Here is a 72,089-nt window from a genome sequence, read left to right as displayed (position 1 = left end):
ATATTTTCTTCTCAGTGTAGGACATGTACACAAATCAACTGTATATTTACAATCAAAGTTTTATACCTGAGAAGTAAGACTTATATTCAAGATGGGAGCCATAGGAACTATATTGATTACAGTACCTGAAACAACTCAAAAGACAGAAAAAAATAAAATTGAAACACACTTTTCAGTATACTATTAACAGGCAATGAAAATGATTGTCATTCTTGAAAGGTGGGGAATAAATGAAATGAAATTTAATATTCACCATGTCATGGTGAAGAAAGGCGAAACTGAGGGAGAAACTGGAAGACTCTGAGTTTTAGAGATGAAGCCAAGTGTCTAGAGACATGGAAACAGATGAAATTTACAATAAAAATATTAGAAGTCATAAATGGGAAGGGGGAGAACTCGAACTACAGAGGGCCAATCTTGATTATTCAGCATAAGACTAATGAGTGCATGTGTGTGAAGAAACCATTCAAGACTGGGGAAAGATTTTCTAAAAGAATTAGAGGGAAGTTCATACAGGCCCAAGAATAGTACCTGTTAATTTCATAGTTCTATCAGTCAGACTGGAAAACTTTTAATTCATGGAACATTAGTTAAAGTACTTAGGAAGGTTTAGACTCACTAATGAGAAATAATTAGCCTTAGATTGATCACTGCTTTTGAGTTACATTATAAATCTTAAAAATGAGAACTAACAGATTAAATAATTTTCAAGTAATATTCTTTTCAAGTGCACATAGAACATTTACCAAAATAAACCATTTCCCAGACTGTAAAGCAAGTCTCAATAATTAATAACAATAATGTCAAGTAAAGAATATTATCTGACCACATGGAAATTAAATGTGAAACAAATATAAAAGTTTTAGAATAGCCCCAAATATTTGAAAACAACACACTTCTAATAAACCATGGTCTAAAGAAGACATCAAAAGAGAAATATAGAAATATATTGAGTTTAATGAAAATGAAAACACAACATATATGCATTTCTCAGGTGTTACTAAACCAGCATAGGAAGGAAATTTAGAGTACAGAGTGCTTGTATTGGAAATGTGGAAACTTTTAAAATCAGTGACTTTTAAATTCCACTGCAAAATATTAAATAGTCTCAGCTTCTATGGTGAAGAAATATAAATATCAGAATAAATAAATGAACCAGTGTAATGATTTGTATGTTTAATAGTCCTAGGACTGGGAGTATAACTTGAAGATAGAATGCCCCTGAGTTAAATCCTCAATACCACAAAACAACAAAAACAAAAATTACTTAAAATTATCTTCAGATTATATGTGTAATATGTATATAAATCATAAATATGTCATGTTTTGGTTTCAATCCTACCCCAAAGATATATCATAATGCATATGGAAAATATTGTAAAACTTAAGAAAAAGAAATAGACCCAAAACAGCGCTTGTGTTGAAAGCATGTCCCCAATGCAACAGGTTCAGAGGTGGTCATAGATGAGGGAGATGGGTCACTGGAGGCATAGCTTTAAGGACTATATCTGTCTCTAGGCCCCTCTTCTCTCTTTATGTGCTTCTAGTTACCCTGAGCAGCTTTCCTTCACTATGACCTGATGCTATGATGTTTCTGTCTTATATCCAGCCAAGCATGAACTGAGCCTCTGAAACTGGGTGCTAAATAAACCCTTACCACTCTAAATTTTTCTTGTGAGGTATTTTGGTCACAAAAAAAACAAAAAACCTGCCTAATATAACTAATTAACAGAATGAATAGAGAAAAATAATTGAACCAAAATAACTTTTATTGAAATTGATAACACCAATAAATCTCTAGCCAGCAAGTTAAGGAAAAAATATTAAAGACACGAATTTACAATATCAGAAATAATAAAGTTTCACTTTGTAATCATTATAGAATCAACAGATTTTAGAAGGTTGATAAAAGAATATATGAGCAAATTTATGCCTATTATTTCAACAACTTACATGGAATCAACAAATTTATTGAAAACACAAATAAGAAAGCTTATTCAGGGAGAAAATGCAACTTGAATGGCCTTATATCTAATATAGATATATAATTTTTGGTTTAAAGCCTAATCATAAAGAAAACTTAAGGCCCAGATGGCTTGACTGGTGAGTTCTATCAAATATTTAATGAAGGAATAAAGCAAATAATACATAAACTCTGTCATAATCTTTAAGAGGAGGGAATACTTCTCAACTCATTTTATGAACCCAATAGTATCATAACACTAAACCAGGCAAAAACATTTTAATAAAAATGAAATCAAATGATTCAACAAAGATAATAGACCAGTACTCTTCATGAACATAAATATAACAATTGAAAAAATTTTATGCAGACAGAATCCAACAATATGTGAGAATGATAGTACTGCTGGGCATGGTGGTGCATGCCTGCAATCCCAGTACTCAGAAAATGGAGACAGGAAGATGACAGGTTTGAGACCAGCCTCATCAACTTAGTGAGACCCTCAAAAACTTAGTGGGACCCTGTTTAAACACAAAAAATAAAATGGACTAGGGGTGTAGTCCAGAGGCAGAATTCCCCTGGGTTCAAGCTTCAGTAACAATAACAACAACAATAAAAAGAATTGATATAATCTTATGACTGATAAGGTATATCTTAAGAATGCAAGGTTGGTTTAACATTTGAAAATTAATCTATGGAATTCTCTATATTCTAAAAAAGGCATATGATAGACATAGTAAGAACAAATAGACAAAATAAAATGTACATTCCTACTAAAATTCAGCAAATTAGGAATAGAAAGGAGGACCTTAAAACTGATAAAGGACATCAGTGAAAAATCTACAGCTGACATACTTAGTAACAAAATACCAGATTATTTCCCCAAGCCATCATAAACAAGATATAGAAGTCTTCTCTTAGAACTTTTATTTTAAATTATATGGTACGTTTTAGGACCCATAGATTCTCAATGGCAGTGACACCATCCCAGAATGGGTGCTAGGTTGATCCAGGGCCAAATAATAAACCTGGGTAAAAATAAGGGGCCTTAAATAAAAAAATTAGATGACTGTGAAAACCACCAAGGGGTGCTGAGTAATTTATTTTTTGCAAAGGAGGTGGTAAGCCAATACATTTTTGGATCTATTGTAGGCTGTACAATCACACAAGTAAAATAAAAGACATATTGAAAAAGAAAAAGTGAAATAATTTTATTTATACAAAACATTATCATCTGTGTGGAAAAATCCACAAGAATCTACTAAAAGCTACCAGAGCTAATTAGTGAATTTAGTACATTTATATGATACCAATATATGTGAATCGGGAGGGAATGGGGTGGGGATCCGGTAGGAGCTAACTGCATGATGTGTGCATGTATGTCTACACAAGGTTTTTCTATCACATTATGATGTATGAATATAATGCACCAATAAAAAGTTTAAAAAAATAAATACTAGTATGAATAATCGGAATTTTTATTTTATAAAATAATATTTATAATAGCTTTACATATTAAATACTTAGGAATAAATCTGCCAAAATATGTGTAAGACATGAAAACTCTAAAATATTGCTTAAAGAAAATAAAGAATACCTAAATGAATGGAGAGATATACCTTATACATATATTGGAAGACTCAATATTATTGATATTTCAGCTCTCTCGACATTTATTTATATTAATAGAAATCCTCAAAATCACAATGAGCTGTTTTGTTAGGAATTGACAAGCAAATTCTAAAATTCATATGGAAATTCAAATAACTTAGACAAAATTGATTTTAAAAAATTAGAAATCTAACATTACCTCATTACAAAATTTATTATTAAGTAACAGTGATAAAATAGCATAGTTTTGGTGTAAAGATAAATCAGTGGAATAAAACATTCAATTCAAAAACATATCCACATGCTTGGGAGGATATAGCTTAATGGTAGAGTTCTTCCCTAGCATGCATAAGGCCCTGGGTTTAATTCCCAGTACTGAAAAGAATGATAAAGGTACAAAATTTTTAATTTAGTAGAGAAAAGGTACTCTTAAAAAAATGGTGCTTGAAGAACAGAAAATGAGCCAGGCGTGGTGGCACACACTTGTAATCTCAGTACTTAGGAGGCTAAGACAGAAAGATCACAGGTTTTTGGCCACCCTCAGCTACTTAGTGAGGCCCTTTGCAGCCAAGTGAGACCCTGTTCCAAAATAAAGAATAAAAAATAGGGCTGGGGATATAGCTCAGGGGTAGAATGCCCCTGGGTTTAATCCTCAGTAACACACAACACACACTCACACATACATACACACACACACACACACACAAATGAGAAATTCTAGTTGTATATTCTAGACAAGAACTTCTATCCATATTTAATGACGTATTCAAAAATGAGTTGCCAATGGATGATAGACATAAATGTAAAACCTAAAACCAAACTTCCAGAAGAAAGCATTGGAGAATGTCATTGTGATCTTGGATTAGGCAAATATTTCTTACACCTGATGCCAAAAGTTTGATCTATAAAAGAATAAGTGATAAATTAAACTTCATCATAATTTAAATATTTGTTTTATGTTGTTGTTGTGTGTATGTGTATGTATGTTTTCCTGGGGATTGAACCCAGAGACTTTCTACCTCTGAGATATACCTCTAGCCCTTTTACTTATTTATTTTATTTTTGTAAGTGCATTGTATTCATACATCTTAATAGAGTACAAGATGGTAGCATAAATGCAGACATAACTTAATTAACCCTTACCCAATTATTTTGAAACAGGATCTTGCTAGGTTTCTGACTCACTCTATTACTGAGGTTGCCCTGAAACCTGTGATCATCCTGTCTCAGCCTACAAGGTATTAGGATTACAGAAATAGGAACTATCAAGTGAATAAAAAGGCAGATAAGACTAAAAGGATATTCAAGGCATATCTATTAAAGGACTGCAATCCAGAATATATATATATATATGCTCAGAATTTAAAATAAGAACAAAAAATAATTGAAGATAAGTAAACACAAGGGAATTTTTAGGGTAATATAATTTTAGGGTAATCATGGTGCAGAAGCATCTAATACATGAATAGAAATGCATAACACAAATAATTAACATTATTTTATGTGAATAGAAGATCAACCAAGATGTTTTTACTAGGTATTTTAAGGCTAAAACCAAATAACAATAAACATTGAGCTTTGGTTTATTATCCTGTTTTATATTGGAGTGCTCTATTTTGAAGTTATGTTTATTAGAGTTAGGCAAGTAAATAAACTGTAGATAATAGGAGTTAGTATTTCAGTGTCAGAGAAGAAGTTACAAATAAGCAAAGAGGGAAGATTAAAATTAACTGTGGGATTCTGGATTAGAGTTGAGATGTCACTATGAACACAGTTTTATACTGTACTCATATATATCACATATATGAAAATGGTTGTATATGTGTGTATATGTGGGTTGGTATATGTTTTAGTCAGCATTCTCACTGCTATTACCCAAATACCTGTCATGTAAAACTTTAAGTAAGAAGAATTTTATTTGCTTATAGTTTTGGAGATTTCATTTTATGTTGCTTGGCTTCTAAGCAAAAGGCAAAGACTGCAGGACCTCAAGGTATCATGGAAGGTAACAGAGAGCAAGGGTAAGAGTTTGTGGCAGCTTCTAGTAGCAGGAAAGAGAGAAGTGGGAAGCTATGGCAGCCAGCAGGCCTGAGAAAACACTGTCTCCCACCATTCCCCCAGGGATTCTTCCCCATCAAACAAGTCCTGCCTCTGAGAATGGCTATCTTGTGTAACACATGAAATCTGAGGGATCTTTTAAGGCTGAACCATTTATGGTATACATACATACATGCATACATACATACATACATACATTGCCTAGCTCAATCTACTGATAAGGCCTAGTAGCAATAGCACCCTAGTAGTAATGAGCATATCCAAAGTCCAAGTGTATGTGTGAGTGTGTGTGTGTGTGTGTGTGTGTGTGTGTGTGTGTATGTGTGTTACTTGGGAATGGAACTCAGGGTAATTCTCACTCTGAGCAACATTCTCAGCCATATTTCATTTTTTAATTTGAAACATGGTCTCCCTAAGTGGCTGAGGCTCTCCTCAAACCTGCTATCCTCCCGTCTCAGCCTCCCAAGTACTGGGATTACAGGTGTATCCACATCTGGCTCAGGTATTAGTTTCTAAATAACATTCTCTAATAAAAGAAACCAGAGCTCCATAGTGAAATTCTTTATTCTAGAGCTTATGACTCTATCTATCTATCTATCTATCTATCTATCTATCTATCTATCTATCATCTATATTATATGAACCCTGAAGCTTCTCTTGTGTCAGAAAATAAGGAAGAACTCATCAAACAAAAAGGATGGAGGAATGTCAAAGGTGCAACATAGCCAACCTGAAAGAATGGCCAAATCTGTAACATTCTGAGCCAAAAATAAGTAACATAGTAATGGATTATAACGTAAAGAATAAAACAAATACATACGGCATTTTAATGGTAAAAACTAATGATAGGATAGATAAATGGAGAAGAGACAAATCTTACTTATTGAAACAATCTAAGTATAGGGAAATAGAAGGCAAGCTCTTACCTTTTCTCTCTGACACCCTCCATGATGTCTTGAATAAGGCAAATAGAAAATTACCTGTAGTATAACACAATAAAAATAGTTGCAGAGAAGCTTGTGATAAATCTTTGAAGAAAAATAAGATTCAAGTAGCCTAACATATATCCTCCAAATTTATTACTAACTTAATATATCATAGAGAAAGCTGGGAGTGGTGGGACACACTTGTAATCCCGTGCTTGGGAGGCGGAGACAGGAGAATCACATAGGTTCCAAGTCAGCGGCGCTGGCTTAAGAGAACCTGTTTCCAAATAAAAAAGTATAAAAATAGATCTGGGAGTTTAACCCGGAGGTAGAAGGGTTTCCAGGAACCCCAGTACCACCAATATGTGTGTGTGTGTGTGTGTGTGTGTGTGTGTGTGTGTGTGTATAATAGAGAAATTATATGAAGTTAATTGTATTTATTAATTACTGTGGTGGGTGTTTTTTGTGTTTTTTTTTTTTTTGTGTGTGTGTGTGTGTGTGGTCTGGTACTGGGATGAAACTCAGAGGCAGTCTACCTCTGCATGACACCCCCAGTCCTATTTTTTATTCTTTATTTTGAAAAAGAGTCTCACTGAATTGCGAAGGGCCTCACTAAGTAGCTGAGGCTGGCTTCAAACCTCCTGTCTCAGCCTTGCAAATGCTGGGATCACAAGCGTGCACCACTAGGCCAGGCGACTGTAGTGGTTTTAACATATGGCCACGTGTTCTTAGGTATGCATTCTTCCATGAAAAGGACTTCAATTCTCTTTTGTTTTAATGTAAACTGGACTGTATGATTTGCTTCAGAGGGTATGAAAAGGGAAAAATAGTAACTTTGCAAAAAAAAACCCTGCATATATTACTTTAATCAAATAGTCTAGTTAAATATCACCAGTGGGTACTCATATTGCAATATGCCTTTATTATGATGTGAGAAAAAGGGCATTTAATATCTCTATTATTCTTTCCCAAATCCCATAATCCTAATCTAATAATAAGAAAAATTGAGACAAACCCAAGTCAAGGATTACTCTTCAAAATACATGATATGTCCACTTCAAAATTTTCATTGTCATGAAAATTCAGAAGAGACTGAAAAATAACTAATAAGCAGATGGGACTAAGGAGGAGTAAAAAGTAAATGTTATATAGTATTGTGGTTTGGTTTTTTTGGAAAAAACAAAAGGAAACTAGCAGGAGAACTAGTGAGATATGGAAAGTCATTATGGAGTTTGATTTATAGTACTGTAGGATGTCTTACTTCTTTGTTTGCTTGCTCATTTTGGTACTGACAAATAAACCCAGGAGTGCTCTATCCCTGAGCCCTTTTTATTTTGAAACAGAGTTTCTGTAGGTTTCTGAGAGTCTCATTAAATGGCTGAGGCTGATCTAAAACCTATAATCCTCCTGTCTGATCCTTCCAGATATTTGTATTACAAATGTGTGCCACTATGCCCAGGTAAATTTCATAGTTTTGACAAATGGTTACATAAGATGTTAACATTAGGGAAAACTGAGTTAATGGCATATGGAACTCTGTGTCATATTTGCAACTTTCCTGCCAATTCAAAATTACTCTAAATAATTTTTTTTAATCTGGTGGCACAAACCTGTATTACCAGTACTTGGAAAGCTGAGACAGGAAAATGGCAGGTTCCAGACCAGTCTCAGCAACTTAGATTCTTAGCAACCTAGTGTGACCCTGTTTTATAATACAAAGTATAAAAAGAGGTGGACGTGTAGCTTCAAGTAAAAATGGCTCTACATTAAATTCTTGTTACCACAAAAATATGAATAAATAAAAAAGCTTTATAATGGGCAAGGTTTTAAGTCTATACTAAAAAAAACTAAATGGGAAACAAATAAGCAAATGAAAAGATGATCCATTATCATTATTTATTAAGGAAATGCAAATTGATACCACAGTGGGCTACCAGAACAAATGTAGTAGAATGGCTAAAATTAAAACAAAAAACAAAAACAAAAACCTGGCTATATTAAGTACTGGTAAGAATATAGAATTACTGTAAAACACTTTAGCAATTTCTATTAAAAGTTAGATCAATACCTAACATATGATTCATTCAATATAAAGCACATATTTATACACTGATTATTATACAAATGTTCATAGCAGCTTCATTTGGAATGACCAATAATTGGAGATAGCCAAAATGTCCATCAATATGTGAATAAACAAATTATGGAATGTTCATTTAATGAAATAATGCCCTCTAATAAAGTGAATAAAATATTGATACAGACAAGATGATTGAGTCAAAGTAATTATTTTGAGAGAAAATAGTTAGAGAAAAAGAATACAAAAAGTGTGCATTCTAGAAAATGCAAACTATAGTGTTAGAGCTTTTCAAATTATATACCTTGGCTATGTTCAGCTTATTATATCCCAATTACAGCACAGTAGTTCTATTAAAATGCATGTGTCTATTCTTATTTCATATTTTAAACTTAATTTAATGATAGATACTAATTTTAGGTAATTATCATAATATATATAATTAAGTATAGTTAAATAGTTATTAAAACATGGTTTTCAAACTTTGAAGGCTTTTGTTTTGTGACACTGGGGATTAAACCCAGAAGCATTCTAACTAAACCCCCAGCCAATTTTTAATTTCTTATTTGGAAACAGGATCTCACTAATTTGCAGAGGGCCTCACAAGGCTGACTTTTGACCTATGATCCTCTTGTTTCAACCTCCCAAGAACTGGAATTACAAGCATCTGCCACCATGCCCAGCTCCTTGAGGGCTTTTTAAAACTCAGATTTCTGAGCCCCATCTCCAGAGTTTTTAAATCAGCAGGTCTGGAGATGGATTTGATCATTTATATTTATAAAATGTTCCCCGGTGACTTTGAAAATCATTGCTTTAAAATATAGGCTTTTGAGCTGGGCGTGGTGGCACATGCTTGTAATCCCAGTATTTGGAGGCTGAGACAGAGGATTGCACAGGTTCGAAGCCAGCCTCAGCTACTTAGTGAGGCTCTCAGCAACTTAGTGAGACCCTGTTTCCAAATAAAATATAAAATAAGCCTGGGAGTATAGCCTGGAAGTAGAAAGCCGTTAGGTTCCATCCCCAGTACCACACATACACACACACACACACACACACACACACACACACACACACCATATATATATTATGCTTTGGGCCATAAAGAAGAAAATTATGTCATTTGTGAAAAAATGAATGGAACCGGAGAATATTATGCTATGTGAAATCAGCTTGTCTCAGACAGTAAAGGGTTCTATGTTTTTTCTCATATGTGGAGATAGAAAAAAATAAGAAACAAAAGGAACTTCAGATAATTGAGGAGAGATACAAGAATAGTGGAAGAGGATTGGGGAAGGGAGGTAGGGATGAGATAAATGAGGCTTTAGGAAGAGAACAGTTCAAATTATGCTATGTCCATATGAAGATAACACTACAAATCTCACTAATATGTGTGGAAAGGGAGGGGTGATACAGAGTAGGATGCAGAGGGAAATATACCAAGTGCTGTGTGTATGTATGAATATATCACTTTCAATCTCACTATGATTATATAATTACAATGTACTAATAAGAGTATAAACATAAATAAATAAAATAAGTATAGGTTTTTGAAACAAGAAACGCCTAGGCTTCGATCCTGGACATTTTGTTTACCAGTTGTGTGACCTCATAAAATTGTATGTCTCTAAGCAACAGATTATACTTATGTAAAATATTAACTTTCATGATGTTAATTCTTACCCCACAGTGTTAGTTTACAAATTAAATTATTAAAATGATTATCATATCATTTCTGGGCATGTAATAAGCAACCAGTAAATGATAAAAATTATCATTGTTATGACATATTAGAGACCATTTATCTTTAAATGGTTGCATTAGTTTATTTTGCAGAGAAAAAATAAATTAATATACTAATTTTTAGGTGTGTATAGTTTGAATTTAAGTACAAAGCTTAATTATTAACCACTATAGGTATAGCTTTTTCTTCTGTAGTTATTACTATCAAAAAACTATAAATGTGCTATCATAAGCTACCTTGCTTTTGTTCACTCATATTCTCTCTGCTTCAAATAGTTCTGCAAAGGATATCATATGCTTGGATATAATTGCTTGAGAATTATAAGCTTGTATTCATATAACTGGTAGAGAGTTGATCCTCACTATTAATAGAAATTATAGTTTGGAATTCACCCTTTCACTACAATTTTTGTAACCCCAATATCAATTCTCATGGTACTTTTAGGGTTACAGACACATATGAAATTGTGAATGATTTGAGCTGCCTAAATTCAGGTTCCCAGTTCAGGTCAAACAAGGTGACTCTTTGCCTTTTTGTCTCATCTCTCTTTGTAAGCAAGTCACCTTTTAATGGTTATATTTAGTGCAATAATCTACAAGTTTTTATGATTTCTTTAGGTGATTTTGCTATTTAGAGTTAGTGTTTCCCAGTGTAACATTGAAGTGTTGCCCATTGAAGAGCCATTTGAAGTGTAGCACTGACCTGTCACTAAGTACAAGAAGGCTGTGGTGTACCTTACAGAAAATATGTATGTGTTGGGTTATCTTCATTCAGGTGTGCTGTGGACTGTGAGCTCAATGTTACAAAATCTACAATACACATTAATAAGTTGTAGTTAAACTAAATGCACATAAACAAGGCTATGTAATGACTAATTCTTAAAAGTATGACCAGAGACCTGAAGGGATATAATCCTGTATTTCCTTTTGAAGCAGTAGTTCACTATTCATTAATTCAGAGTACATGCCAACTTTATAGAATAACATTACTCTGAATAAACTCAGATATATATATATATATATATATATATATATATATATACAATTTATGTAGTTGACTCAAAGTTAAGACTAAAATACCAGAGAATCTTGCAAGCACCCAAAATTGAAAAAGTATGCAATCAGCATCTTAGGGAGGAGTGGGTTTGCTCTATATAAGTCTTGGGGTGGCCCAGGTATGTGTTGTATATCAACAAATACTTAGAGATAGGTAAAGCTCTGGTCCCCATATTTATTTTTTATTCTTCTACACTAGAAAGGTAATTCAGCATGAATTGAAAAGGCATTTGTGCTACCAGCTGTCTTTTTGCCTACTGAGGCAGAAGTAGAAACCACTACATTTGGTATATAGTGCTGTTGATAAAGGTCAGGCCCGATGCATTTATGTCACAGAAAACAGAAGAGAAAATAGGGAACACTTATAAGACAGCAGTGAGCCCAGTAATGGGACTTCTACTTAGTTGACTAAATTTTTCCATATAGCACATGCCAAGGTTTTCTTCTAGCATTATCACGAAGGAACCTCACTAAGGTATATTATTTTAGTACATTAATAAAATAAAATAGACCATAGAATTTAAAAAGATATGGAATCATAGTAACATATTATATGCTCTCCATTCAGATTTTTTTTGTCAGTGTGTTCCCTGACTCTAGGAAGAAGGTTATCTTAGTTCATTTTCTGTTGCTTTCATAGAATACCTGAAATTTGGTGATTTACAAAGAATATTCTGGAGCCTGAAAGTCCAAGATTATGTGATCACACCTAGCTAGGGCCTTTTGTTGTATCATAACATGGCAGAAAATTAGAAGGGAAAAGTGGGTGCATTTAGAAGAGTTAAATATGAGGGGCAGCTTCATAACAACCTGCTTTCATAATAACTAATCCAGTCCCATGAAAATTAACCCAGTCTATCTCTGTCAACATTTTAACTATTGTAATTCAAAACAACTGACCACACAACTTAGAAAAAAGAAGACTTATTTGCTAATAGCTTGGGAGATTTCAGAGTTTGGTTTATGTCAGGCTGGGTCTGCAGAGCTCAGGGCATGGCATCAGGAAAAATAAATTGGGAGAGAGTAAGTCTCTGTTTTCACATCACAGAAGCCGGAGGCCAGAGAGAGGAAACAAGGGGATTCAGAGACACAAGCACAGTCCTCAAGGCCTCACCTTCTCCAGCTATACCCCAGCTACCTAGATTACCACCTACAATAAAGTTACACAATGATGAGATTATATTAGTTGATCACTTAACTACATCAGCTATGAACATTAAAACATGAACTCTTCAGGAGAAATTCTATATCTAACAATAACACAACTCCAAGAAGAGAGCATTAATCTCTAATCTCTTCTTGAATGTCCTACCTCCTAATGCCACTACTGTGGCATCAGTTTTTTTTTTTTTTGTTGGTACTGGGGTTGTAACCCAAAAGCTTTTCTACCTCTGAGTTGTACCCCCATACCAATTTTATACTTTATTTGGAAACAGGGTCTCACTAAGTTGCTGAGAGCCTCACTAAGTAGCTGAGCCTAGCTTTGAACAAGTGTGATCCTCCTGTTTCAGCCTCCCAAGCACTGGAATTACAAGTGTGTACCACCACACTGGGCTCTGTGGCATCAATTTAAAAGTTGAATTTTGGAGTGGATCAACCAAAACAAGATTCATATTAAAATCTACAACTCAAAAATGAAGAAAATGAGGCTAAAGACCCATGATTGGTGGGTGGAAAGAGGAGAAGAAGATGACTCAGAGAAAAAAGAAATTACCTGTATGTCTAACATTTAACAGAATTTTTTTTTTTTACTTTTAGGACTGAAATAAACATTGTAAATATTTTAATAACATGGGAGGATTTTTTTGAAATGTCAAGTTGCATCTAAGTGGCTTAAAACTCTTACTCTTAAAAGTATTCTTTGAGAAAATATAATTATTCAAATCTGAACTTGCATTTTGAAAATGTGTATTGTGTAGTTCTTTTGTAAGGTGACTTAGGGAAGATGAAAAGCCTTGTAGAGGTTTTGGAGATTGTGGATTTGGGGAGTAGATATGCATGCCCAAAACCTAGAATTTGTTCATGCCAGGGTAGAGAAACAGTTGTCCTTTTCAGAAATATTCTAATTAGCTACAGGAAAAGAAATTGCAAGACTTTGGACTGATGGCTTGATCCTTGACCTTAGATTTAAGATGCAGATAACAATGTCAGCTAAAGTTGCTTTGCCCTCTTAATAACTGAATGACTTGAGGACGTCAACTGAACTCCTTGAGGAAGAGGATAATTCTTTTACCCAGATTACATACTTGAGTTATGATAAGATATACCAGTTATGGTTGAATTATCAGATGGCAGCCTAAGCCTTCTAACATTCCTCTCTATGATCTCTATGTCTATAACAAAGGTACAAGGAATGTGCTATACATTAAATTGTGAAAGTAAACTCTTGATTAAAATAGCTGTAATACTGGGGGTAGAGAATACCCCCAACTGGGAAAATAGTGTGTGTGTGTGTGTGTGTGTGTGTGTGTGTGTGTGTGTGTGTGTTGGGGTGAGAGTGCAGAATAGCAAAGGGCTCAGTGTTACTAGATCCATAATGGCAGTAAAGATAATAACCTTACTGCAATGCTTGATAATTAAAGCCCCATGAAGCCAGGAGGATATGTCATCATCATATGCAAAAGGTAAATTATAATGGGAAAGAGGTCATGAAGCCTATACAGGTTTAGTAAGGAGGAAAAGGGGAAACTTGGGAATGGATGACTAGAAGTTCAAGCAAATCTTCTGGGAGGTTCTCTGATCCAGTAAGTGTTTGCTATTTTAATGTACATGACCTCTTCATATTTGCATGCTGTGACATGGAAAAGCAAGGGTTTTTCAAGCAGTACATTGCCAAAGTGGCTGAGGATGAGAGAGAGAAAGAGACAGACAGACAGACAGACAGACAGACATTGTAAGATTGTAGGTGTGTGTGGAGAGCCATAAAGTTCTATGTTCTTGGTAAACACAATTTTTTGCAGTAAAATTTTTTTTGACAACTGAACCTAGGGTTCTACCACTGAGATACAGTCCCATCCTAAACCATATCAGCAAAAAAAATCAAAAGCATAAGGACCATCAATTCATTGAGTAATAATTTAATATCTATAATATATTGACTACCATAGAAGAAATACCAGAGCAAATACAGAATAACCTTATCATATATAAATAACTACTTGTGACTGACAAAGGCTATAGCAGAGGAGAAATGAAGTATTTTGCATGAAAGTATAAGAAATTCAAATATTTATAAAATAGTGTGGTGATAGCGTATTGAAAAGAGGAGGATTGGGGCTTATCAGTTAGTAGTTTGGAGTTTTAGTCCTGATTATAGCCTTTCAAAATTAGAATTAAGCATATTAAGCAAGTAATTTACCTAAATTGCAAGGCTGGGATATTGCTAGGCAAAAGATTAACCTTATTACTCCTAGTCCATGCTCTTTCCACTCTACCTGAATTTCTGGCAGTATCCTAGAGTCTTACGATGAAGATGGTTTTACAGAAATATTTTACAAGAAAGAAAGGTGTATCTAGCAGATATGTGCTATTTGATCTTCTGGGTTACAGGGCCTGCACTCAGAGAGGATGACAGAATGTGCTTAAAAGCTATAGCCTGTCTATCATTAAATATTAAAGATCTTTTTCTTTAGCAGTCTTGTCGTCCTTAATACAGTAAGACTTCCCAGCTAAGGTGGTTTAAAGAGGGGATAGAATTGCATGGATGCTTCATTGTAAAATGCAAATGAAAATTACTTTTGTCATAAAATACACAATCATCTTCTTAATGAACAACCCTAACAGCAGTACACTCTGGTCATTTGGAATCAATCAGGCAGTGACAAAGAACCTTCCTCCTTCCTTCCACCCTCTCCCACTCCACAACATTGCAGTAATAGATCTGCTTCCAGCCTGTGGAAATGTGTCTCTGGGGATATTGTATTAGGCAAGTGAAAGAAATAAACTTTTCTTGGGAATCTGTTCTACTTCTGAAGGTGAAGAAAAAAAGAGATATGCTTCAATATCCACACTTTGAAGTCATATTCTGAATTCTCTCAGGGATGTGTTGAAAATACTGTGTAATATCTCTTTTCTGAGATATATACCCTTTAGCTTCCCTATTTATTTCCCTAAAAGAAATTTCATTACTGGGCAAAGTGCAGGGAGATGGGGTTCATCTCACTTATGCTGAAGTCTTCTACCATGCTTGCCTAAGATCAACAGTACTTGCTAAGAATACTCTGCTATATCTGAAGGTCACTGGAATGAAGGCTTCCCTTCATTCACTGAAAGGTTATATGCATCTGCTTTTATTTATTTTATGCTATATTTTGTTAAGTTCTTCAGGTATACTATTTTATTTTTTAATCCTCACAGAAGTAAATAATATTATTCATTCAGTTCTATAAATAAGTAAATGAGTCTAGTATGTTAGCTTTCCCTTTCTGTAACAAAAATACCTGAAAAAAGCAACTTAAGGCAGGAAAGATCTATTTTGACTCATGATTTCAGAGCTAGAGTCAATCCCTTATACCACAAAAAGTTAGAATTAAAATGAAAAAGTAAAAACAATTGACATTGTAAATGCTACTCATAATATGCCAATCTGAAAAAGATTCCTTTAAAATTTCCTCCAAAACCAATTTAGAATTTCTTTTTAATTTTTTTTATTGGTGCACTGTATTCATACATCATAGTGGGATACAAACTTTTGTAGACATACATGCACACATCGCCCAGTCAGCCCCCACCCGATACCCACCCCATTCTCTCCCCATCCCTCCCTCCCATGCTTGGCTTCGTGGTTGACATCTAGTATTATAGCAATTTATCCATCAGAAAATATAAATCTTCTAGCTTTGTTCTTTTTCAAGATCGTTTTGGGTATCTAGAGTCCATATTCCATATTAGGATAGATTTTTTTCTGAAAAATAAATATATAAATATATGATAGTTTCACCTAAAAAAATAGAAAAAAATATTCTCTGGTAAGAAAGAAATATTGAAATGTTATCTTTAAGTCATCAAAAGCTTGGTATCAGACAAATGAAACTGTTATATGAGATTATCATTTTTAATTTTGGATAAATTCCAATTTAGAATTTTTGACCTTTCTTTCTCCTTCCTTCCTTCCTTCCTTCCTTCCTTCCTTCCTTCCTTCCTTCCTTCCTTCCTTCTTTTCTTCCTTCCTTTGGCATTCTAGCTCCTAGCTACACCCCTTGCCCTATATTTTATTCTTTATTTTGAAACAGGGTCTCACTAAGTTGTGGAGGGCCTCACTAAGTAGCTGAGGCTGGCTTGGAAGCTGTGATTTCTGTCTCAGCCTCCCAAATACTAGGATTACAAGTGTGCACCAACATGCCCAGCTCAGATTTTTATTTCTAATAATATTTTCAATAATAGGAACCAAGGTTTATTCTTTAGGGAAATGGCTGACTCTAATACTGGGGCAGGAATCATAAGAGATAAGCCTAGAGTATTTTATAAAGTTAGAAATGAAGAAAGTACTCAAAAGTCACAACAATGGCATATTTCAGAGAGGCGTAGGAATCAACTGAAAGATCTCCGATAGCCAAAGCTGGAAAGTGTGTGTGTGTGTGTGTGTGTGTGTGTGTGTGTGTGTGTGTGTGTTTTACTGGCAATTGAGCCTAGAGACATTCAAGTTCTAAGTTACACTCCTATATCCCCCTTTTTTGTGGTACTGGGGGTGGAACCCAGAGGCTTTCTTCCTCCGGGCTATACTCCTATACCTATTTCATATTTTATTTTGGAAACAGGGTCTCACTAAGTTTCTGAGAGCCTCACTAAGTAGCTGAGGGTGGCTTCAAACCTGTGTGATCCTCCTGTCTCAGTCTCCCAAGCACTGGGATTAAAATCATGGGCCACCACGCCCAGCGACCCCTAGTGCTTTTTATTTTTGGTTTAGAAACAGTGTCTTGTTAGGTGGTTGGGAGTTTCAGTACATTTTTGATGCTGTGCTCAGACCTGCCAGTCTCCTGTCTCAGCCTCTCAACTACTGAGATTACGTAAGGGCATGTGCCACCAGTCTTGGAAAAGCTGGACCAATTTGAGCAACAAAGTTAAGTATTTATATCCCAAGGTATAAATTAAATATTCATGTGTTCATGTTGTTATAAAATACTGAATCAATACATAAACAAATTAGAAAGAATAAACAAATGTCCCTTTCATAAGAATTCCAAATAATTTACACATATACTTTACACACAAGAAGGAGGTATATAATAAAATTTCTTACTCATGTATGGGCTGTACCTAGCAGATTGCTTCCAAAGAGTATAGTATGGAAAGGCAAGGGAAAAAATAACTGATCGTGGAGAAATCTAACAAACACTACCCCAGCCATGAGATCAAGGTCAGCATCAATTGTGATCAATCATATTGATAGTACATACCTTTGATGTGATATGGTGAGAATGACATTTCACTTCTGTGGTTTTCCTCCCCTAAACACATAAACAGACCAGTTATGAAGAAAACCATTAGACAAATCCACATGAGGGCAATTCTTCAAAATGCATTATCAGCACTCCTCAAAACACTCACTACCATCAAAACAAGGAAAATATAAAAACTTACAACCAAGAGGAGACAAAAGAGACATGATGACTGTCATCTGGAAGCCTAAATGGGATCCTGGTACAAAAAGGAACATTAGATAAAAACCAAGCAAATCTCAAGAAAGAATGAATGTTAGAAAATAATGTATTAATATTGGTTCATTAATTGTGACAAATATACCATAGTAATACAAGATGTTAATAACAGAGTGTGGGATTATATGGGAATTCTCAGTACTAAGTTTGCAGTTTTTCATAAATGTAAGTATATTATAAGATAAAACATTTATTTAACAAAATGAACTAAAGCTAATTCAAATCATGCTATACCAGTTTCCTGGGGGAAGAGGCTGGCAACCAAATATAGAAACAAAAATAACCCTTTGTCTGTAGTGAAATAGCTATTGGGGAAAAAACATCTGAATCTAGTTTGTTAAATTTTAAAGCAATCTAAATTTTTTTTCATAACTTAAGTTGGGATATTAATAGTAATGGAGCTTGATAATGTTGTTTCTATGGTAAGATCTAGGACACTTCTCCTTCCTCCAATTACCACCACTCACCATTCCCTTTGGAACATGACATCAGGATTAACAGGAAGAAATATTAATTCACAGGGTCTCTTTAAGAAATAAACATCATGATATTCGCTAGATTTTCATCTCTGACACTAGAAATCTATTTGTTTAAAAATATTTTGTTTCAGTCCCATTATTTTTTGTAGGTCTACATTTATTTATTTATTTATTTATTTTTATTTAAACAATTTTTTATTGAACGTAAATAGTATACATTTACACTATATTTCATGCCCTCCCTCCCGCTCCCGTTTTCCTTTCCCCCCTCCCACCAATGGCTGTCCAGGTTAACCATGACCTATTCATAATTTTACACATGTTCAGGTGTAGACCCTCGTTAATCAAGACCGACCTTCCTCCTCTCCTATCTTACCATCCAAACTTAGCTAGTATTTCCCCTTCAATAACTGGAGTCCCACTGGTATTCTTTGTGTTTCCTAGTTTGGGCATATTAGAGGAAACATATGTATCTTCTTCTTTTGTGCTTGGCTGATCTCACTTAACATAATGTTCTCCAGGATTTTCCATCTCCTTGCAAATGACATAATTTTGTTCTTCTTTATGGCTGAATAGAATTCCATTGTGTGTATTTCCCACAGTTTTGCTATCCATTCATCTGTTGATGGTGATCTGGGTTGGTTCCATATTTTGGCTATTACATATTGTGCTGCTATGAACATAGGTATGCATATGTTGCTATATTTCTCTGAATTCAACCCCTTTGGAAAGATACCCAGGAGTGGTATAGCTGGATCATATGGTGGATCTATTCCCACCTTTCTTAGGAATCTCCACACAGATCTCCATAGTGGTTGAACTAGTTTGCATTCCCACCAACAGTGTAAAAGAGTTCCTCTTTCCCCACATCCTTGCAAGCATTTGTTGTTGTTTGATTTCTTTATGCTTGCTACTCTGACTGGGGTTAGATGGAATCTCAGTGTAGTTTGATTTGCATCTCCCTGATGGCCAGTGATGAAGAACATCTTTTCATGTATCTATTAGCTCTTTGTATCTCTTCTTTTGTGAAGTGTCTATTTAGTTCATTTGCCCATTTCTTGATTGGGTTGTTTGTTTTGCCAGTGTAGAGTCTTTTGAGCTCTTTGTATACTCTGGATATTAGCCCCCTATCAGAATGGTGGCTGGTAAAGATCCTTTCCCATTCTGTGGGCTTCCTCTTAAGGTTATTGATAGTTTCCTTTGATGAGAAGAAACTTTTTAGTTTGATGTTATCCCACTTGTTTATTCTTGCTTTAATTTCCTGAGCTTTGGGGGTTTTGTTGAGAAAGTTACTGCCTGTGCCAATATGTTGTAGTGTTGAACCTATGCTCTCCTCTATTAACTTCACAGTCTCAGGTCTAATTTCTAAGTCTTTGATCCATCTTGAGTTGATTCCTGTGTTTGATGAGATATAGGGGTTTAGATTCATCTTTTTACAAATGGTTAGCCAGTTCTCCCAGCACCACTTGTTGAAAAGGCTGTCTTTTTTCCAGCGTATGTGTTTGGCCCCTTTGTCAAAGATTAATTGACTAAAGATGTGTGGGTTTGTTTCTGTATCTTCTATTCTAATCCACTGGTCAGTATATCTGTTTTTGTGCCAGTACCATGCTGTTTTTACTACTATTGCTCTATAGTATAGTTTGAAGTCTGGGATTGTAATGCCTCCTGCGTGTTTCTTGTTATTGAGAATTGCTTTGGCTATTCTAGGTCTTTTCTTTCTCCATATGAAGTTCATGATTGATTTTTCTAGGTCTCTGAAGAATGCCACTGGTATTTTAATGGGAATTGCATTGAACCTATAGATCAGTTTTGGCAGAATGGCCATTTTGATGATATTTATTCTGCCTATCCATGAGCACGGGAGATCTTTCCATCTTCCAAGGTCTTCTTCAATTTCTTTCTTTAATGTTTTATAGTTTTTGTTGTAGAGGTCTTTTACATCTTTGATTAGGTTTATTCCAGGTATTTTATTGGTTTTGAGGTTACAGTGAATGGAATTGCTATTTTTATTTCTTTCATTGTGGATTCGTTGTTGGCATAAAGAAAAGCCACTGATTTCTTTAGGTTGATTTTGTAACCTGCGACTTTGCTGAATTTGTCAATCAGCTCCAGAAGTCTTTTGGTTGAGTTCTTTGGGTCTTCCAGATAAAGGATCATGTCATCTGCGAATAAGGATAATTTTAATTCCTCTCTTCCTATGTGAATTCCTTTGATTTCCTTCTCTTGTCTGATTGCTACAGCAAGAGTCTCAAGGACTATATTGAAAAGGAGTGGTGATAGTGGGCATCCGTGTCTTGTTCCTGACTGTAGCGGAAATTCTTGCAGTTTTTCCCCATTCAATATAATGTTGGCTTTGGGTTTGCAGTATATTGCCTTGATAATGTTGAGGTACTTTCCTTCTATCCCAATTTTTTGCAGTGTTTTTAACATAAATGGGTGTTGGATTTTGTCAAATGCTTTTTCAGCATCTATTGCTATGATGATGTGGTTTTTGTTCTTGGTTCTATTTATGTGGTGAATAACATGTATTGATTTGCGTATGTTGAACCAGCCTTGTTTTTCTGGGATGAAACCGACTTGGTCATGATGTATTATTCTCTTGATATAGTTTTGAATGCGTATAGCTAGTATTTTGTTTAGAATTTTTGCATCTATGTTCATTAAGGATATTGGTCAGTAGTTTTCCTTTCTTGAGGTATCTTTATTTGGTTTGGGGATTAATGTGATACTGGCCTCATAGAAGGAATTTGGAAGAGTTCCATCTCTTTCAATTTCCCGGAACATGTTATGCAGTATTGGTATTAGTTGTTCACTGAAGGTTTTGTAGAATTCAGCTGGGAACCCATCTGGGCCTGGGCTTTTCTTTGGTGGAAGAATTTTTATTGCCATTTCTATTTCTTTGGTTGTTATTGGTTGGTTTAGACTTGCTATGTCCTCTTGGTTGAGTGTAGGAAGGTTAACTGTGCTTAGAAATCTATCAATTTCTTCCAGATTTTCAAGTCTATTGGAGTCTAAATTTTTAAAGTAGTTTCTGATAATCTTTTGAATTTCTTCTCTATCTGTGGTGATATCTCCTTTTTCATTTCTAATTTTGATAATTCGAGTTGATTCTCTTTTTCTTTTGGTTAGGTTGGCCAGGGGTTTATCAATTCTATTAATCTTTTCAAAGAACCAACTTTTTGTTTTATTGATTCTTTGAATTGTTTTTTTGTTCTCTATTTCATTTATTTCTGCTCTAATTTTGATGATTTCTTGCCTTCTGCTGGCTTTGGGAATAGACTGTTGAAGAATTTCTAGATCCTTGAGTTGTGTCATTAGGTTCTTTACTTGGTGGTTCTCTGTCCTTTTTATGTGGGCACTCAATGCAATAAACTTTCCTCTTAGAACTGCCTTCATGGTGTCCCATAGGTTTTGGTAGGTTGTGTCTCTGTTTTCGTTTGTTTCCATAAATTTCTTTATTTCTTCCCTAATTTCTGCTCTTACCCATTCATCGTTCAATAGTGTATCATTCATTCTCCATGAATTTGAATACTTTCTTTTGAGTTTCCTGTTGTTGATTTCTACTTTTATTCCGTTGTGGTCTGAAAAGATGCAAGGAATTATATTACATTTTTTGAATTTGCTGGTATTTTCTTTGTGTCCCAGGATGTGATCAATTTTGGAGAAGGTTCCATGAGCTGCTGAGAAGAAAGTGTATTCTGTAGTTCCTGGTTGAAATACTCTGAAAATGTCTATTAGGTCCATTTGGTTTATGGTTTCCTTTAGTTCTAGAGCGTCTTTACTCATCTTTTGCCTTGAAGATCGATCCAGTGGTGTGAGAGGCGTATTAAAGTCTCCCAGAATTATTGTATTTGGGTCTACTTGGGATCTTATGTCCAGAAGGATTTGTTTTACAAATGTGGTTGCTCCCATATTTGGGGCATAAATATTTACTATCATTATATCTTCTTGGTATATTGTTCCTTTTAATAAAAGGAAGTGCCCTGATTTATCTCTTTTGATGTGTTTTAGTTTAAAGTCTGTTTTGTTGGATATTAGGATTGCTACCCCTGCTCTTTTTTGGTCACTGGTGGCATGGTATATCTTTTTCCATCCTTTCACCTTCAGCCTGTGAGTGTTTTTGGCTGTGAGGTGAGTTTCTTGCAGACAGCATATATTTGGATTATGTTTCCTAATCCACATTGCCAGCCTATGTCTTTTGATTGGTGAGTTAAGTCCTTTGACATTAAGAGATATTATTGAAATATGATTTTTGTTTTCTGCCATTTTGTGTTCTGTCTACACTTGGGTGGTGTGAACTTTCATCTTTACTTAAATGGCCCACTTATTAACTTCCTCTCTTCTCTGGTTCTGAAGTCTGCTTCTTTTTTCTTCCTTATGGTTTATTTCTTTAAGAATTTTCTCTAGTGTTGGCTTTGAATTCATGAATTTTTTGAGATTCTGTTTATCGTGAAAGACTTTGGTTTCACCATTGATCTTGAATAGTAGTTTTGCTGGATAGATTAGTTTGGGCTGGAAGTTATTTTCTTCCAGGGTCTGAATCACGTCATACCAGTCTCTCCTAGCATTCCTAACCTGGGTTGTATAGTCTGGGGTGATTCTTATTGTTTTGCCTCTATATGTCACCCGTCCTTTTGTTCTCACTGCTTTTAAGATTCCTTCTTTAGCCTCTATATTGGTTATTTTGGTTATTATGTGATGTGGAGTGGTCTTTTTTTGGTCTTGTCTCAGTGGAGTTCTGTATGCCTCCTGGACTTGAAGATCGAAGTCTCTTTCCATATTTGGAAAATTCTCCGAGATTATTTCCTTGAAGATGTTGCAGATGCCCTTGGTCTGTACCTCTAACCCTTCCTCAATGCCTATTATCTGTAAATTAGGGCGCTTCATATTATCCCATAATTGCTGGATGTTTAGGTTTTGTTGCTGTAAAGATTTCTGTATATCGCTGACTGTGTTTTCGGTTTGGGATGTGCTGTCTTCTAATATTGATATTCTGTTTTCCATTTCATCTAATATTCCAGAATTTCTTTCTATTGCTGTCTTCATTTCATTTATTGCCTCTTTCATTTCATTCCAGACCTCTTTCTGATTCTTTTTTAGTGTTTCTAGTTCACCTTTTACTTCCTCTGTACTTGTTTTAAATCCTTTCATCATATTGAACATCAAGATTCTGAACTCCCCTTCTTGAATTTCTAGTAGGTCAGTATTTGTGATTTCTGCTGTCTCTTCATAATTCCTGGTTCTCATATTAATAGCGTTCTCTGTCCTGTTTTTCTGGTTTCTACCCATCATTCGTGATTATTATGCTTAGTCAAATCTTAATATTTGGAGTTTAGGAGTATCGGCTATTCAGCAGAGCCTTTCCAGTGTTGAGGGTAGGTGATGTGGGAGGAGCTGGGGTGATAGGTAAAGGAGCCGGATTAGGTAGAGGATATGTTTAGGTTGAGAAAGACTTTAAGTATGATATGGTAATATCTTGCTAGGAATGAGAGAGAGTTAACTACTAGGACTCTTGTTGTTAGTAGAGTAATTATGGACATAAGAAATAATTTGAGTATTAAACGAGGAGGTATATTATGGGGAAAAGTTTGGGGGGAGAAAAGTATGTAGGGTTAGTGTGGGAAGGTTTGTAAATAGGGGTGATGGAAGGAGCAGACAGACATAAAAAAAAAAAAGAAAAAGAAAAAAATCCACACAAGATACCAAGACTATTATGTAATCCAAGAAAAAGGGAGGAAAACCAATCAAAGGAGGAGGATGAAAATAAGGGAAGGAAAGAGGAAGAAAGAGGAAAAAAGAACAAGAATAAAATAAAAGGAACTAGCAGCTGTGTGAAATAAAAAGATAAGGCAAACTATCCAATATATATATAAAAAACAAGTTAAAGTAAGAGAAGTGTGGGTTAAAAGAAAAAAAATAAAATAAAACAGCAATAACCATACCAAAACAAAAGCACTGTAAAAGCAAAATAAAACAAAACATCCACATTAAAAGTAAAACAAACAGTCCTCCTTATTTACACATATGGGGTCAGGTCCATATAATATGTGCGTATCTGATTGGTTTGGTAACTTTCAGAATACCATCCAATGTCTCTTAGTTTTCTTTATACTCTATTTTTATCTTCTTAGATCACTCTGGTTGTTTGGACACCTTTCTCTCCTGTAGCTGCTTTAGGTTTATGTGTCCGGATGTCTGGTTTCACTTTTATTTGATTCTGTACAATTCACAGGTTCTGCGAAATTCTAACCTGTGGTCAGCACCTCTGCACTCACCACCCTAGTCTCCAGCCTGTGCTACCCTACAACAGTGGTGGAGAATGACCAAGGTATAATTAGAACCTCCCCCTGAGGTCCTGTGCAGATATTGTGGCCCGATGGATTTTCCTGTGTCTCTGGAAATTCCAGCTAGGTTAGCCGGTGTGTTCCCAAGATGTACCCTGGTCAAATGGATGCTGGTTCCTGGATGCCCACAGTTACTGCCAGAGCTCTGCCTATTCCGAGAGTGCAGGCTGGGTGTGCTGCTAGTACTGGACCCTGGTGTGAGTGGATACAGCTGTCTATTGCTGCTGGTATGCTCTTCCAAGGTGTATTGAGCTCTGTTCTCGCTTAGAACTAAGCATCTGACTTCCAGGAGGGTGGGAACACCCAGTGGTGGGCCAGGGGTGCAGGATAGGTGCTCAAGGATCCAGTGCGTGGTGTCCAGCAATGGTCCCTGCCTCCCGCGGGATGTAAAAACTGGGGGTGCCCCAAGGAGGTTTCCAGGTCACACAGGGCTTTTGAAACCTGGAAGGCCGGCTCTGGCAAGGTGGCGGGGGCTATACGCACAGGCAGTCTCCAATTTAGAGGTGGCAGTGCAGTGGCACAGGCACTGACTGCTAGCAGGGGACCGGGGCGTAGACAAGGTGCGCCGAAGGGAGTGCTCGGTTCTGAGGCTGGGGCGTGCTGGGGGGTTGGGGTGCAGCGCACGCTAGGGTCCGCACTTCCCTGGGCGCCCGGAGTTACCTGCCTTCCTTGGTTCAGGATTTCATGGGAGTCTGTCTCTATGCTGTTGTGATCCAGTCGCTGGTGACCACACAGAATTCTGACGTGGGTGCTGTTCGTTGCTTAAGATGAGAAACTAAGTCCGTTTTCAGTCCCAGATTATCTTGCCGCCAGGTCTACATTTTTTAGTATTAAGTAAACTATCAAATCCAAAAACCTCAACTGCTTTTCTCCTATATTTTTCAATTATACTCCCTTTTGTCAGTGTCATTACAGAATATTGGTGGGTTTACCTTAATACAAGAAAGGCTGCCTGGGATAGCTCGAGAAAGGGTTGTATGATAAAATGGACTTTTCCCTATGCATCACTCCTACCAATTTTTAGACATTTTTGCTTGAAGTCTACCCACATAATCCTAGCTCCAAGGGTACCCTACCAGTTCAGCCCTCCTAAAACAGCCTTATTATGTTCTTCTACATCTTTTCCTTCATTTATAAAATTATTCATGCAATGTTTTAATTTTTATTTATCAAAAAGTAAAAAATATAGACGCTTATTTTCATTAAGATGCAACTGATAAAAACAAATGTTGTTCTCCTAGAAGGTATTGCCCATTTAAAAAATTCCCTAGAATGGTACTCTTACAGTGAATAGTGGGACAGTTATGGGGACATTCTTTAGCATAGAACTTTTCTTGTATTCCCCAATTTTAGTGAGCTTATGTACCCAGGTTTGCCCCAAGGCAAACTGTTGTTCTGCTTTAAGTATTAGTAGAACCAAGTTTTATTCTCAAAGTCATCCTATTTCAAATGATAAATTATATTAAGTTAGCTTTGTGTTACTATTACCAAAATACCTGACAAAAACAACTTAGAGGAGGAGAAGCTGATTTATAGCTGGCCACCTTCATTGCTCTTCATCTGACGTGAGACAGAACATAATATCAGAAAAACATGATGGAGAAAATCGGCTCAGCTCATGCAGTCAGGAAAAGGAGAAAGAGAGAAAGAAGTTGAGGAGGTGATATTTCCTTCTAGGGAATGCCCCAGCAACCTATTTCCTCGAACTAGGCCCCACCTCCAAGTAATTCATTATCTATAAAATAGATTAATATTCAAATGAGGTTAGACCTTTCTGGAGCCATTCATTGCCTAAAAGTCCCACATGAAATGTTGGGGACTAAATCCATAATGTATATGAACACCATACTAAAATCACCCAAGACAAAAATGGTGTTTTAGCAAGACAAGTTTTCCATATGAAATGTAGAAGTGGAAAGGAAGCCTGCAAATGCTAGCTAGTTACTGGTTATTTTTCAGTCCCCACCATTAAGTACATTCTATTCAGTGCAAATGGAATTTTGTTGTTGATGAGATGTAACTAATTTGTTCCTAACTCTATTTTATTTTGATTTGTCCATAAAGTTGACTCAGAATCCCAGATGGTTTTTACACTACATTTTGAGAAAAGTTCTTTTGAATGATTCAAGTTCTCTAGGAGCAAACAATAACCTAATCAAAATGCCATCTAACCATGCTCCCTGGAGTTTCCTTGTGAACATTTAAACTTCTTTCAGATCCTGTGAGTGTACACTGATATACTACTGCTATTTTTGAGTTAATGTCATCTGTGAGATAATATTTTATAAACTTGTTGACATCTGGTAGAACCAACTTCTCAGAAAATAAAATGAAATACAAAGCCATCCTTGGGGAGAAGCATACATCATAAACTAGATTTTGTAAGATGGCATCCCTTTGCTTCTTCAAGTTGGGCTGCTCTGTGACCGATGACACTGTGTTCCAACCCCACTCCGCATACCCAAATTTGCTTTTATTTATGTAGTTGTGGGTTTTAGGAAGTGAAATGTAAGGTTGTGCTTTTTCAGATATGTTATTACTAGAGAAATCTTATCACATGAAATAAAAAGGAGATGAGTTGTGCATTGCCATTTTTCTCTCCCTTCCCAAATCACTCATGGTCTGGTACCTAGGAAATATTTGACAAACCAAACTCTGTTCTAGTATTAAGTAATTACAACTACAGTGACATCACTAGGTCTGCCTGCAGTATTGGATGTGATCAGGGGTCATTCCCACAGGCCACCATGGATATCATGGAGAGGAATGAAGTGGGAGAAAAAGAAGCATAGGTCAGATGGGTCATTTGCTAATGGCCACTAGTGACTGTGGCCACACATTATCTTTCCCTACATTTTGAGAGGGGAGAAATTGGAGGAATATCCAACATCTGGTAATTACTCACCTGTGTGCTGGCTAATGATTGTGGTAATGAGATGGAACAGGGCCAATATTCTTCCTGCTGTGCTCTTATTAGTAAGAAATAGCATCTACCTGTCATGTATCTATTTTTACCCAATGTGTAACCTAGGTGAGAAAGGAATAGGTATTTTTAAATAATAGGATAAAGAAAAAATAGGGTAAAGAAACAGAGAATGTTCTGGAGTGAAGAAGTAGCAGTGGGACATTCATCCACTTGGGGGAAGTTGGTTGGGATGGGAGGAGAAGGTAGGGGTAGAGCAGGTTCTTACTAAAAGCTGTATAAGAAGCATAGGAAATGTACAATAACCTCTATCCATTGTTTCAGTTACCTAGTGCTATGTAACAACCTCAAAATGAAAGACTTAAAATAAGAATTGTTTCTGTTCAGAATATAGCTGGGTCCGGAAAGGATCTCCCTGATTATCTAGTAGACTAACATCTTTTCAGCATGGTTATTGCTTTAAAAAGGAAAAACATCAAGAGGAAATGTTCTTATTTGCTTCATTCCTATGGACCTGAGATTATTCTTCTATGATCCAGGCATGGATTGCACACACTTGTAATCCTAGTACTTAGAGAGACCTAGTTTCAAAACAAAAATAAAATAGAGCTGTAGGTTGGGGATATAGCTTGGAGATAGAATGCCCCTGGGTTCAATCCCCAAGTACCCAACTAACATACACACCACAATATTTATTCTATAAAGTTAAGGAATTATGTAACTTCTAAACTTCTTTGCACTTTACTTAAAAAGAACATACAATCCTTTCCTATTTCCCAGGAACTTTAGATATGGTCTAGAAGCATAGTATAAAATAGCATATTAATTGCTGCTGCCTCATGATCCAAATCAACCCACTATCAACTCTTGTATCCTTAGGCAAATTCTCTGCTTCAATCCAGAAGACCCACCATCAGTATTTCACCAGACTTTCTACTTTATCTGCTCAGTTATTCCATTTCTGCCTATCATTAAATATAGTTTATTATCCAGATCTCTTAACTAAAAGCCTAGTGTACTTTTCAATATAGCTATCTCACTCAATGGCATGCCATCATTTATTCCCTTTCTCCCAAACTTCAACCCCTGAAAACCTCCCCAGTTCTTTAAAGACCAATTCAAAGCATAGTTTCTGCATATAATTTGCCCCATGACTCCAGTGGAAACTGACCTATCCTTTCTTTGAAATACTTTTTCTAGAACCAATAATTGGTTCTCCTCACACAATGCTTATGATTTATATTCCCAGAGTATGACATAAAGAAACCACTTCACAAATTTTATCAATAGCTTAGTTGAAAAAACTGATCTTTATGGAGGATTGTTGTAAGGACATTCAAGCCATCTATTCTCCTAGATGTGTCTATGACTTATCTATGGTTCACATTAAACCATTAAAGCTACACTTTTGTACCGAACTGGCTGGTCTTTAATACTGAACTGCTTACAATGAATTGCAATGTCTTGAGATTTCAATGAGTGATATTATAGGAGCCTATTACTCTATTTGAGCCACATCTTGTCAACAATTCAAGTGTCTCCTCAGAAATATATATATTTTAGAGTAAATATTTTTCTTCTCCTGAGGTACTGTTGGCTTTATATTTTTACATTTGAAAAATGGGAATATAAAATAAATTATATTCTTTTATGTTTTTATTGGCACTATTATTATTCTGTGTTGGTTGCTTATTGTAGTCACCAGGATGCTTAGAGGCAGAGTTTTAATGCAATTATAATTTTATCTTCTCACGTATATTCTCATTTCTAGTTGATTTTTTGTGTGCATGTGATACTGGGGAGTGAATCCAGGGTATTTACTTCTTAACTACAACCCTAATCCTATTTTTTATTTTTTATTTTTTATTTTTAAACAGGATCTCACTAGGTTGCTGAGTGTCTCACTAAGTTGTTGAAGCTGTGTTCAAATATGTGATCCTTCTGTTTCAGCCTTCCAAGTACTGGGATTATAGGCATGCACTACAATGCCCAGCTAACTGTTTTAATGGATTTTTTTTTTCAGTGCTGAGGATTGAACCCAGGGCCTTGTGCATACTAGGCAAGTTCTCTACTATTTAGCTACCTCTACAACCTTGATAGCATTTTTATTAAATTATACTATTGTTTTTAATAGATACATATATTTTTATAAATTGTTTAAAATTTTATGGTTTCATATTATTTTTTTTATTTTTTATTTTTTATTTTATTTTTTTAATTGGTGCACTGTATTTATACATCATAGTGGGATACAAACTTTTGCAGACATACATGCACACATCGCCCAGTCAGCCCCCACCCGATCCCCAACCCATTCTCTCCCCATCCCTCCCTCCCGTGCTTGGCTTAGTGGTTGACATCTAGTATTATAGCAATTTATCCAAAATTAAAAATGATAATCTCACATAACAGTTTCATTTGTCTGATACCAAGCTTTTGGTGACTTAAAGATAACATTTCAATATTTCTTTTTACTTTCTTTCTTACCAGAGAATATTTTTTTCTATTTTTTAGGTGAAACTATCATATATTTATATATTTATTTTCAGAAAAAAAATCTATCCTAATATGGAATATGGACTCTAGATACCCAAAACGATCTTGAAAAAGAACAAAGCTAGAAGATATATATTTTCTGATTTCAAACCATATAAAGCTACAATAATTGAAACAGTGTAGTACTATTCTAAAGGCAGATATATAAACCATTGGAGTTAAATAAAAGCCTAGAGCTAAATTCTTCCCTATATTGTCAAGTTATTTTTGACAAGGTTTCCACGAACATTTGGTGGTGGAAATAATAATCTTTTAACTAAATATTGTTGAAACATAATAATTACATGGAAAAGAATAAAGTTGGACCCTTACCTAATCCCATATACAAATATTAACTCAAAATAGATAAAAGACCCAGATTTTCTCCATATTATTTATAGCTAGATCTTCAAGAATTTATTTTGATTTAATTTCCCAGAAATCTATCAATCATTTCAAAGAATTTAGCTCAAATTATCAACATTAGATATTAATTAAACCTTTCTTAATTATGAGAAAAATCATATTTCCTCTTTACATTGTGGATTATATAATCAGTGCATGAATATATTATCATTGTGAAAAAATCCAAGAATGTGTTTAAAGCAAATTGTCCCAGTCTACAATACCCTACCAATTTCAGTTTTCTGCCAGATGAATTTTGTCAGTTTAGTGCTTATTTAGTCTTTCTATGCATTTAGATATAAATATGATATGCAAAATACATAATTTTATTATACATAAATTTATTTATGTAGAATTAAATATACTGTAACTAGATTTTAATTTATTGACATCATGGAGGTAATTCTATAGCAGCAGCTTTAATGAACCTGACTCTATTTTACTTATATATGAATGTATGTAAGCATGTATGTATGTATGAATATATATGTAAGGATATATGTATTTATTTATTGGCACTGGAGAGTGAACCCAGGAGCATTCTACCTCTGAGCTACACCTTCAACCATATTTTATTTTGTATTTGTAAACAGGGTCTTATTAAGTTGCTAAAGGCCTTGATAAGTTGCTGAGGCTGGCCTTAAACCTATGGTCCCTCTGGTCTCAGCCTCCCAAGTACTGGAATTATAGGCATATGCCACCATTCCCAGCAACCTGATTTCTTAAAAGCGCTTTAGATTATCTTGTTTTATAAACGATCTAGTTCATCACTTTTATACTGATACGTTTTTGGTTATTTTAAATTTTTTACTGAGATAAAATGTTTCAATAAACTATGTGCATCTTTATGCAATAGTGTAGGTGTTATATGGAAATATGGATTCAATGACATGTAACTGGAAGTTATATATATGCAGATATATTATATATATAATATATAATATATAATATATTATATATATATTATATATATATATATATATATACATGCAGATATTCAGAAAGCTTTATCAGTTTGTACCTCTCTGGGTGGCACTGTAAGGTAATAAAAATATCCTCATATTCAACAAAACTAGATATTTATTTATTTATTCATTTATTTATTTATTTATTTATTTTGCATTACTGGGGATGGAACCCAGGGGCATTCTACTTCTGAGTTACAACCCCTGCCCTATTTTTTATTCTTTATTTTGAAAAGGGCCTCACTAAGTAGCTGAGGCTGACCGTGAACCGTGATCCTCCTGTTTCAGCCTCCCAAATGCTGGGATTACAAGCATCCATGCCCAGAAAAACTAGATATTTAAATTTTTTAAACTTTTTTTTTACTTCTCTCAGAATCATATTTGAATTTATATTTATTTACTTATTCTATTTAAGTAATAGTCTCTTCTGACTCTTTCAACCTCAACTTCTACCCATGGAAAATTAGAAACATAGAACTCATTTTCCTTTCCCCTAGCTCTCCCTTCCCAGATCTCCTAATTTTAAAAAGATGTTATGTGGAATTTTAGAACAAGATAGTTATTAATAAATACATACTTATCTTATATCTCATCTTTCAAATTTTATATTTTTTTCATTCTTTTAGGTCTACTTTGAACAGTAACTTTATGATTAATGAGTTTCAATGATTAAATTCAAATGCCTATACCACTACTTTTTCTTCAGCTATTTATTTTCAGTGTTCAGTTTGTGCAGCAATAAGTCTTTCCCTTTTCCTATATGAATCTTGTCTTATGGCAGTTTCCCTGGAAACAGACTCTGAGACAGAGAAACACATGCAGGAAGTTGATTGGGAGTGATGGAGAACAAGAGATATAAAGAAGTGAGAAAAGCAGGATGGATGGAACAGGCATGTGGTTGTGACAAAGGCCTCAGCAAATTCCAAGAGATTTATGAGATAGGATGGCTCTTCATATTTTCCCTCAAACTCTGAATTGGAGTGCATACAATGGTCTTCTCCTAGAGAGAAATATAATCTTAGACTCTTATCTACTGAAGACTATGCCCAGAAGGAGGATTCATGTGAGCCATCAGTGAGCACATCCAGCAGATAAGAGAATATGTACCCCTGTCCTATAATGGGAGATATACAACATCTAGTACACATAGAAAATTCACCTAAAAACACCTCTCAGACATTTCTCTTATTAAAATTTTATGGATGCCAGGGCATGGTGGTGCATGTCTGTAATTCCTGTACTAAGCCAGGCAAGGTGACTTATCAAGATATTGTCTCAAAATAAAAAAGGGGCTGGAAACATATCTCAGTGGTACAGCACTCCTGAGTTCATTCTCCAGTGCCATACACAAAAAATAATAATTTCATAGATGTTGCGACTCACTCTCGGTAAATTAATGGTATAGGGCAAATATGAGAATGATCAGATTTTAGGTGAACTGTTTTGTCTATCCAGGTGAAATTTTCCTCTTTCTTAAAGTTCGAAATTTTACCAGAATATGTCAGACATAAATTTTCATTAATTAATCATATTCTGTATTCAGAACTGAAGGACAATTTTCCTTTGTTACATCAATTACTGCACTATTTCTTTTGTTTCTTTTTGAGGAACATGGATTTTCTGGAAAGTAAGTCTCAATGCTCTTGGCTTCAATTCTACTTGTTTCTCCTTCTTCAATACCATCTTTTGTTTAATTTTTTCACCTTCAGTGATTGCTTCTCAAATTTGTTCTCATCACTGATTTACTTTTCTGCAGTGTTAAAAATCTGTTCTTTCCTGATTGGGCTGAGAATTTAAATTTTATTATTAAAGTCTAAATATCTTTTTGCCTTTACCTCCCTGAGCTACTTCCCTCTTAATACAAGCCTTTATCTTTTTTATTTTGTTGTCATCTAAGATAATTTTTCTCTCATCCCAACTTCTTTTCTTCTCCTTACAATCTATGATTTATTTGTATTACTTAAAATGCACCAATACTTTCCTTACAAAAGTTGCCTTTTGAGACATATATCACATATCTTTTTAGAAATTATAATTATCTCCTGAAATTTTATGTTAATATTCTTTTCTGATATAATCAAACTATTTTGTAATGACCCACTTTTTATTTTGGTTTATTTTACTTATCATTAACTGATAAAGCATTAATACAGGCTCAATATCAGTTCCCTTCATTCATTTTCACTGTCTAATTGAGTGCTAAGAATTTCCTCTTCTATAATATTTATCTGACTTACCATTAATATACAGAGCTCCTAACCAAATAAATATGTGGAAACTAGACACCTCTAATTCATTATACCTCTCCTAACCAAGAAGAATTTTTCTTTTTCTTTTTTGAATGGAGCCTAATTTATTAATTGGTAAATAGGGACATTACAAAATTTTAAAGGTTTTAAAGTTTTTCACACACACACACACACACACACACACACACACACACACTTAAATTTATTTTAAAATAATGCATAAACCCTCCTAGATTCAAATCAGAATAGATACTGCGTCTCTTATAGTTGAAGATTACACATAAGGCAATTTATTACCATCTTGATATTTAAACACTACTTATGTTATATTTCTAGGTATTTGAATTATTCAAATGATAGTTTAAGAAGCACTGTAAAAATGTAATGACAGCCCTAGCCAATTTATATGTACATCCATAGGCCTATTACCTTGTTTCCTGGTAGAGGTATGTCTCTGAGATAGACTGTTGGGTTGCCCAATGTCACTTGTTAGATTTTTTCCTTTACTTTCTCCTTTATATTTTTAGCGTTTATATTCACAAGTAGAATGTGCCTGAGTCTCATGTAGTATGCTGGTCATTTCTCTGTTTTCTTTAGGGCCTTGTCTTCACTTTCTCCCTGTTCTGCATTTGTTGCTTAGGCAGACTGTTAGAGTTGGAATTCCATGTTATCCATGCTGTCCAGCTTCTGCCTTGTTTCTGTAAAAGAAAGAGGGTAGTAACAGCCTGGAATGTGGAAGGAAATTAGTAGCCAAGGTTTTTATCTTTCTCTTACTGTGCCTTAGAGAGTGCCCCTAGAAGGGGCTGTGCTTTCTTCATGGTCCAGTGCCTCAATACCCCAACTTTTCAACAGAAAACTTTATTCCACTCTTACCTTATAGCTTCTTTCCTGATTCTAATTCTCACCAGATGGCCCCTTCCTGGGAATGGAAATGACTGCTTTTAATTGCCAACCTGTAAGTTGTCTCACTCTTCTGTATTTTGCTTCTCTCTTCTCCTACCACCTATCTAACCAATTCCCTTTATTAAATTTCTCATTTTAGAAAACCTAGATATGTTTCTTTTTCCTTGAATTCTTTACTTTGGCCTGACTCGCTCATTTACTTTCTCAAACTCATTTTTTTATTTAGTGAAAATCCTTTCTAGAGTCTGAGAATTATTGATTCCCATTGTTGTTACCACCTTATATGCTTCTCTATGTTTCTTTCTTTATCATTATTTCAAGGGATAAAATACAGGAGGGCAAATGAGATGCCATTAGCTAATAGTTATCATAATACATTTGTCCCTGGCAACACAAACAAGTGTAATTTAATTACATCCTGAGGCCATTGTTCTTTGTAGGAATCCCATCCTCAATTACAAGGTGAAAACCATAGAGAAGAAAACTTGAGTCATTATTTTACATAAAAGCTAATTTTATGTTATGTTTCTGTGAGACTGTAGATATATTCCTACAAAGAATTAGTGGCAGGAAGAACAAGGAGGTTTTAGGGACAAAATATTCACAGAAAGTGTTATGGTTTGAAGTTAAAATGTTCTCTAAATCTCCTGTGTTAAGCAGTGTAGCCAGGTTCAGAGTCAGGGAATAGATGAAGGAAGTAGGCCCCCGGAGCCATAACCTTGAGAACTTATATCTTTCCCTGGCCCCTTCCTTCCCTACCTCTTCTCTTCAGCCTCCATGAGCTGAACAGGACATTTTCCCCTCCATCATGCCCTAAGACCCTGCATCAAGCCTTTCTGCTGCTATGAGCTATCTAACTAAGGAATTGACCTCTGAAACCCCCAAACCTCTGAAACCATGAGCCTCAAATAACCTTTTCTTCCTCTAAGTTGTGTTTGTGGGATGTTTCAGTCACAATGATGAGAATTCTGACTAAATCAGGAAGTGACACTGTACTTAATCAATGTTTTCCAGAAATTGCTGTCATTGTTAAAAAAATATGCTTACTTTGGCATGTTAATTCTTTTTGTGATACTGAGGATGGAACCCAGGGACATTTTACCTCTGAGCTACACCACAAGCCCTATTTTTCGTTTATTTATTTATTTAGTTAGTTAGTTATTGGCAGTACTGGGGATGAAGCCCAGTGGCATTGTACCTCCGAGCAACACCCCCACCCCTATTTTTTATTATTTATTTTGAAATAGGGTCTCACTGAGCTGTAAAGGGCCTCACTAAGTAGCTGAAGCTGTCTGCGAACCAAGATCCTCCTGTCTTAGCCTCCCAAGTGCTGGGATTACAAGTGTGCGCCACTGTGCCTGGCTGTCCTTTTATTTTTGAAACAGGGTTTCACTGAGTTGTGAAGTGCTTTGCCAAGTAGCTGCGGCTGTCCGCGAACTGTGATCCTACAGTCTCTGCCTCCTGAATGTTGAGATTACAAGTGAGTGCCACCAGGACTGGCATGGCATGTTAATTCTTAAATCATTTTTCATAGTGTCTTAGAAGTTAAGAAATTCCTAAGACCAGCCTTGATTTTGACATCAATTGCAAATGTGAGGTTCCGAAGAACTCTCATATATCCAATAATTTGTTAGAAGGACTCAAAGTACTCACTGGAAGCTGTTATAGTCAGGATTATAATTTATTACAGTGAAAGGATGCAAATTCATCAGCTAAGGGAAGAGATACACAGGAAAAAGTCCAAGAGAGTTCTAACATTGAAGTTTCCAATTTCCCTCTCCCAGTGGAATCATAAGCAGTGTGTTTCTTGGTAACAGTGTCTCTTGGTAACAGTGTGTGACAATACACACTGAATATTGCTGACAAGGGAAGTTCACCTAAGTCTTGAGTCCAGAGTTTTTACTGGGCTCAGTGACATAGACATGGTTGAATGCTGATACATGGCTGATCTTTAGTCTCCAGCCCTTCTGGAAGCCAAGCTGATACTTTATAGTTCAAAGCCTTCATTTAAATCATATTAGACTTTTAGATTTTTAACCAAAATCATGGGTGGATTTCAGGAGTCAGCTAATGGGAAAGAGATCAGAATGATTCTACAGTATGAGCACACTGCTGTCCTGTGCTTTGTAGTTGACACAGCATTCAACATTGCATGATTAAATTTCCAGTGTGGTTTTGTGCCTCATCAAATACAAATGCTGACACATGGTTTCTGATTGGAATCTCTTATTGAACATTTGCATTTTTTCTCTTCAGAACAGTAAGATAAACATTGGAGAAAATGAAATAGATTAGATGATTCAACTATGGACTCTGTTTCATAAATCCCATATAAAATTACTGTAAGAATAAATTGTAGGCTAAGTGCTTGATCTGTACTGAATTTTATACTGATTATGAGAAAATAGCAGGAAGTACTATTTCACCTGAATGACAGAAAAAATGTAAAGCAATTTAATTTAGATTTTGTTAGTCATACTAGATCCTCAATTCTGTTATGAAAGTGCCACTACTGTTAGTATTGGCATTCTGGCATTTTCCAAAGTTAAGCAGAGAAGATATTCCTGTTTTTGTTTAGATGTTTCAGATATACATCTATTTCTCTGTCTGTATATGTCTATACTTATATCTCTTTGCAATGTATTGAAAGGAGTATAAGTGTCAAATATATTGAATTTTGTTCCCAGAAGTGCACAAAGAAGCTTTACGATTTGGGGAGGGGACCTGGGGGATTGAACCCAGGCCATTCTAGCTTTAATGTACACCCAAACCCTTTTTAAATTTTTTTTATCTTAAAACAGTTTTTCCTTAAGTTGCTGAGGGCTTCACTAATTTTCTGAGGTTGGTCTGGAACCTACAAGCCTTATAAGTAATTTAATTGTAATTGACAATTTACATTGACAGAGCTATTTCATTTATCTTTGTCCTGTATATTCCCTTTACTAAGTTGAATATGATAAAATTGTCGCAAACCAGCTCAGTCTAATTGGGGCGCGAGTCCACTCGCAGTCGAGAACCTCAGCAAAGATGGGGAAGGATTAGAGTGAAGTACTGCAGCCTCTTATCTGCAGTGATTCTTTCCCTCCTAGGAACTAAGAGTTCCTAGTGACAAAAGAATCTGATATGGACAAAGGCTTCTTGAGCCAATGACACTTTATTACAAGAACCCCGAAAAATTTATACCCTTCACCAGTAAAGTTAATAGTAAGAGAAAAGGAAGTGAATGCAATCACTGTGAAACAATAGTGAATGACATGTAAACAAAGGTAAAAAAAAACTAGTCCGGTTTTCAGCTGGCTTTTGGCTTTCAAGAGATTAACTCCGGATCTTCTCCCTGATCTTGCAGACAAGCAGTTCCAAAGGGCAATCTTCCAGAAGAAACGGGCACGCCCAAGGCTTGGAGGCTTCTCGGGGAATCTTCTTTAACTTTCTTGGAACTTTCCATCTTTTGGGCTCAGTCCGTATAGCAAGTGTGGGGAGATATGGTGATTCAGGTGGATGTGATAGAGTTTCTTCAGGTGTTGGCATCTCACCTTCTAAATCTGAAAGCTTAAGCAAACTCACAACACAGTTTGGCAGACAAAACACCACAAACGACACCATGAAGTTCTTGGATTTAGTTGTCAGATGCATTTCCTTAACTGCTGAACACTCTTCTTTAGACAACAAGTCTATTAAAAGCCTATTCATCTTTAATAATCCATTTCCCTGTCACAAACCCTCTGCAACCTGCTTCTAACTTTCTAATTCCTTTCTTTCCCAGTTGGGACGTTCTTATGATAAGCTCTTCTTCATGCAAAAATGCTTTTCTTACTCTTACGGTATTTCCTTTCCTTCATACATATATATTTAGAGCATCTGTCTTTTATTTTGTCATGTTCATTTCTAACCATGCGGCTAGTCTCTCTGTCTCGGGGAATGCTCATACTGGGCATAAAAGTCAACAATCTTTTTCCTTCGGCTCTATTGTATTTGGGCGACTAAGTTTTTCATCAACTAAATTGCTTTGAAGTCACATACAAAGTTTTATCTTCTCTGTCTCTAGGCAGGATCTCAAGGATAAACAGAGTTACCTTAAACTGAGCTACCGGTTACCGGTTACCGGAGTTAATGGCTTAACCTAAGTTAGTGATAGGAATGAGGGTTGGAGACCATTTGTGATTGCTGCAGCTGGAATGCTTATCACAGCATCTGAGTTCTGGCCAGTTTTTTCATTACTATTGAGCAGAGCCAAGGGCGTTTAGACAAATTATTAGAGAATTTATTTCCACGGACTCAATTTCTTTCATAGTCCTGATCTCACATCACCGGAGCAATTCGTGTACAGAGTTAAAAGGAATCATTACCAAGAAAATAATAGTCATGAAGGGTATCTAAAAGTGGGGGGTACTTTGGCCAGCGACCACACCTTCTCTCGGGGCTGTTTCTCACTTTGAGATTCTGCCTATGGACTGCATGAATAATAATAATGCAGATGCCGAGAGGGCGTGGCTTTTGCTGGTATCTGCATAAAATGACAGAGTAGATGACTCATGATGTGTTGTGCTTTAGGAAGGAACAAAAGGAACCGGCTTTTACTCTCCCCAATCACTGATCTCCAGTTGAGCGCAGTTCTTCCCTTTATTCTCTACCATCCAAACACACACATACTTCACCCATAAGGCAGTCAGTTCATTGACTGAAGTGAAGAGTACGGGAAACTGTTTCCTTCACCATTTTGGAAATATGAAAATCTGTGAGAAGGCTCCAGAGAGCATCTTCTTCCTCCAATTCCAGAGACCAGTGTGGTTGGCCAATTAGATAAACTCTGCTCTAGCCAGGTACCATGGGTCACACCTCAAATCTCAGTATTTGAGAGTCTGAGACAGGAGAATCCTAGGTTCAAGGACAGTGCATGGTAACTTACAGAGGGACTGTTTCAAAATAAAAAATAAAAAATGCATCTCAGAGGTATAATGTGCCAAGTCAATTCTTAGTACCACACACACACACACACACACACACACACACACAAAAGATAAGTTCTGCTCTGGGTTTTCACAATATACATTCAGCCTTTTTCTTTTCTCTCCTGTTTCATGAAGTAAATTGCCCTTTCTTCACCATTGAAATGGTAATAACTTTTCTAAACAATTTTATACTTCTTGCTTAAAGGTCAACAATAAGAGTGTTAATGCATTATTTCTCTCCTCTTTCCTTTATCTAGTTGGTTATTCCTGGAATTTAGGAAGAACCTCTGTGCTTTAGCTCCACATCTATCAGATTTTATTTACGCCTTTTCTATCACAGTATATGGGAGAGATAACAGTTAGTGGAGGTGATATCAGCTTCCATAACATAATTTTGGATCTCTCAAATGTTTAATAAAACAATATATTCCTCTCTGTCTTTGTATCATAGTCTGATATAGTTAGCAGGGGACAGAGTTGTTTTTTTCTACATGGCCATCTAAGTTTCTTCCATTTGTAATGCTTCATTGTAATTACATCATATTTAATACATGGCCTGCAAGACTTTTACAAGAGGGAGAGTGATATATTTTCATGGTCAAGCCTGGATGAGTTCTGCATTACTTCTGTACATATTCCATTGGTCACAGAGATCAGTCACATGAATTCTACCTAACCAGGAATGGCCAATGTAATTCACCTGTGTATATGGGGAAAAGAAAAATGTTAATATAAAATGTTATAAAAATGTTATAAAAATGTGAATATAGAATAGTAACTCCACTGCAGTGACTCTTTCTAGTTGCTGTTCTTGATAACATTCTAGCATACCATCTACCTGCCCCCAAATGGACCCTGACACTAAATAGCTATAGTTTTCACTATATAACATTTGAGAGTTTAGTTTTTCTAGAGTCATGAAGAACATGGAGAAGTAAAGACTAGTGATGACATTTTAAAGGTAATTGTGTTGAATATTTTACAATATATTTTGTAACATATTACATTACTCAACATTTAAAAATAAATGTATAAGCAGATAGATGAGCAGAGACTCCAAAGGAGTCTGAGAAGAATTGGAGAAGGGAGAAGGATGGATGAAGTCTTAAAGAGTGTAATAGTTGAAATGCTATAAATGCATACAAATTTACCAATTCCAATATAAAAGACATACATATTGAACGTGAGAGAGCACTAATATCTATGTGTATGTAATTTTCTGTCACTCTGTATAAATAGCTTCAAGAGGCACTTCAGGCATAAAAGACTGTCTTGAATGCCTGATATTCTGAGCCCCATTAGACACAAGCATGATAGGGCTAAATGGTGTGTGTGTGTGTGTGTGTGTGTGTGTATGATACTGGGAATTGAACCCAGAGGCATTTTACCTCTGAACTATATGCCCAACCATTTTGAGTTTTTATTTTGAAATAGGATCTTTCTAGGTTGCTGAGTCTTGCTAAAATTTTGAGGCTAGTCTTGAACCTTTGATCGTCTGGTTTTAGTCTCCTAAGTACTTGAATTCTAGGAGTGCACCCCTACACCTGACCAATAGGGCTAAATTTTGAATTACAGAAACTGTTTTATTTTGAATTCTAAGATTCCAGATGAAGGTGGGAAGAGTGAGCCTCATGCCAGGTCAGTTAATTGGCATTTATCACCTCTATATATGGGAAGTCTATTGCCAGGGACCTATATAACAGTAGTAGAAAAGCAGTGTCGAATAAAGGGTACTCTCCAGGAAAGATGGCAATATCAGCTAGTTTCGTTAATGGCTTTGGTAGTTGAGGTTTGAGATAAAGAGGGAACAGTTGTTCTCATGCAAAAGCTAGAAGAACAATTTGGGTTGTACTGTAAACTATATTTTTATACTTTAATAAAATAATCATTTTGCAATAGAACCATGATTGCTTTGTTAGTTGATGCTCTTTAATCTCATAGAACCTTGTTGATTGGAGCAGCTCAAATTTATTGCATGATTTCCTGTGTTTATTAGTGAGGAAAGTGTGTTTAATTATTATATGTTTAATTCCTTGATAGTTCTTCCATGAAGAGGTGGAGTCAAATCTGTTTCTCCTTGAATATGGACTAGCTTGAGTGACTTGCTTTGTATGAATAGAATGCAAAATATGATTCTATGTGGCTTTTGAAACTGAATGATTAAAGATTTCACTTAGCTGTCTGCTTCTCTTTGGATCTTTACTCTTAAAACTAAGCGTTTATGTTATGATAAAGCTCAGACCACAAAGAAAATCCACATATAGCCATTTGGCTGATGTTCCCAATTGAGGTCCCACATGATAGGCAGCATAATCAGAAATATGAGTAAGGAAGCATTCCAGACAACTCTAGCCCCAGCCACTATCTGACTGTAACTATCAGAAATACTTCAAGTGAGAGTGACCGATCTAAGCCCAGTTATCCTCCAGAACTGTGAAAGATAATAATAATAATAATAATAATAATAATAGTAATAATAACTACTACTACTACCACTACTATTATTACTATTACTGTGTTTGGAAGTACTTTTGTCTATAACTGAGTTTACAGTGATTTATTATGCTGCTATAGAAAAGTAGAGGTAATACCATGGAAAAAATACATTCATTTTTCTATGCATTGAAGGCACTTTAAGTTGTGGTATTTGTGTATTTTGAGCCTGGGAAACAAGCTGATACAGACCGATTGGGCTTTGAAGTCCATCTTAGTATCCAGGGGCAATGTCATGGGATGAGGGAAATTTCTTTGTGCCATCTCCCAAAGTGATACCCTAAAGAGAAGAAAAGAATATTTGAACAGCAAAGCTCTAGGACTTGGATAAAATATGAATGGATAAAAGCAAGTTTGAAAGACTTAGACATATGTATTTTTCAGTAATAAGCATCTAAGTAAAATCATGTATTAATAATGTAAACACAGGTTTATAACAGGGATTTTACTATTTCTATTTCCATCCAAGAGAAGATGGCTGCCTTTAAGCCATTTCTTCTTCCTGAATCTTTCTTCATTAGTTGTCAAATATCAATAACATATCTACCTTCCAGAATTCTCTTAAAGATGAGTTGAGATAATGTATAAAATCTATTGAGCCCTAGCAACATAGACTAAATATATAGTAGTAATATTAGCCAATGTGAGTATATAAAATGCTACCTTCATTAGTATCAGCTTGGATAAACACCAGCAGAAAGCCCGGTTTGCCAAACAGCCGGCGTACACGCTGGTAGACAGAGAGGAGAAGCCCCCCAGCGGCACGCCGACAAAACACCCAAACTGGACAAACAAACAGGACAACAGAGACCTGGAAAGTGCCCAAAGCTTAAACCGGATGGAGTACATCGTATAGCAGATGGCGCACGCAGCCGCAGCTAGGTAGAGTCTGAGCACCTGGGGCTGGTAGTTCTTTAAACGGTTGTGTCGTTGGAGTCTTTGGCTGTTGTTGACTTAGAATCCCTGTGTTAATTTAAGTTTCGACAAGCTGGCTTACACTGGCAATGGTAGTTTCTGTGGTTGGCTGGGAAATGGAGCGCTGCATCTCACAGCTATGCAAAAACTAGTCGAAAGTGCCCCGGTATAGGTGCCCCTGTAGCCGATTTAGGCCAAATTTAAAATATGTAAAGAGGTATCTTTAGGCCATTTTAATATACCACTACCAAGTTGGATGGCTGTGTGATTTAAATGAGGCTATATAGGAATAAAACCTCTCCTAAAGTGAGGAATAAGAATAGTTGTGTATTTTCCTAGTAGTGATATCTGTATTTTCTTGGTTCATAACTTTGAAGGAAAGTGAAAAGCAAAACAGTTTTTAAGGGAAAAACACTTTCAGCAATCTTTTTTTAAATGTAATTCATGCCTTTTATTTTTGTTTCAGCTGTGGCTCATAACAGAACCATTCACCATCTTCATCATAGCCAGAGATGGTAGAATCGCCATGCAGACATGGAGACATCACATGGCCCAACAGCCAAAACAGGTGCACAAGCTCTGGAATTACGAGTAAGTTAATTACCATTTCATTGACCCAGTTCAATGTTATTTAATTCCTCCTTGATATTTGAAACATATATTTTTCTCTCCTGTTTTTGGCAGAGTGTATGATTATACAGCCATTCATTGAACATTTCTGGTCAAGACCTCAATTGCTGTAGTTATACAACCTAATTACATTAGTAATTGAATCTGTATACTCAATTTCCAATAGATTTCTCTACAGATGGCACATTCCTTCCAGAATTCACTCCCAATAAACACCTTTGTTTCCCCACTCCTGTAGAATTGTCATGAAAAAGCCGGGCGTGGTGGCGCACGCTTGTAATCCCCGCACTTGGGAGGCAGAGACAGGAGGATCGCGCAGGTTCGAAGCCAGCGCAGCTGGCTTAGGAGACCCTGTTTCCAAAAATAAAAAATAGGTCTGGGAGTGTAGCCCGGAGATAGACGGGCTTCCAGGAACCCCAGTACCACCAAAAAAAAAAAAGAATTGTCATGAAAAAGAACATATAAGTTTTGTTAATATTTGAAGTTTTCAATACTGATTCATAATCAGAATAGGCTTTATTTTATTCTTCAATATGTACTTTAAGAATATATTAATATTTAAGTCAGGCATGTTGGCACACAACTATAATCCCAGTAGTGCTTGGGAGGCTGAGACAGGAGGAGAGCATGTTCAAGGCGAGCCTCAGCACCTTAGTGAGACCTATTTGGAAATTTTTAAAAAATTAAAATGAGGGCCTGGGGGTATAACTCAGAGGTAGAATGCCCCTGCGTTCAGTCCTCAGTACAAAAAAGAATAAACTAATTTTAAAAAGCCCAAACTTTCAGATTATATCTCTACTTGGCAAAGCTAATACTACTCTGTCTTAATATTTTGAATGTGCCTTTTTTGTCCCATCACAGCCAGTTTTGGCAGTAAAAACATATTTCATATCAATGCATAGTAAAAAAAGAAGAGATTTGTCAATATTAATTAAACAAATGAAAATTCATGTATTTCTAATTCCTTTACTGATTTTAACACTATCAGCATGTAGGCAATTCATTTTTTCTCTGAAAATTTTTGAGTAGTACATTGACTTATGATATATAATAAGAAAATTAAAGATTCTATAACAATAAGAATGAACTACAGTTATGGGGAAAATAGTAGATGTTTGGAGAAAAGAGCCACTTCAATTGCTTGTAAATTTTCAACCTCAAAAAGTGTTGTTCTCTTTTTAGACCTTCAGCACTTTGTCTTCCAAATCTTTAGAATCTTACCAACATATCACTTTTTAGTAACTTTCTATTAAACTTTGATTCAGAAACAAAAATTATGATTGAATGCATGCTGATTTCTTTAAGTCATTTTGACCTTATGAATCAGATTCCAGAAATTACCTCCCTTGTCATCCTTTGCATTTTCTCAAGTAAGTATGGAGAAACTGCTTGAGCAAATATATTATTCTCAAGTTTTAAAACTCAGAGACAATACACTGAGGAGGACTTATTATAATATACCCAATTCATACTCAGTACTCTACCTGTAAGGCTAACTCCAGCAATTTCCCTCTGTAACATATAAATACACATTAATTCTCTCCTGTGCTCTTAAAGTTGTTCTTATTAAGTCCTGATCAGGTATAGAACATTTATGAAAAATATGTAAGAGAGGCATGATGGCACATGCTTGTAATCTCAGTACATGGGAGGCTGAGACAAGAGGATCACAGGTTCCATGCCAGCTTCAGCAACATAGTAAGGCTCTCCAGCTTAATTAGACCTTGTTTCAAAATAAAATAGAGAGCTGGAGGCATAGCTCAGAGGTAGGCTGCCCCTGGATTCAATCTCTAGTACCACAGTAAACTGTGTAAGATAATAAACAAAATTACAAAGAACACTCAAGTACCCTCAACTCATTGAAGGAAAATAATACAATGTGAGAGAATTATTTTGATCTCAATTTCATTGCCTCAGAGGTTAGTCTTTGTTTTTCTTAACAGTTGGCTACCAGTGTTAATATACCTAAAATTAAGATTGTTAAATTATATATGACTTTTATCTTTGCTTTGAATATAATATCTAAATTCTTCTGCACTTTTTTGGCAGCATATTTGTTATGTTTAAGAAGCTCTTAAAATTACTCTATGTAACTGCATTTCATTCATGTAGAATTCTAAGCATTATTTCATATACGAGCTTGTCACAATACTATTTTCCCATCCTAATGTTAAGTACTCTTTGAGGGTTTCTAGTTTTGTGTTGTTACAAATAATGCTCATTATAAATATGAACATTTTATAATGTGTCCTGATATGTAGGTATATCAGTTGTCACATCACTACTTATTGAGCGTTTATCCCTTCTGCACTTTTGATAGAAAGCCTTAACATATACCAAGTTTTGGCATATGAATTAGATGGCTCCTGAGAATTCTATTTTGGTCCATTGGCTGATTTCTCTGTCTCTGGGCCATTACTTTATTATCTTGTTAAGATGCCTTTATAATAAGTCTTTATTTCACGTAAGACAAGGCTCTCAATTTTGGGGGAGTCTTAACTATGCTTAGCAGTATGAAATTCCATATATACTTTAGAATCAGTTTGTCAAATCTCTAAAGAAAACATTATCTTGAGATTTGATTAGAATTACATTGCATCTATAGCTAAATTTTGATAGTCTAGATTCCCTGTGTATTCTATCACCATATTGTACATAATTTTAGACAAAATTGTATCATTATAATTCAGTAATATTTACTAATTTCCACTATACTGTTTTGCTCTGTGTAAGTAATTTATATCTTAATCATAAAACAGTTGGCTTCATTAAATTACCTTTATAACACTGATTTCTAACCTAATCATTTGGCAGTGAGAGAAGCTAATCTATAGGATCTTGTGAGTTTTATTGAGACTTACTTTCTATGACAGTACATGGTAAATTAAAAGAAAATTCTGTGCTTGTTTAAAATTGTGTAGTCAAGAATTTAACCTTGACTTAAAGGTTCTGGTAAAAATATTAGCTATAATTCTGAACTAAATATAATTATAGTTATATTTTGATGCTTAAAAGACTACTTAGTTTTTCAATTTCTCCTTGTATTAGTTTAACAATAGATGAATTATTTCACCAGGCATATGTTTAAGTTAATATTTCTCATCAGCTATTTCTTTTTCTCTTTAAAATTTTTTTGTCCTGGGAATTCAACTTGGGGACATTCTACCACTGAATTACACCCTCAGCCATTTTCATTTTTTTCATTTTGAAACAAGGTCTTGCTAGTTGCTGAGAGCCTTACTAACTTGCTGCAATCCTCTTGTCTTAGCCTCCCAAGTTCTGGGATTACAAGAGTGTGCTAACACACCCCACTCTCATCAGCTATTTATAATCAGCTGTTAAACCCTTTCATTAAGTTTCAATTATTATTTTTCTAACCTTTCCATATGCTTTAATTTTTCAAATCTACTTTTTCACTTACATAATTTCTTATTTTTTATTGGTGCATTTGAGTAATACATCTTAATGGGGTACAAGAAGGTAGAGGCATACATGTATACATCACTCACTTCACCCTTACCCAATTCCCTCCCCATTCCCTCCTCCTTCTTTCCTTCTCATATTTGTCTTAGTGATTGTTGTTGATATCTTTGTGAATATATATCATGTACATCCTCATCCTCCCTCCCATCATCCCATTATGTCACCACATTTAACCCTTCATTTATGTATTTAAAAATATTGAACTGATTTAAAAACCTATAATGCATATCTGCATTATTCTGGTTCTTATTTCATGCTCTGTTGTTTCTGCTGCTTTGCATTCACCATGTTTGATGTTTTACTTGTTGTAATGGTCAGCTTATAGTTTTGGGAACTTGATATAAGTGAATTTTTTGAAGTAACACTTGAAACTGTTTATTAAAATGTTTGTATTTATTTTTGTTAATGACTGATAGTATATTTTAGCCCTAAATCACTTTAAATAAATCTTTGATTTTCTTGGATTATTCATACTGTATGAATTCCAATCGCAATCTCACATGAAGAAAATCTTTGTGTTTGTATGTGTGTGTGTGTGTGTGTGTGTGTGTGTGTGTGTGTGTGTGTCTGTGTTACTTAGGATGGAATTCAGGGGCATTCTATATCCTAACTATACCCTAGCCCTATTTTTTATTCTTTATTTCAAAACAGTATCTCACTGAGTTGCAAAGGGCTTCAGAAAGTAGTAGCTGTGGCTGTCTGCAAACTGTGATCCTCCTGTCTCAGCCTCCCAAATGCCTGGATTACAAGTGTGCATCACCATGCCCAGCCAGGAATATCTTATTGTTACATACAAAATATCCCTTAAGATGAAAATATCTTAAGGGATATTTTCCTCTCTCCATTACCAAATTTTAATATGAGCATTGGATTTTAATCTCCTTATAGGAAAAGGCATTTAATTCTGTTTTATTTAGAAGGTATAACCTGGTAAGTTTCACCACTACATTTGTACAATGGCATATAGGTGAATCCTACTAGACTCTGCTCTAGGTAGGCTCAGACATTGTTTTTTTGTTTGTTTGTTGCACTGAGGATTGAACCTGAGAGCATTCTATTTCCAAGCTACAACCCAGCCTTATTTTTTTTTATTTGAAAATGGGATATTTCAAGGTTGATGAAAGTCTTATTACTTGCTGAGGCTTCCCTCTAACCTGCAATCCTCTGGTCTCAGCTTCCCAAGTACTGGGATTATAAGCATGTGCCACCATGCCCAGCTAAGATTAGCAAGGCTCAGATATTTGAATCCAATTCTCCATGTCAGTGAGACCAAAGCATCTTAAACTCAAGTTCATCTGGTTTACCAAACGTTGCCTCAAGATCTAAGCTAGATTAATGGTTCATTTCCCTCTCTGAGTTTATGCTTTAATTTAATCTTCAGTTCTGAACAGTGGTTACTAATTTGCAGGCTCATTGATACATTGAAAATAATTAAATGTCTCATGTAAAAGTTATTAAAGCTACCTTTACTGGAAAGAGTGGGCATTTGAGAGGATGTAGATTGCTGTACTCTTGCATACAAAAGGGAATTTCACATGTTTTTAATTCTTACGCTCCCTTTGATTATAATGACATAAAATTGTTTGCTTAAAGGTGATTTTTAAAAAAAACTCTATTTTTTCAGGCAACTTTACAAAATAGTTAACAGCTTCTACTATTTCAAATTGTACCCATTAAGAAGAACCTAAGCTCTTAATTTGAACTGCACATGTAGAAAAGTACATTTCATAAAATGAATGTTCCCTGATAGTCAAATTCTAATGAATTTTTTAAGATTAAGGAAAGTATGAGTGGGAGTATTACAAAATTACATCTTTGTGGTACTGAGGACTGAACCCATGGATTTTCTACCTCTGAGCCATAACCTCAGCCCTATTTTTTAAGCAGGGTCTCACTAATTTGCTGAGAGCCTTGCTAAATTGCTAAGGCTAGCCTTGACCTACAATCCTCTTGTCTGAGTTTCCCAAATTTGAGTATTACAGGCATTTTCCTCCATGCTCATCTAAACTTTATTATTTTAAATTATTTTTCCTTTCCTGATAAATCTGTTCTCTAACTCCACTCATTGCCATATGATTTACCATACATCTTATGGGGACAGTCTATGTGCATAATTCACTCATAGCTGAAGTTTTTAATTGCATTCAACTCATCAAAATTAATTAGTACCTATCATATTAAAGGATCTTGTGAGAGATACACACATGAATAGGACCATCTCTCTGCCCAGAGTGGCTAACAGACCATGGGAGAGAGAGATATATTTATTAAAATGGAAAATGCAAGGTAAATGGTGAGGAATTCTATGGACTGCCAAGAAAATATAGAAGGAATAAACCCATGAAGAAAGTTTGGCATTAGTGTACTGCCAAAAGTTTAACAACTGACTATGTTGATAAATGCCCTCATTTATATCATTTGCCCACTTATTTGGTATAAATACTTTCACCATGGTTGATTTAAAGTTACTAATGTGATGTCAACTTGCTCAAAAATGTCCACATATGTAACCAATGGGCTTTTGCCAGCTAGTACAAGTTCATTCTAGAACACCACTGTAATGGAAATAGTTTCTTTATGATTCAAGTGTGTCTTGAAGAAAAGCTAAATTGCTGGTATATGTATGGCAGATTTTAAAGGAAAGGCATCTTCTGACAGAGAAAAAAATCTTATAAAAGGAAAAATTGTAGAGAAATCTAAGATACATTTGAAGAACACTTAGAATGACATTTTGGATGGCTACTGTGTACATGGAAGAAAGAAAGAGTAGAAAGGGCCACGGTAAAAATGGCTAGGAGATGCTTTGACTAGTTTTCTCCTCACAAGCAGACACACTGAAATCACAAAATGATACAGCAAATTTCAAGTTCTTGGTCTTTAAGAAATTGTAAATTCTTAAAATGTATTAATATAACCAATGCTTAACATGGCTAATGTTGTGCCCAGGCTGATGTCACAGGAACAGAGAAAGAGAACACCAACTGAACTTGGAAGATCAGTTTATTTAACTGTGGAAAAAACAGACTAGCCAGACTAGGGAGAGTAGCCAGGCTAGGGATGCAGTCAGGCACTCAGCCCAGAACTGTGACCAAGAGCTTAATTTACAAGGGGTTTTAAAAGGCAAAAGCCACACACAGGTAGCTGAGAGTATGGGGAGGCCCATTATTATTATCTGACAAGACTGCAACTTTGTCTGGAGTGGGGCTAGGTGTTCCAGGATACTGACCAAAGAGTAAGCAGGATGTTGGTCTTTGCTTGCTACATTTACCATAGGGTGGGCAAAATGTTAGTCTATGCTTGCAGTCTTTGCTTGCTACATTTACGGTAGGCAGGGTGTTACTTTAAATCCCTGAAAAACTCTAGAGGAGCATTAAACAATTTTGGCTTGGCTCTTGTTAGGGCCTTACACTAATTGCGAAGAAAATGCAAATCAAAACCACAAAGAGGTATCGCTTCACTCTAGTGAAATAGCTGTTATTAAAAAGACAAATGATAAAAAGTGCTGGCGAGGATGTGGAAAAATGGGAACTTTTGCACAGTTAATAGGATTGTAATTGTAGAATTAGTACAACCATTATGAAATACAGTATAGAGGTTTCTAAAAATACCATAAATAGTATTACCATATGCGTCATCAGTCACCCAAAGGAAAGGAAATTAGTATGCCAAGGAGATAGCCATAATTTTTCTGTTCACTGCTGCACTATTGGCAATAGGCACAACATGGAACCAACACAGGTATCCATCCACATATGAACAGGTAAGGAAAATGTGGCATATGTACACAGTGGAATATTATTCCATCACAAAATGATGAAATTGTCATTTGTGACAACATGGAGTAACCCAGAAGAGAGTGAGTGAAATAGGTCAGAGAAAGACAAATACTTCATGATCTTATAATATATAAATCTAAATAAGTAAATCTCACAAAAGCAGAGAATTACAATAGTGGTTACTAGTGTGGTGGCTGGTGTGGGTAGGAGTAGATGGAGAGAAGTTCATCCATAGTTAGTAGTTAACAAGTGGCTTTGCTAGGATAAGAATCTTAGCCTCCTAACAGTAGGGCCCTGGGTCTTAACTCTACATACATTTTATAATTTTACTAGACTTAACTCTCTGAACTGTTCTAAACTTTTAATAAGGCAACAAATATGTAAGTCCTTTGAAAAGTTTGAAAATTTATGGTAAAGCGAATTATTTAGGAAGATCCTGTCTGTGGGACTCAGACTTTTTTTTGGACTCTTATATCTTTGTTTCCATTGCCAGCTTTGGGTTTTGCTTTCTGCCTATTCCACCACAACTAGGCCCTGGTTCCAATATAGGCTATGACACCAAAACTTTCATATTTGTGTATAATAATATGATATAGGAAAATGATTTATTTCTTCTGTTTTAGCTGGTAGTGAATGCACCCTCTCCCGTATTATAAAGGCAAAGAATTGTAGACAGAAATCAGAAGTCACTCTGGTACTTTTAATATTCTTTTAGACTTGAGTTTCTATTACTGTGCTATTATATAAGTTTAAACAATAACATAAACCATATAAAAATTCATTTCTAGAACTATATAAAGTGAAAATGTAGATGTAGATGGCAGATACTCATAGTAATATTTTAAAGTATTTTGGTTGGAGAAAAAGTAGTTTATATATACATACTTTAGCTTTTAAGTAAAGTAATTTTGACATTTGGATATGTTTAAGGTTCTAAAAATAACTTCTAGTGAATCAAATTACTTTGTTCTATCATACTTTCCATCATTGGCCACTGTGTTCTGAAAAGCACCCTAAATATTCAAGTCTGTTCTTCATCTCAATTCCCTGTCTGCTTATTCAAGTTGAGAATCTAGAAACAGAAAGAACTCAGGAAAATAGCAGGAGACGAACATTTATCAGCAGTAATATAAGGAAAACACATCATGGATCAATCTCTTTTAAGTCAGCAAAATTTGGGCTCTTCCCCACAATGCCACAGACCAAGCATAGAGGGAAATTGAGAATGCTAAGAAAAATATTAAATTTTTAAATATATGTCAAAATTACTTTTATATACAAGTAACATACTCTAAGTTAACTGTGTTTGTCACCATTCTCAGTCAGAATACTAATGCTAAAATAGAAATTCCAGTTCTTTCAAGAGACTAGCTAATTAGAAAGCTGAATAAAGGCTGCCATTATCTCCAGGAACTGTTATTAGCATCATCAGCATTAATAAAGCAGGGATTTTAGTAGTCTTTAAAGATTACCTACATTGTTAGCTTCTAAAAAGCTCTTCAATGGCAGAGAGAATGGGGTATGTGAGGGTTTCCCTATGTTTCACATCTCAGAAAATTTTCAAGGTTTTCATATATTTTGCCCACCAGCCAAAGATGACTAGGAACACTTTCAGTCAATAAGGTCACATTTATAAATACTATGCCAAGGGAAAAATAACCAACATAAAGAGACTATGAAGCTCCTCTGAAAGAGGAAATGGGTGAGGGATTGGAGGTTTATTATGGGATTGCAGCATATGTTAAGATCTTTGGCTGGAAAGCTTTAATTAATTAGGTAAAGCTGCAATTTGCATTGGCTATGGCCAGAAATCTGGGGCAAGTTGATGGTCACCTATCTGAATTTTTATCTAGGAGGTTTATGGGGGGTAATGAAGATAGAGTATCATTGAAGAATAGCTATTATTCATGTTATCTGAGAAAGTGATATTTGGGCCTTCTGTAATTGCCTAGAGTTTCTTTTTGTTTATTTGGAGATTATAGTGTGTGGAGTGATTTTTCTGTTCTTTATTCTGTCACAGTCAATGGGAAGTTCTTGTCTGATGTTGATATTACATGAAATTATTCAGCAAAAGAATGCCGTGCCTTACCTAAAAGCAACTAGTCAAGCTGCCAGATGTCAGCTGTCAGAATTGTATTTTTAATACAAATGACTTTATTCAAATATAATTGACAAGCAAACTGTACATATTTAAAATGTACAGCTTAATAAATTTTGACATATCTATACCCTTGAAACCATCATACCATCAAGATTGTGATTATATACATCACCCCTAAATATTTTTGCTGGCTCTTTAATTTCTTCCCCACACTTATTTCTCTATCCATTCTGAATTAAACACTGACCAAATTTCCTTTGCTATCAAATACCTCACATTTTAGAGTTTTATAAATTAAATCGTACAGTATGTACTTTTTTGAGGCTTCTTACATTAAATATATTTATTTTGCTTCAATATTTTGTGTATTAATAGCAAATTCCTTCTTGATCAATAATATTCCATTATATGGACATATCATATTTATTTATATGTTCATTTTTTTATGAATATTTTTGTTGTTTATGGTTGGAGAATATTACAAATAAAACAGCTATGAACATTCTTATATTATAGGACTATATTCTTTCATTTCTAGATTATATGATAGATATATTTTTAAATTTCTATTCAGCCAGGCGTGGTGGCACACCTTTGTAATCCCAGCATTTGGGAGGCTGAGACTGGAAGATCACAGGTTCACGGACAGCCTCAGCTACTTAGTGAGGCCCTTTGCAACTCAGTGAGACCATGTTTTGAAATAAAGAATAAAAAATAGGGCTTGGGATGTAGCTCAGAGGGAGAATGCTCCTGAGTTCCATCCCCATACTGCAATATATATATTTAAACTGCTCAGCTACTTTTACCCTTCTTGACTTTTTTGATTTTGTGCAAGGTGTCAGTTTTATTAGAAAAATAGTTACAGCACTATGGGTGTAGAGGGAATGGTGTTTGATAAACCACCATTCTAGCTAAAACACTTTGTTAATAGATGAAGTAACTGATAACAAATACATGAATGCTAATAAGAGTGATCAAATTCAGTACCAAATCTCTAATATTTTAGTTGTGAGGTCTTATTATGATATCAAAATGACTTTTCATTCTCTCCATATGGATCTATGCTCCCATTCTTCTACCTTTCTATGTATAATGATGATTAATTAGTTCCCTGTCATTGGTCTTCTACTGCTTATTCTTTTGAATTCAATCTCCTCTGTCTAGTTTTGAATGCTATCTCTCTCACTGAGATCACTGATTGTGACACTCTTGGGTTTATCTATATTCTGTGCTCCTTAATCTTCTCAGTATTCTAAGACATCTTATACCCATTTTTGCATCCTTCATTTTATTCATTTTGGGAAGTGCTTCCAAAATATTTGTAGCCATAAAGCTAAGTAGACAATCATTATCAATAATGAACTATATTATAAGTACAAAGCCACAAAATTTTAGAAATCAGAAATATTAACTTATCATGATTAAGGATTTGCCCAAAACTAAACTGAAAATATTGCTTTGATGAAAATAGACATTTGAATGTTTCATTACTTTTATTTAGTTGATTGTTATGATATCGAGAATGATAGATCATCATGTCTTATGCTGATTTTTACTAAAGCAATTTTCAGTTTTTAAAACTGATCTCATTTTAAATTGCCAATCTTTTGCTTTGGTATAATAAATTTAATACTGTATACACAATTCAGTACTGAAAATTTCAAAATATGATTGTATAAGTTTACTACTTGACTATTTTTGTGGTACTGGGGATGGAAGCAAGGGGCTTTTCTACCTCTGGACTATACTTCCAGACCTATTTTTTATATTTTATTTGGAAACAGGGTCTCACTGAGTTGCTGAGGCTTGCTTCGAGCCTATGTGATCCTCCTGTCTCAGCCTTCTAAGTGGTGGGATTAACTACTTAACTGTTTTTGCCTTTTCACATACAGGTTGGCAGTACATGTCTGTCATACAAGTACTCAGGAAGCTGAGACAGGAAGACCATAATTTCAAGGCCAACCTGGGCAACTTAGTGAGGCCCTGTTTCAAAATAAAAAAAATAAAAAGAGCTTGGTATATAGCTCAGAGTTAGAGAGCCCTTGAGTGCAACCCACAGTACCACAAAAAAAATTTTAAAAATGAAAAATGAATTCATTGATGCTGTGAATATAATCCAGACCACAATTCTTCTTACTCTTTTTGTCTGATACAATTATGTGTGCTCTGAGAGCTATTTGATAACTCATTTCTCCATTTGAACCACTGTAGAAAGTCCTTCATACAACATGAACTAATGTACTTGGCCTTTACTTGTGAATAAGATCATAAAAAACTTTAGTTCCTGGACTCTTTTACAGTACTTAGTGAGAAACTAATCACCCACATGGTCCTGATTAAATTGTTTTCTGTTTGGATTGTTGCTGTATTGAAATTTTCAATGTATTAAAAGAAAGTTTTACTCTGTAACCCCCAATATGTCTAAGGAACAATAGAGGTCTGGAAACCACAGGTAAACAAAATGCTTACCAGGTATTGCTTTGTTGAAAACAGGTGTTTTGTCAAAATCATTCCATTGTTTATATCATTAAGGAAAGAAAAAAGAAAAAAAAAAGAAAATAACATCAGACAATAGACAAATAGGATAAAAAAAAACCTCCTTTATTCCCAAGCCTTTCTATCTAGTCCCTCTACTGGGTGGCCAGCAAATAAATTTAAGCACATGATGAATTTATTTTTCCATTTATCAAACAGCCATTTGCATTCTTTGTAAGTGCCTGGAATGCAAAGAAATATGATGGTGTGATTTCCAAGATTTTCTTTGCTTTCTCTGCGGATAATAACATCTGTTTTGCTCAGCAGTCCTGGATAATGTGATTCTGAGTTCAGAGCAACAAAAGAAAGGCTAAAAAATCTTTGGCGATTACACTATTCATATAATTCTAAAGTAAGTCACCCATCTAATAAATAAAAATGAAGTTATAAGGCAGCATAGAGTGTCCAGGGGAGCAAACCCAACAGGAAATAGAAAAAAAAAACAGAGGTGTATGAAAAGAAAACGAAAAACTACCCCAGGGAGAAAGAAAATGAGAAAGAGAGATGTTACCAACCTAAGAACCTAAGAACTCTCTTTTTGGAGGCAGTAGAAATATTCCATTTATGTCAAGTAATTTAAATTGTCTTTTTTAGTTAATACCATTGATATATGAAGTTTTTTAAAAAAACACTAAGTATGGGGTTTTCACCAGTAAATATTCAATAATAGAGTTCATAGCATTAAATTAAAGTTCACTGAAGCTCAATTACTGGTGGTTTGCACTGCTGATATGAGGACATATTTTATGACTTAGTACCTTTATGGATTTTTTAAAACTGATCTCTGATGTTATTCAGGTGTCACCAGTTTTTCCATTAATGTCCTTTTTCTATTACAGGATATGATTCAGAAACAGTATTTTATTTAATTTTCATGTGTCCTTAGTCTCCTCTGCTTTATGGCAATTTCAAAGACCTTTTTATTTTTATGACCTGAAAAGTTTTAAGTAATGATCAGCTATTTTGAGGACTATCTCTGAAATTTGTTTTTTTCTCATTTTCTCCCTACAAGTTAGACTGAGATTACGGATTGGTGAGGATTTCAGAGATATGAAATGTTCCTCTCATCATTATTTCATATCAGAGAGTAATCTTATTTATCACTTTTAAATAGAGAGTGTAGTATAATTGTGTCAGTTATGTGTCCAGGTTTTGTTTTGTTGCAGTGGTCCTCTATGTGGACTGTTGGGGAAAACAATTCTTTCTCCATTGAATTGATTTTTATTCTTGTCAAAAATTAGTTTGGACCTCTAGTATAAGTAGCATAGACTCAGTCCCCCTTCTAATCTCTGTTAAATACAATGATAATCTTAGGAAATAATGCATGCAACAATCAAAAAAGAGCTTGGAAAAATGGTAAGAAGAAAGCAAACTGGTTTGGTACTTCAAGACTGTAAAAACAATCCAGGGGCAGGATATTTTGACTTCTTACATTCAGCAGAAGAATATGACACAGACTCAGCATTTTATAATCTCTAAACTAATAAGGAGGTAGGTAGCCCTGATTTGAATGGGCGTCCACCAAAACAACAACAGTAAGTACAGCTAGCACCACTGGATAGGAGATTTGGGAGAGACCTGTTCACAATCAGCAGTCAGAAAAAGAACTCATACATTTGACCATTTGAATTTCTTCTTTTGTGAAGTGTTTATTTAGTTCACTTGTCCATTTTTTAACTGCCTTATCTATAAGTTAGTGCTGAATTTCTTGAGTTCTCTGTATATTCTAGATATTAGTCCTTTATCGAAGGAATAGTTGGCAAATTATCTCTCCCATTCTGTTAGATCTCTGTTGAGGTTGTTGAGAATTCCCTTTGCTTTACAGAACTTCTTCATTTTAATGCAATCCAATGTATTGATTTGCCTTTTAGTTTCTTATGCCTTGGAGTCTTGTTAAGAATGTTTTTACCTCTGCCTATTATTGCAGTGTTAGACCTATGCACTCTTCAAGGAGCTACAAGGTCTGTGGTCTCATTTCCAAGTGTTTGACCCATCTTGAATTAACTCTTGTGTAGTGTGAGAAAGTGGGGATTATTTCCATTTTTCTGCATATGGTTAACCAGTTTTGCCAACACCATTTTTTGAAGAGGCCATCTTTTTTCCAGTGTATGTTTTTGGCTTTTTTGTCAAAAAATCAATTTTCTGTAGCTGGGCGTGGTGGCGCATGCTTGTAATACCAGTGCCTGGGAGGCAGAGACAGGAGAATTGGAAAGGTTCAAAGCCAGCCTCAGCTACTTAGTGAGGCTCTCAGCAGCTTAGTGAGACCCTGTTTCCAAATAAAATAGAAAATAGGTCTGGGAGTATAGCCTGGAGGTAGAAAGCCCCTGGGTTCTACCCCTAGTATCACTAAAAAAAATTTAAAAATCAATTGGCTATAAGTTTGTAGATTTGTTTAAGGCTTCTCTTCTGCTCCATTGGTCTATATATCTGTTTTTGTGCCAGTGCCATGCTATTTTTTTCCTATGGATTTGTAGTATAGTTTGAAGTCAGGTATTGTGATACGTCCTACATGGTTCTTGTTGTTGAGAACTACTTTGGCTATTCTGGGTTTGTTTTTTGTTGCTGTTGTTCCAAATGACATTAAGAATTGAACTAAATAGATATTTCACAAAAGAAGAAATTCAGATGGTCAATAACATATGAAAAATGCTCAACATCATTAGGAATTGGAGAGATGCAAATCAAAACTACCTTAAGATTTCACCTCACTCCAATGAGAATGGCAATTTTATTTTGTTTTTGTTTTTGTTTTAGGTAGATTTATTTTTTTATTAAACAAATTTTTTATTGAACATAAATGGTATACATTTAAACTATATTTGGTGCCCTCTCCCCCCCACCCCCGTTTTCCCTTCCCCCCTCCCACCAATGGTTGTCCAGGTTAACCATGTCATATTCATAATTTTACATATATTCAGAAGTAGACCCTCATTAATCAAGATCAGCCCTCCTCCTCTCCTATCTTTCCATTCAAACTTTGCTGATATTTTCCCCCCATTATCTGGAGTCCCACTGGTATCCTCTGTGTTTCCTAGTTTGGGCATATTAGAGGAAACATATGTACCTTCTCCTTCTGTGCTTGGCTGATCTCACTTAACATAATGTTCTCCAGGGCTTTCCATCTTCTTGCAAATGATATAATTTTGTTCTTCTTTATGGCTGAATAGAATTCCATTGTGTGTATTTCCCACAGTTTTGCTATCCATTCATCTGTTGATGGAGATCTGGGTTGGTTCCATATTTTGGCTATTACGAATTGTGCTGCTATGAACATAGGTATGCATATGTTGCTGTAGTTCTCTGAATTCAGCCCCTTTGGAAAGATACCCAGGAGTGGTATAGCTGGATCATATGGTGGATCTATTCCCACCTTTCTTTCTTTTTTTTTTTTTTTGGTGGTACTGGTGTTCCTGGAAGCCCTTCTACCTCTGGGCTACACTCCCAGACCTATTTTTACATTTTTTAAATTTGGAAACAGGGTCTCCTAAACCAGTGCCCGCGACTGGCTTCGAACCTGCACGATCCTCCTGTTTCTGCCTCCCAAGCGCGGGGATTACAAGTGTGCGCCACCACGCCCGGCTTATTCCCACCTTTCTTAGGAATCTCCACACAGATCTCCACAGTGGCTGAACTAGTTTGCATTCCCACCAACAGTGTAAAAGAGTTCCTCTTTCCCCACATCCTTGCCAGCATTTGTTGTTATTTGATTTCTTTATGCTTGCCACTCTGACTGGGGTTAGATGGAATCTCAGTGTAGTTTTGATTTGCATCTCCCTGATGGCCAGTGATGAAGAACATCTTTTCATGTATCTATTGGCCCTTTGTAGCTCTTCTTTTGTGAAATGTCTATTTAGTTCATTTTCCCATTTCTTGATTGGGTTGTTTGTTTTGCTAGTGTAGAGTCTTTTGAGCTCTTTGTATAGATTCAATGCAATTCCCATTAAAATACCAGCGACATTCTTCAGAGACCTTGAAAAGTCAATCATGAACTTTATATGGAGAAAGAAAAGACCCAGAATAGCCAAAGCAATTCTCAGCAATAAGAAACATGCAGGAAGCATTACAATCCCAGACTTCAACTGGCACAATAACAGATATACTGACCAGTGGATTAGAATAGAAGATACATAAACAAATCCACACATCTTTAGTCAATTAATCTTTGAGAAAGGGGCCAAACTCATACGCTGGAAAAAAGACAGCCTTTTCAACGAATGGTGCTGGGAGAACTGGCCAACCATTTGTAAAAAGATGAATCTAAACCCCTGTATCTCACCAAACACAAGAATCAACTCAAGATGGATCAAAGACTTAGAAATTAGACCTGAGACTGTAAAGTTAGTAGAGGAGAGCATAGGTTCAACAATACAACATATTGGCACAGGCAGTAACTTTCTCAACAAAACCTCCAAAGCTGAGGAAATTAAAGCAAGAATAAACAAGTGGGATAGCATCAAACTAAAAAGTTTCTTCTCATCAAAGGAAACTATCAACAACCTAAAGAGGAAGCCTACAGAATGGGAAAAGATCTTTACCAGCCACCATTCTGATAGGGGGGCTAATATGTAGAATGGCAATTTTAAAAACACACACAACAAATGCTGGCAGGAGTGTGAGAACTCTAATACATTGTTGGTGGGATTGCAAATTAGTGCAACCACTTTGGAAAACCATATGGAGGGTCCTCAGGAGAATGGGGATGAATCTATGATATGATCCTGCAATACCACTTCTGGGTATCTACCCAAAAGAATAGAAACCAAACTAATTCATGCATATCTATGTCTATACCTGCACAATTCACCATTGTCAAAGTATGGAACCAGCCAAGATGTCCATCAGCAGATGAATAGATTACAAAACTATGGGATATGTACACAATAAAATTATACTCAGCCATAAAGAAGAAAAAAAATCATGTCATTTGCAGGGAAATATATGGAACTGGATAACATCATGCTAAGTGAGATTTGTCAGTTATAAAAAGTAAGAAATTGAATACTTTCTCTAATATGTGGAAGCTATGAAGAAAAAGGGTCATAAGAGGAACTCTAGTTAAAGAAAGAAAAACTATAGATTGGTAAATTAAGGGACCTAACTGAAGGGGATTTGAGGGCGGAAGAGGTAAATTCCCTAATTTACATTATATACATTCTCAAACATATCAAAGTCAATCACTAAGCCAAACATGAGAAGGTGGAAAGGGGGAGGGAATTGGGAATGGGCTAAATGACCAATGTGTGCATATATGCCTCTACCATCTTTTATCCCATTAAGATGTATGACTACAATATACCAATAAAAAAAATAAAAAACAAACTCAGACTCCCCTTTATTTAGAGTAACCTAAATGGAACTGGAAAGAGGGATCTCAACAAAACAAGTAGCCAGGCCTGAGAATCCTCTTTTATCCCAAAAACCTGAGATTCTTCTTACTGGTCCAGTAATACTGAATTGACTGAGAATATTGGCAGAAGTGGCCTCATACACAACAAATGCCCAACCAAAGAAAACCACCCTTTGTCTTCACTGGCTGAAAATCCCTTCCTCACTGAGAGTCACCTGATATCCTAGCCTGGAAAAATTCTTCTTTCCAAGCAGCAGCAATAAAGACCATTATAAGTTCCAGAAGTACCAGCTAAATAAGGAAGATCAAAAGAAAACTGCAAAGCCTCCAAAAACTGTCAATGGAAAACAGTCCACAAAAATAGACTAGTGAAACAGGGGTTTCTTGAGAGGAACCCTGGCGTTTCCTCGAGATGAAACGGAGTTCCCTAAGAAGAAACTTGACATTTCCTTACCAAGTTCTTGTCTACAGTGAGCGAAGAATGACACCCGCAGACCTCAGGAAGGGGAGTAAAAGGTTTATTGGAAGCAGCAGGGAATGGGGGAAGGGTGGCTGAACACCCCCAAAGGGGCTGGAACTCTGGGTCCAGCAGCTGCCTTCAGGACAATACTTGAGAGTAGCCCAAGCCGAATTCCCTTTAGTTGCAGGCTGATTTTTTTCCAGAGTCCACACGATCTGCCAGAAGGGAATAGAGAAAAGTGGCCGAACACCCCAAAGGGGCTGTCGGGTCTCTGTTGTCCATGTCTTCAGGTCACTACCTGAGTGTCGCCTGAGCCAAGTGCCGTCAATTACGAACTACTTTCTCCCAGAGTCCACACGATCTGCCAGAAAAGAGGTGCAGGTCACCCCTAGGGGCCCTGGTCAGCCTTGATGTCCAGTAAAGGCCTTCAGGTCACTACTCGAGAGTTGCCCGAGCCACATGCCCTCAGATGTACTCTGCCTTCTCTCAGGGCCAACACGACCTGCAAGAGAGCGACAGCTCCCCAAAAGGGGAGGGGGTCCTGAGAGGGAAAAGCCCCAATTGTCGATCCCCAAGGGCCATTGCCCACCGCTTGCAAGTCCTCTTTGGTTAGGGTGACTTTGGGAATTCTGGGAAACAACTCTCAGAATTTGCAAGTCCTTTGAAGAATCTCCTTTCAGGAATGCCAGACTTGTTCTTGTTCCTTGGGTTTATTGATTTGTAAACAGATGGCTTTGTGAAGCTCTGGCCCTTTTATCTCTGAGCCTTTGGAATTTCAGGTATTTGTAGCCCCTCAGGAAATTAACTTTTTTCTATGGAGGCCTTTTCCCTATCTGCCTATTTCCTTTCTACCTCCTCACTAGGACCCACCTACTATCCTTAATGAGAGTGACTGCCTGCTACATCACAGATTTAAATGAGGCCCATACTCTGCTAAAATAACTGACAAATTTTAGGATATAATAAAAAATCACCTATCATAGCAAGAACCAGGAAAATCATAGCTTAATGAGAAAAGTTTATGAACTAAGAACAACTTTGACATAAGTCATAAAAATACTTCAAAACTCAATTCAAATATTCTCAAAATAAATAACAGAAAATCTGAATAAATAAAAGCTATAAAATAGAGCAAAGTAGAAATCATATAACTAAAGAATACAATAACAAAAATAAGTAGTTTACTGGCTGGGTCCAATAATAAAGAGGAAATGACTGAGAATCAAAATTCAGTGAACTTAAAGGCAGATCACTGGCATTCACTCAAAGTGAACCCAAAAGAGAAAATAGACTAAGAAAAATGTGGATAGAGCCTGAGGAACCTGTGTGACAATTAAAAAAAACCACCCAATATGTATGTCATATTCCCAGACAGAGAAGAAAAGAGAGAGGGATGGGGCTGAAAGAGGAAGATATTAGGTTGAAAGCATCTATAATTTGGCAAAATGCACAACCCTGCATATGTAAGAACATGAGCTTATTTATGTCTACAACAAAATTTGCAGAGATTTTATAGGACTTACATCAAACTTATAGAACAATTTATGGACAATTGCCATCATTCCTTTTTTGGGCCCTTCATCAACACTTTGTAAATTTTCAGGAGACTTTATAGATGATATCTAAGTATACACCTAAGAATTTTAAGTGGCAGATTATATTTTTATTTCAATTTCTTCATGTTCATTGTGAAGATATTAAAAACACAATTGATCCAGGCATGGTGGATCCCATGCCTATGATCCCAGTACTTGGAAGGCTGAGACAGAGGATTGCAGGTTTGAGAACTGTCTCAGAAACCTAATGAAACCTCGTTTCAAAACAACAACAAAAAAAGACTGAGGATATGTCTTGGAGGTAAAATTTCTCTGGGTTCAATCTTCAGTACCACACACACATGCCAAAACAAAACAAAAATGTCTTGTAAATCAGTAAGCTTAAATGTAAAATACAAATCTACAAAACAATTTGAAAAAACCATAAGGTAAAATCTTAGGAGCTAAGTTGAGGCAAATCATTCTTATACTTAACAACAAAAGCATAATCATCAAAAAGAAAAAAATAATAAATTTGATCTCACCAAATTTCAAACCTTTTGCTCTTTTAAAACTCACATGGAGAGGATGAAAAGATAAGCTACAAACTGGGAGAACATATTGAAAATATTTGCAAGCCACATATCTGATGAGTGAATAAAAAATCTAATTAGAAAATTTGTTAAAATATGTACAGGCATTTCATCACAGAGGCTATACAGATGGTTAATGAGTACACGAAGATGTCTACCTCAGGACTCATCAATGTAAATTATTATCAAATCATCCAAATGATCAAAATGCAAAATAATACCAAAATGACATATTACCACACAACTATTAGAATGTGATTAAAACAAAAAAATACAGACATCAAGTGTTGGCAACAATAACTATAAACTACATCACTCATATATTACAGGCGGGAATGAATATAAAATGGTACAGCCACTTGGAATAACTGACAGGTTCTTATAAAATTAAATATATAATTATCATACAAGTCAGAAATTGTACTTTTAGGCAGTTATCTCAGAAAAATTAAAAACTTGTGTTTATATGAAAATGTATATAGAAATGTTTATAGACATTTTATTCATAATAGGCAAAAACTGCACTCGGCCTGAATGTTGTCCAACGAGAGTTAAACAAATGGTCAAATACTACTCCGCAATAAAAATAAAACAACTCAATACACTCAACTACTATATGAATCTCTAGAAAATTAAAATGAGTGAAAAGTGCCAGTCACAGAATGTTACTTATCATATGAGTTCATATATATGGCATTCTTAAAATTACAAGGTTATGATTCAGGCATGATGGAGTATACCTATAATCCCAGTAATGGGAGGCTGAGACAGGGCCAGTGCATGGTAAATGAGTGAGACCCTGATTTAAAAAAAAAGGCTGGGCATGTAGCTCAGTGGGAGAACTCCCCTGGGTCAATCCCTAGTATAAAACAAAAAGTGACAAAATTATAGAACTAGTGACAGGTTAATGGCTTCTAGGTTTAGGAACAAGGTAGAAAGTAGCATCCAGAATGAGACAGCAACACAAGGCATAGTTTGGTGATGTAGCTATTTTGTATCTTGATGTGGTGACAGATACATGAACTTTTGAAAATGATTAAATTGTATAGAACTAAATATATCCATATATGCAGAATCACAAATAAAGGTAGGAGAATCTGAATAAGAGCAGTGGATTGTATTAATGACAATATCTTGGGTTGTTATATTTTCACGAAATGTTACAATGGGAATAAATTAGGTAAAGTGTACAATGTATCTCTGTATTATTTTTAATATGACCTGTGAACCTATTATCATTTTAGGTCATTGAATTAAGAATCAATTTAAAGCTGGATGTGTTGGTGCCTGTAATCCCAGTACTTGGGAGACTGGGTCAGGAGGACTGCAGTTTTGAGGACAGCCTCAGAAACCTAGAGAGACCCTTAGAAACTTAACAAGACTCTGTTTCAAAATAAAAAAATAAAATTGGTCTGAGGATTTAACTTGGAGGTAGACTGCCCCTGGATTTGATCCTTAGTGCCAAAAAAATACCTAACTATATTTTTGTAGCTCTATTTCTAGGCTTTCTGTTCTAATCCATAGCTTTATTTATGTGTCTATCATTTTGCCAATACCACACTGCTTTGCCTAATGTACCTTTATGATAAGTTTTGAAACCCTTTTGATTTTCTTGCATTTTTCCATTGTCTTTATTTACTCTTTCAACTAAACTTTAAAATAATCGTGTACATTTGCTAGGTAAGATTTTATTGGTATTGCATTGACTCTTAAAATTTGATAAGAAATAGAGTCTAAGCATTACATTTTCTCATTCAACAATGTGGAATATTGCTCCATTTTTTTCAAATATCTCGTTTAATAAATGTTCAATCCTATGGAAATTCTTCATTTTTGTGTTTGAGCTGTGCCTTTTTATGATCTTTAATTTGGTTATTGATTTAATCTTTTAGCTTCGAAAGTATTTTCAGATATGTATGTAAAAGATTTCTTTCTTTTTTATTTGCGGGTCTGTGGATGAAACCCAGGGGCATTTGACCTCCGAGCTACACCCCTTGCCCTATTTTTTTATTCTTTATTTTGAAATAGGGTCTCACTAAGTTATGGAGTGCCTCCCTAAGTAGCTGAGGCTGTCCGGGGACCATGATTCTCCTATCTCAGCCTCCCGAATGCTGGGATTACAAATGTGTGCCACCACTCCCGGCTTGTAAGAGATTTCTTTCTGTGTATTGTCTTTATTCTGATATTTTATGAAACTCTTTACTTTGAAAATGTTTTTCAGTTGGTTTTATTATGCTAAGTATGTATGTAGAGATAATAGTTTTTTTCTACTTTTCTGAGTTTTTCATTTTATTTTTGTTGGCTGTCTTATTATGCTATTAACTTGCCTTCTCTCTCATATGGGTAGGACATGTAATGTGAATTTAGCTAATAGAGTATAATGAATATAACTGATTGTCACTCCTGTAATTATGTTACATGACTCTGTCTGATTTGAAAAATTACTTTAAAGTCTTGCTTTTTTCTGGCTTTGAAGAACAATCTACTCTAAATCCTATAGCTCCAAAGGAATTAATTCTGTTCATATCTTGAGTGAATTTGGATCTAGAACTTTCCCCAGTCAATTCTTCAGATAATATTTTATAATTCTGCCAAAAGCTGATATGTAGCTTGCAGAGATTTTCCATTCTATAGGCTTCTATTATTTTTCTCATTAAAATTTTACTGATTTATTATCATTTTTATTTCCCAATCACTGCTTGTTTTATTTTAATTTGGTATTTTTCTCCTAATTTTTAAGATGAAATATTAGACCATTGGTTTGAGCCCTTTTCTCTTTTTTAGATGATGTTTTATGCTATAAAATTTTGCTATTATATTTTCTGAAGTTTAATTCATAATTTTTTTCTAACTTGTTCTGTTTTTTTAACAGTGGACTACTTAAAAGTGAAGTAATTCCAAATATTTGTTATATTCTACATATTTTTGTAACTAATTTATAGTTTAGTTCTATTTTGTTGGAGATCATATTTTATATAATATTGATTTTTTAATTCTATTAATGTTTAGTTTATGAATCAGCAGATGGTGTATTTGAGAAATGTTCTATGTATGCTTGATAAGAATGCACATTTTTTTTTTTTTGGTTGAGTCTGCATAGTATTGTCCCCATATTTTTATTGTTCTTTATTTTTTTCTACTTGTTCTATCAGTACCAACGAGAAAAACATTAAGGTCTCCAACTATACTTATGGATTTGCCATATTTATCCTTTTAGCAGTTCCTCAGGTTTCTTTGAATTATGTTTTTAAGCCCTTTTATTAGGTTCATAGATATTTAGTGTTCATTAAATTTACTTGATACTTGATCCTTTCTTTATTCTTTAAAAGTATATCAGCTTATTCAACTTTGTTTTAAATAAATATTAAAGCTTTGACTTAAAAAATGTGGACTAAGCAGTCTTTAAAGACACAAGAAATGTCTAGGCCAAAGAAATTCAGGTAGTCACAGTTGGAAATCAATAAGAGGCCTTGAAGGAAAATTTATGAGGCATCAGCAGCATCTACTTGAGGATCCTATTTTCTCATTATTGTATACTCTTCTTTCCCCTCAAAAATTCTACTCCTTCACATACACTTGTATCAGGGTCATTGTGGTTAGAAAAGAAAGGAAGGATATTATTTTCGGGAATACAAAAGCATCTAATTTTGAGTTTCCAAAGCACAGATGTCATTGCCATTACCATTGATGATGAGCTGGTCCTGGGCAACATGTTTTCTCATAAAGTAAATAATTGTCTTCAAGTAAAACAAACCAAAAAAAACAAAAAACAAACAAACAAACAAAAAAAAACAATGGCTTCACAGGAAAGAAACTGGAAAAGTCGGCAAGTGTGAGGGTGATTTGTAGCATGACTTTTCTCTATAGTAGTGATGATTCACCTCCCATAGGCTCGAATGACAATCAGGGCTTCTAGGTGCCTGGATCTGGCATTAGCAGATCCAGGGACTTATTGTTGTGGTGAAATATGTTTGGTGTGTGAGGGGAGAAGTAATTCCCCCACCACAACCACACAAACAGAAAAACAGAAAAACCGCAGGTTCTTGTTCTGAACTAAGTATAAATCCACATTAGCCCAAACTCTTGCTGAAGATTTAAAGAAGTGTATTAAAAAGATAGAAATACAGGAGATAGTCACAGCCCTGTGCCAGAGAGGGGAACAAGGGGGCAATTCGAATGAATATACCAAAGAACCCCAGTATGCTGAGTTCTTATCCTGACCAAGTCCGAGGAAGGTCCTTTGATCTGTAGATATGCTGCCCTATCTCTAGCCCAGTTTTTCTGCTATCTCCAGCCGGACTTGGGGCGACCCTGTCTTCCTGACACAGAGCTCTCCACCTTTGTTCTATCCCCAAGACCTGTTAAATTGCTTGTCCAAAACCTGCAACTTCCTCCTATCCCTTAGGCCATTTGTCTGTCTTTAGAAATGTAAAGAAACCCCTTCCCTGGCTCAGGCTTTCTTCCTTCTTTTTAGAAATGTAAATTACAAGCCCCTTCTCCCTACCAGTCCTTGCTTTCTTTAGTATATATGATATATTTTCAAAATTGGAAATCTTTCCCAATACTGATACATTAATACATTTTAAAACCTTGCCACAATACTAGTACACTTATGACTCTCTTCTCACTACAGCTTCAGGTAATAACATATTTCTCCCCACTTTGAGAAGCAATAAATTAAAGATGAGAATTTCTTAGGGTTCTTCCCTTCCAGGTCTTTCTCCTCCTCCTCCTCCTCCTCCTCCTCCTCCTCCTCCTCCTCCTCCTCCTCCTCCTCTTCCTCTTCTTATTTTTTGTGGTACTGGGGATGATACCCAGGAGCCTTCTACCTCTGGGTTATATCTCCAAATCTATTTTTTAATATTTTATTTGGCAACACAGTCTCACTAAGTTTCAGAGAGCATCACTAAGCTGATGAGGCTGGCTGCAAATCTGTGGTCCTCCTGTCTCAGCCTCCCAAGTACTGGAATTACAACCTTGCCCCACCACACTTTTCTGATTCTTATTCTTTAATAATCACTGAAAGCAAAATAAATGCATGTTTCTTTGGTAGGTATTGTTAATCTCCTAAGTCTTAAATTCTAATGTCCTTATCAACATACTCTTTAATCATAACATTCATTTAAATAATCTCCTGTTTTTGTGAATGATTCCTTTCATATGCAATCTTCATCAGGGTATCCAAACTTAAAAAAATTAAGAAGAATATACTTCAAAAGTAAAACTTGTATTATTTGAACTGGTAATAATGAATGGTGTAGATTTTAGAACTGGCAAAGAAATATTAATTAGCAATTGCAGAGATTTTCACTCTTCTTTTTTGTAACTGGAACATTAAGTATGGCCAATTTAATTACCAATGGAGAAAACAATGCCTCCAGTGAACTTTTCTTTTTTAAACCTTTTTAGCTAACCTAACATGTGGCTGTATGATGTAAATATTGTTTGCCTAAGGTAGAAGGTGATGCTTTATTTATTTATTTATTTATTTTGTTTGTTTGTTTGTTTGTTTGTTTTTTGGTACTGGGAGTAGAACCCAGAGGTTTTCTACCTCCGTGCTATACTCCCAGACCTTTTTTTAGTATTTAATTTGGAAACAGGGTCTCACAAAGTTGCTGAGAGCCTCACTAAGCAGCTGAGGCTGGCTTCAAACCCGTGCGATCCTCCTGTCTCAGCCTCCCAAGCACGGGGATTACAAGCGCGGGCCACCACGCCCGGCGAAGGTGATGCTTTGATGCTTCAGTATAAATTAAAATTAGGTTATAAAACTGACCTTTCATTTATATTTTTCTGACTTTTTGTTATTTATTGTTACCCATCTCCTTAAAGCAAGCTGAATATGAATGGCACATTAATGCATATATTTACAGAAATGAGGTAACTCAGGGAAGGTAGGAATTTTAAATTTAAATATCTATTGGTGGCATTTACTACTGATACTGAAATATAGAAGTGTGCAACAAATAGATTTATTTTAAACCAATGGCTGCTTTGGAAAAAACTGTTTTGAAAATCTAGTAGGTGTTTCAGAATCAAAGAAATGAGAGTCAAATTATAAAATGAGATAATTTTTATATAGATTCCTTTATTTTCTTTGCTGGTGGGGCTATGGAATTTGATACAAGAAAAGGGTCTAGTCAAGAGTAATAATTTATGCATTTGACTGGTACTGGGATTTTTTTAAAGAAATCTGGTCATGAATAACAGCTAAGGAGATGAACAATCATAGGTATAAATGAAGAAAAGAAAAATATTCTCCTATTAGTTCCCAAGGAGAAAATAAACTATTTATATAAGAAAAAAATAAAAGACAGTAGCCCATTTATGTATTCTTAACCATGAAATGAAAAGACTTTTAGAGAGGAAGCAGACAAGCACAGGAGCCTGGAATATTATGCAAACATGTTTTAGGAAGAAAGACTTTTATGAAATAGAGCAGAAGGGCCAAAAATGGTTCGGAAAACTCTTTTGGAAGAAAGAGATAAGAAAATTTCTAGAAAGATTTTTCACCTAGACATTAATTGACTTATTGATTAATTTTTATCTAGAAAAATCATTTGTTTTTGAACCTGAATAAAAAAGATATCACAAGTTATTTTTCTGCTTTTATCTTTCTTTTTGTTGGTGCCATGTATCCAATCCAAGGCCTCATACTTGCTAGGCAAATGCCCTACCACTAAGCTATGCCTCAGGAACACAAGTTCTTTTGTCTTTCTCCTTAAGCACAAAATGGATGTTTGTGTATGTTTGTGTGTTACTGAGACTCAAACCACCCCGGGGTATTTTCCCTTTTAGCTGTACTGCCAACACTAAATTTCTTAGAAATAAGAAAATGTATTCATTTTTATTTTAATACTTTAATTCTTGCATCATGGTCTCACATCAAAATGTAACTCACAGTGATAGTGGCATACATGCATACAGTGGTTTGTAGGTTTTCCCATGGCTCCTCCCCATTCACCCCTCCCACATACAGTATATTGATATTGACATTAGTATTCTCACATATGTATACAATGTCAATGGAAATGATTGCTTTATTGATTCTTCCTCTACCCTTCCCCTAGACTACCTCCCTTGCTCCAATGAAGTATTTCCTTTATTATTTGAATTCCCTCTGGTATCTCTCTTCCTTTCTAGCTTATGTATAAGAGAGAAAACATATAATTCTTCACTTTCTGTGACTGGCTAATTTCACTAAACATAATATTCTCCAGGTCTATCATTTTTCTCAAATGACAATTTTGTTCCTCTTTACTCTGAGTAGAATTCAATTGTGCATAAATCCCATAGTTCTGTAATTCATTCATTTTTGTTGATAGATACTTAGGTTGGTTCCATAATTTGGCTACCATGAATTGTGGTGATATAAACATGCATCTGCATATATTACTATAATATACATAATTCAATTCCTTTTGAAAGATACCTAGTAGTGGTATAGCTAGATCATAAGATAGAGCCATTTCAAATTTTCTGAGGAATCTCTACACTGATAAAAATAGTGACTGTACTAATTTGAAACCACAAGAACAGTGTAGAAGTGTTTCTATTTTCTCACATCTTTGGCAACATTTATTATTGTTTGACTTCTTGAGAATTGTCATTATAATTGGGGTTAGATAGAATATCAGTGTAGTTTTGGTATGTATCTCCCTTATTGCTAGTGATGTTGACATATTTTATATATTTATTGGCCATTTGTTTTTCTTCTTTTGTGAATTTTCTATTTAATTAAATTGCCCATTTCTTGATTGGGTTACTCATATTCTTAAAATCTTTTAAGTACTTCACATATTCTAGATATTATTCCTCTACTAGAGGAATAGCTGGCAAATATCTCCTCCCATTTAGACTCTAGATGCTTTGCTATGAAGAACAGAAACTTTCAATTTAATATCATCCCATTTATTAATTCCTGGTTTTTTTTTTTTTTTTTTTTTTGGTGGTACTGGGGTTCCTGGAAGCCCTTCTACCTCCGGGCTACACTCCCAGACCTATTTTTTACATTTTCATTTTGGAAACAGGGTCTCCTAAGCCAGCGCGCGCGGCTGGCTTCGAACCTGCGCGATCCTCCTGTCTCTGCCTCCCAAGCGCGGGGATTACAAGCATGCGCCACCACGCCCGGCTTAATTCCTGTTTTAATTTCCTGAGCTTTGTGAGGCTTTTTGAAGAAATTTCTATCTGTGCCTATATGTTGGAGTGTTGGACCTATGCTCTCCTCTAGTAATTTCAAAGTCTCTGGTTTAAATTCCAGGACATTGATCCATCTCAAATTGACTCTTGTGCAGAGTGAGAGGTGGGATTTTTTTTTCTACAAATGGATAACCAGTTTTCAAAATGCCATTTGTTGAAAAGGCTGGTTTTTTTTTTCCCAACATA

This window comes from Muscardinus avellanarius, assembly GCF_963383645.1.
Source record: "Muscardinus avellanarius genome assembly, chromosome: X".
NCBI lineage: Eukaryota > Metazoa > Chordata > Mammalia > Rodentia > Gliridae > Muscardinus > Muscardinus avellanarius.
Note: the sequence above shows the minus strand (reverse complement) of the source record.